At 45.2% G+C, this 72089-nt stretch overlaps 1 protein-coding gene across 1 annotated transcript; it reads left to right on the top strand.

The window, feature by feature from the left end:
- Nucleotides 1–42978: 42978 nt before the first annotated feature.
- On the top strand, nucleotides 42979–65570 carry LOC147677903 (melatonin receptor type 1B-B-like). The gene is made up of 2 exons (XM_086946530.1): nucleotides 42979–44091; nucleotides 63010–65570. Exons 1-2 carry the CDS (start codon nucleotides 43149–43151, stop codon nucleotides 63384–63386), a joined length of 1320 nt encoding a protein of 439 aa, XP_086802656.1. The 5' UTR covers nucleotides 42979–43148; the 3' UTR covers nucleotides 63387–65570.
- The last annotated feature ends 6519 nt before the right edge of the window (nucleotides 65571–72089 follow it).

The raw sequence follows: 72089 nt of genomic DNA, 5'->3' as shown, positions 1-72089 counted from the left end.
CGGTGGGGTACACGCTAGGGAACACAACTTGACCATAAAATTTATATTTCCTCACAGGTAATGTGGTCTTGTATAGTTTCTCTTTTGCCATTTTGTAGTTGGTAATGCTTGATGTTTGTTCCATGCTCACAGGCTTTGCACTTGTGGCATTTCCAGAAGCCTGGTGTTGTTAGCCATGTCTGTTTTTTCTCCTCACGCAATACTAAATGACTCTGCGTTAGTATGTCTCTTAAAGAGGAGGTCTTTCGATATGTTATACTGGGATTTCTTGTCAGGGTTTCTCTCAAAGTGTTGTCCAGAAGGAGGACTTGCCAATGTTTTTTGTAAGCTTTCTTCATACTTACACTTTGGTTGTCAAAGTCCACTATCAATCTAGTTGTTTCATTTCCTTGACTTGTCTCTTGCTCCGGGTTTGTTTTGGATCTCTTTATTTTCGGAGTTAGTAACTCCTCTCTCTTTTTCAGATGCATCCTGTTTTGTGCAATAGATATCACTTCCATTGGGTGTCCTCTTTCAAGGAATCTAGTACTCATTTTTTCTATTTCTTCAGTTAGATCTTCTTCTTCGGAGCAGTTTCTTTTCGCCCTCAACATTTGACCATAAGGAATACTCCATTTCAATCTTATGGGGTGTCCTCTGTTTGCATGTAGAATGCTATTACATGCAGTCGGTTTCCTGTGGATTTTTGAACAAAGTCTGTTGTTTTTAACAAAAACTTCCACATCTAGGAAAATCAGAGAATGGGAGCTAATTGTAGACGTGAATTTTAAGTTGTATTTGTTATTGTTGAGCGAACCAATAAAATCCTTCAATGAATTTTCGTTTCCGTCCCATATGACAAACAAGTCATCAATGAAACGACACCAGAGTTTGATTTTTGGCCCCTCAGGATTCTCTCGATCTTTCTGTGTCACGTCACTTTCCCATGCCCCCATTAGAAGGTTTGCATATGTGGGTGCAAATGATGTCCCCATAGCGGTCCCCTGTTTCTGGAGATATGTCCCCCCCAAAAACAGGAAAGCGTTGTGGGTCAAGCAATATCGGAGCATGTCCAGTAACATATTTGAATGTTCCAGAAAATTTACAGATCGTGCTTTGAGTACTTCTTTCACAACCTCAATGCCGTCCTCATGGCGGATTGAGGTGTAGAGTGATGTAACATCAATTGTTGCCATTTGGTAAGATGGTTTCCATTCACATGTGGTGATTTTTTGCAAAAAGTCCATTGTATCTCTCAGAAAAGAGGGTAGGCTTGTCACATAGTTCATAAGAAAAATGTCTATGAATCTTGATGTAGACTCCAAAAGGGATCCTATTGAGCTCACAATTGGTCTCCCTGGTGGACGATCTAGTGACTTATGAATTTTCGGTAGAAAATATATAGTTGCCATGATCGGGTTGTTTGTTTTTAAATAACTGTATTCGTCGAAATCTAATAGACCTCTATCTTTCCAGGTTAACAACATAGAATGGTATTCACTTGTCCATTCTTTCATCGGATTCGTGGTCAGTTTTTCATAATGTTCCTGGATGTTTAACTGTCTATTTGCTTCCTCAATATAGTTTGAAACATTTTGTATAACGAGGTTGCCCCCTTTATCTGAGGATTTTATGATTACGGACATGTCATTTTTCAAATCCATCATGGCTTTTTGTTCTTCCAGAGAGATATTTTGTTTCCTCGTTCGTCCATTTTTTATAGATTTGTCTGAAATTTTTGTTATTTCCTCGACCATAAGTTCTTGGAATAGGTCCACTTTATTGCCTGGTGGGAGTTGTGGGCAGAACTTTGAATTTCTTTTCAGTCCACTATTTCCTCCTAGGTTCGTAGATAGACCAATGTTTTTACAAAAGTTCATTTCCATATCTGGAGTAATTGTGTTGTCCTCCTGGCTGGTAGAAGGGGTCTCTTTGATTGATGCTAGAGTTATCATCGCAGTTAGGTCTTTTTGTGCGACAGTTGATGTAGTTACATTCGTTCTAGAGACATGTGTCTTTTTGTTGCTCTGATTTTTCTCAGCGAAATGTTTTTTTAAGTTTCACCTTTCTGCAAAATTTATAAAGGTCAATGCGTGCGTTAGGTACATTTATAGTCTTTGTCGGGCAAAAAGAAAGACCTTTATTTAAAAGTTTCAAGTGAGTGTCCGAGAGTTGTTTGTTTGATAAGTTTATCACTATATTGTTAGACACGGACATTCTCTTTTTTAACGTTATTTTGGCTTTCCTTTGCCTCGCTTTGCTTTTACTTCTTTTTCCACCCCTTCTGGTTTTTGGTTTGTCGGGGGTTTCTTTGGTGGACGTTGTTCCCTTCCCCAAGCATTGGATCTGCCTCTTCCTCTTTGTCGCGTGACCATGTGTGCTAGCTTGATCTCCCCCTGAAAATCCAATGGTGTTGTACCGGATTCTCTTGCAACAGAGCTCACTTCTGAGCTGTCTACATCCTCTGTGGGCTCATTGGTTCTATCCATGTTCTTGTCCATGGCGACATGACTTCTTAGGGTGTCATATTTTCGTGCGAATGTATAAATTCGACCGTTCATATAGTCCAACCTATCCCTGGTGAACTTATTGGCCTTTCTCTTCTCTACTTCCATCTCATGTTTTGTCACCTTCTTTTCCATGTTTTCCATTGCCTCTTTGCTTTCTTCAGATGTTGGGATGTCTGCGAGTTCTGATTCCAGAGCTGTTATTGTGCTTGTGATTTTTTCTAGTTTCCTCTCTGCATGGATGATTAGGGTCCTCATTAACTTGAAGGAGCATTCGTTTGTATCAGTCTGCCATAATTTTATCAAATCAGTATCCAGGTCATTCAAGGTTGGCATAATTAAAATCCTCAGACCACGCGGGACTCTCTTAAATTCAATATATTTTTCCAAAGATGTTTTTTCCCACCATTTATTGATTTCTTGGATTCGCTGATTTTGTAGTTCTCGTATTATATTGGCGAGTGTTCTCTCCTTTGTTTTTTCTCCCCCATCTCCTTTAGCATCAGAGGTTACTGTAGGTGGGTTATCATCATTCAGAAGCTCGCTCGCCCTTAATTGGCGATTCCTTGTTTTATCCGCCATGTATATACTATGCAGGGTTGGTTATTAAATTCTTCTTGATACACAATTTCAAATTGCCAGGTGTGTATAGTGTTCGTAATTCTATTGAGGACAACCAGCTCCCTTAATCCTAAAGTATGCTGGACCTCAATAAGCGCGTTTGTTGCTACCTGTGGAACACACTGTGTTCACTCGGTTTTCCAGAAATGCTGCACGGCCCCTTTAAGGATTATTCAATCTCGCCGATGACGTACTCTCTCGGCTTCCTTTCTGGGTGACTTGCTGATTTCTCCCGGTTAACTCGGGTTTAGCCAGGCTGTACGTTTTCAAAGGTGAGCGTTATTCAGTGTATTTCAGGATTTATTCTCCTATTGTCTGTTTCACACGCTACACGCTACGCTGCACCTCGGCTTCCCTTGCAGGGGTTTGTTATGCCGATAGGCGACTGCCCCTCACCCCACCCGAACGCAGCCTCCGCCGCGCTGCAGAGTTAGGTGAAACTGGCATACACCTCGCTGGTTCACTCACCCCTGCTCCGGTCGCCTTTGTACTCTCCTGCTGATGCTCTCCTGCTGCGAATCTCCCCGCAGCGTTTCTTCACGGGGGCACCTGGCTTTGCAGCAGAGGCGTCGGTCGTTTTCTTTCCAAACCACAGTTTGCTGGATTCCGATCTCCCGATCAATCACGACCGCTTCACCTCGTCCTGGAGTGCCTGTGTTGCGCGTTCCAGCTTACACGCCAAATATTACCACAGCTTCTTCTTCCCACGATTTTGTAGACAAAGACACGGCACAGCAACAGATGGTTTCTTCGCGTTTTTATTTACACACCAAGTGCAAAAACAAAGTGCATCAAATGGACGGTCTACGCGTTTCGGCTCCTGCCTTCAACTGGACCATAGAGTCCCTTGGTCTAGACCTTACTTAAATACAGTGATAAGTGTGAGTACCCCCTACAATTTCCATGGTCATCTAGACCACCGCCCCTGCATAGTAGACACATGGCCAGTACATGTTTGTAGTCATTACACATGAATATATACAATTTACGTGAAGTACAAAGATAACCCTGAACCAATAAATTTAAATAAAGTATTTACAATCAGATCAAATTCCTTCTATATACAGTAATTCAATGTTGAATTTCGATTATTTCATGTATATATATATTCTTGAAATTTCACAAATAAGCTGCACTCTTCTTGTACTTTGCAAACTTGATTTATTAGACCTTTCACTCCTCCACCAACGCTTTTTAAACAAAGCAGTTCTTGATCACGGTAGATCAAGGGTTCCTTTCTTTTTTCTTAAAAACAATAATGTTCGTAGCATACCAAGATGTCAGGGCCTGTGATCTACCCTGAACTCCCTTAAAGAGATTAAGAAGGCCCTCCCTTAATTCCTGAAAAAACTCCTTGTAAATTGTATGGGTCGGCCACCTCACCGGAGGCCATTGAACCTATAGCTAACTCAACTTCCTCTACGGTCATTGTGGCTTCAAATGTGTCCGTTTTGTCATTGTCCAGCTGTCCCCCAGAGCCATAATCCAAATATTGGCTTATTGCATTTTCAACATAGCTGGCCAACTGCTGATACAATATCTCATAAAATCCTCTAAATACCATAGTATTGCCACAGTGCCCCTTACTAGTTGTTCATGTGAATCGCTTATTTTTTTATGTTAATAAAGGCCATCTTTTGTTTTGTTCTAAGAGCAAATAATTTACTCACCTGTTCACTAAATTGATAAAAACCTCTGGGCGGCATGCCTGGAACTTTCCTGATGCCATATCCAAATAAAATTGAGTTACTATAGCCTTCACCGCTGAAATTCTGGCTAGTGTCTCGTGTGACAATATTTCATCTTTGGCCACTAGCATTACCTGGGATTTCAGGGAGATCAACTCTTCTCTGTCAGCTCTCATTTTCTGGGACAGTGTTCTCTCTGTATGTAAATTGAAGCGGAGTGTCTCTCCTCTTATTCCTGTCTTTCAGGATTCCCAAACCACATTATTAGGGGCATTCTCCCTACTGATTTCCAAAAAAGCTAGAATCCATTTCTTCATATGTTGGACCTATTCCTGATCTGACAATAACCCCCTATCAAATGACCAAGGGATAGGATGTAATTTTTTACTCAGAGATCTGATCTCAATCACTAACAGATTATGATCTGACATAATCCTTGGTCTCCCTTCAATTTATAACCCTTTACAAAGATCAGATAAGACAATAAAAAATATAGTCTAACATGTTTTTTTTTTGGGGTGGGGGAGAAGAAAAAGTGTACCCCGGATCAGGAGCCTTCAATTACTGCCAAACATCCATCAATCCATGGTTCAATGTGAGGGTCCATACTGCAAGTTAGACACTGGGCTTCCGCCCATCATACCACCCCTGATGCTAAATGGGTGAGTTACAATTAATATGTATATTAAAGCCATCACATATAAAGAATGGCTTCACCCAAGATGCAAGCTCAATATTAAGTAAATCAATGAATGCCGGATCATCCAAATTTGACCCATATATCGACCAAAATGTAACCTTACACCTACCATCCAAGCACCGTGCCAGAGCCCAAAGGGCAAGTATATCTGTGGATTTCTAATAAGTTCCACTATTTTGCTGCAGGCCAATATAGCAACCCTTTTTGTGATGGTCCCCTGCATTGTATATATAAGAAGTTGATAACCCAGAACCTCCAACAAATATTTCTTGGAGCGTACAATATGTGTCTTCTGCGTGCATATAACATCTGCCCTGAAGGATTTTAGACCTTCCACCACATACTTCCTTTTATTGCTGTCCTTCAGTTCACAGATGTTTACGTAGCAATTCATAAGCTACTTGTTTGTGCCATTTACAAGATTGTAGACACCACCAGCCAACAGACAGAAAATATCTGTTTTTCATTTCCATCCAGTATATGTGGCCCTGTTCAATCTTTACCTCCGTTGTGCCCCCCATGAGCCACCCCACACCCGTCATTCCCTACAGGTCCCCCTTCTCAACCCCACCTCTGATACCCTTAGAAAAGCGCTCCCCTGAACCTCCCAAATCCCCCAACACAATAGGCAAATGAGACAGCCAATCCCCTATGATTGCTTGCACCCTCCCCCTCCCAGCACAACATACCTTCTATATCCTCTTCTACCTATTAAAGAAAGACTGAAAAGACACCTATAACAAAAAACATTACCAATATTAGGGACTATTTAGCAAGCTAAGTCATACCTATCGGTAAGAAGGAGAGCAAATTTTCAACCAACCTCATGAGACAACAGGAACAATATTATTATTTTCTCAAAAAGGGGAAAAGCTCTCCATGTTCTTTTTTTTCTTTTTATCCATGCGTCACAATAACATCATACAAAAAGACTTGACATGGAGAGCTTTACCCCCTTTTTTTGAGAAAATAATGTTCATGTTGTCTCAGGGGCTACATTGACTTTGAATATAAATGCATAATATATGCCCTGGAAGTGGGGACTCTTTGCCAATAGTTACTGTTGTAGCTAAAAACTCATTACTTTAGGTCAATGTGCTCCTCTAACTTTGCATTTGTATTATACTCCCCATCACTCTCCTCTAATACGGGTAACAGATCATCTCATCCTTGAGGCATTTCATCCAAATACTCTTTGGCCTTTATTTCTGATGTAAACACGTGCACAACTTTTTTATACACCATTTATAGGTGAACAGGGTTCTACAAATACACCTTGGCACCTTTCCCCTGAAAGGGACTGATGAGCAGCCTCAGACGCCATCCTCTCTCCACTGTGGTGTGGCAAAAATCTGGGCATGTAAAGAAAAAAAATCCCATCAAAGTTTCTCTTTGTGTAAGGGCGAGCCTTTACAAACACTGCCTGTCTTAACAAAAAGTTGCCAAAATATATACGAAAATGGCTCTAGGTTGCATCTGGCTCATATCATTGCCCTCCACACCTTCCTCAATTCCCAATATTGGCAAATTGTTCCACCAATGGCTAGTTTAAAATCCTGTGTATTATCAAAGAAGACTAGCTCAATATGACCATTAGTGTCAAGACTCTGATTAGTTTTGTCATGGGCACCTTGTTGGTGAGTTCATGAAGCCCTCACCCACCAACCTAGTTGGTGGCATGTTTCATCATCGGGCCCACCCAGTAATACCTAATGTGTCCCAGGTGTGCTACGACGCCTGATTACAGCGGAGCTGGTATGTTACTGAGAGTGCAGTGTGGGATGTTAAGTGAAATGTCAGTTAAAACGGCTTGGCGAGGGTCCCAGTACCCGAGGGTAAATTAAATTTTAATAACTGGGCCGCTGTCAGCGGTTAAAATAAGGCTTGGGGATGTTTAGTTACTACCCCCTACATCCATCAGTTGGTCGACATGTTTCAGCCAGTGCCTTAGAATTAATCTGGCTTTCCTCAGGACCTATTAAAAAATAGTGTTAGTGAAAGTTAAAAAGGATTGGGGAGTGTAATCCAGACTATGTGTTACACTCACTAAGGTGTTTCTCTAAGTGCGAGAAGGGGATTCCCTTCTCATGTATATCTGTACGTACAACATTTAAGACATAGACAAAACATGTAAGGAGAGGAGAGTCAATTGGCGTCTTGCCACATAGTCATATACACAAAAATGCCGAATCTAAAGTGCATGGTGGGTAGACTATAGTCGGCTTAAGTGAATGGTACTGGTGGTACCATTATGGTGAAAATCGCATCTAGTTAGGCATGGTGTAGCTAAAACACGGATATCACACATATGAATAAGGTACAAAGTGTGATGAGGCATAAGTAATGGTTTTTACCCTGAGATTTAGCAGCCAATGCTTCCTGGAGTGAAGCAGTAAGGAAGTGACCCTGTTGGGAAATAATATTGACCACTGGGGTTAGAGACCTGTAAGGAGGAAAAAGCGCTTACCCAAACTGGTTGCTTGGAGATTGTCATACTCACAGCTTTTCTGGTCAGAGCCTGCCTTGTACCTGTTGCGCCGTCCTTGTACTCTGGTAGAATGAGCTGGGATCTCTTGCTCGTTTATATATGCCTGCTTACTGAGTTAACGATCGGCACCTGTAGCGGGGAGTAAGGGTAGAAAGACTTCCCCGTGTATGCCGGTGGCTGTATGCTCATGTGAGGTAGTCAGGCACTGACTGTTGGCGCATGCGCGGGTCTGTCTATTCCTACTGCACGTGTGCGGAGCTGAGAAGGCTATGAACTGTGTGTTCAGGACATGCGCGGTACTCAATGGGTAGCTCAGCGTCAATCGGGTGACTTTGTGAGCCACCGTATGTGTTACCAATACATGCGGTTTAACAATAGCATGAGTGCGAAGCTAAAAAAAACTATGAAAGGTACTCAATGTGTTGCACAGCATCAAACGGGTGACTACGTGGGTCACCGAACGTTTTTACCAACACATGCGCAAAGGTTGACATGCGTTTTGACAGTTGCATCCGTATGAAAGGCCAGATGTTTCACGCATGGGCGAGGTAGTCCGTGGTCTAAAGTAGTAATAACTAATGCACATACATGGGCTTCAGTATGTTGGTACAGATGCTCATCGAGATGTAACAAGGGAGCGAGCTAATGCGGGGTTCAGAGTTGAATAAACCTGGCAGGTATGGCTGGGTATGACAGTGTATCACAACCCGGTTTGAGTTGGGGCATAAGTGGGGGCTGGTGGCCTCAGTTAAGTAAGGGCCTCATGTCATGTAAATAAAATGACTTAAATGAATGAACACTTAGGCACTGGTGATAGCCAGTGTATGGTGGTTATGCGAAAAAGTCAGCATGCGACCGAGTTCCAAGGGATCGCATCGTTTAGGCCATTGATTTGTGTGGAGAGGCGGTAGATTCAACGCTGTTCTTTGCTCAGCAGTCTGTTCTCATTGTCTGCTGCCAGCTTAGGGAGTTGTTCGATGACGGTCCATGTGAGGTCATTAGGAGTATGGCCAATGGATGATGACGTGGTTGGTTAGTTTAAAATCCTCCATTTTCCACTGGATATCCATAATTTGCCATTTTTGCATGGAGGACTGTTTCTGCACAATGTTTACGTCTGTTACAAGTTCTGCGGCTCGGGTTTCAACTACTGTTATATGATCAACAATATCTGTACAGGCCTTTGCAATTCTCCTCACAAAGGCCTGCAACTTCTTATTGACAACCCTAGCTTTTCTGCTATAACATTGAGTCTCTTCATGATGCTGAATCATGGTGCAGTAGAGCAAATCGAGAGAATGAGACTCTGATGAGCTGCCGGGGGGAATAACAGAACCCTCTGATGAATCTTCACAGTTTGCATAGGTTTGCTGGGTCAAGTACTAGTCACACTACATCCCATGGACAGCTGTCCTAATAGTTCTTTATCCTTTAATTGTTCTTCCTCAGAGCTCTCCTGGACCTCACTTTATCTGTCTTCTCAGCACAAACTGTGTCACTCAAACCACCATCAAAATCCTCCTTCAACAAAAAACTTGAATCACTGGTATCTCGGTTATGATCTGACAGGGAAAAAAGGTTCTCTCCAGACTGCATGGCCATCATCTGCCAATTTAATCCCAGTACAGCTGAGTAGTTCAGAATCTGGTCAACCTGCAAATCATCCTTGTCAGAACAAGCCATCCCCTCGGCATTCAGAGTTAATAAGTCAACTTCCCCTCAGACATTCAATCCTTGGCATGAGTTGCAAATAATTTTAGAGCAGGAGCCAAGGTCAAATTTAGGAAAAAACAAATTTGAGACTGGGCGGTACCACTAGCCACACTAACCTGAGGGTTGTCACCAATGGCCATTCCATGTGATTGTGAGTGCAACATTACCGGACCCCAGCCGGCTCCACTAGCAAGGTTAGTCTCTCGTACAGACTCTCCTTCCAGGCACAGACCCTCCCTAGATTTGCCAAATGAGGTAAACAAGGTCCTGATAATAGAGCTGGCGTCTTCTCTTGGCTGTCTCTGCTCTCTTATGCCTGTTTCACAAAACTATGAGCCTTGAAAATATCCATTATTAACTAACTCGAAGGGATATGATGATAAGTGATCCCTTCAGCAACCAATGCAGACAATTGCATACATATGTAGCAATCCCTCGCACCCTAAGTGGCAACATATTCATGAAGCAGATTAGAAGTAACAATTAGCGAATATTCTCCTCGATAAGCAATCTACATGTAATTCTTTCTCATCTTTTGCACATAAAATATTGTCAGTAGGAAAGGGAACTTGCAGGGCATGTGTAGTCTTGGGCACTTCTACTTGTAAATGATGGGGCAAATTAAAAATAATAAGCAAAACAACTACCACTATTGTTGCACCAGCAAACATTCCTGCAGATATGCATTTATACATAAGAGATGAGTTCTTTAGTGACAGACCGTTCGCTAGAAGATTTGCAGCACAGTGTGCGACACTGTGAGACTGTCATTTCTCCTAGCCAGGTAACCTTCAACCCACCATAGAAAGATGGAAACAATCACTATTGCATATCTTAACTTAACCAATTGCACACCAGCATCTCAATGAAGTCCAGTTGCATCCTGTTAAAAGGACCTCCTGATCTCACTATATGGCTCAGGGTTACTGCTGTTCTTCTGCATACTTTCTGCTGCTGGCACACAACACACCTGTGACACAAACATTCAGCCATCGTTCTGGAGCACCATGGCATCCTTCCTTACATATGCAGGTCAATAATAGGGTTTCACCATCCGAGGCAACAAACTATCTGGTGGTACAGTTCTTTCATCTCCTTAAACCCAAATATCATCCTTAGCTCTTCTGACACAACCTGTTCTGGCCCAACCTTGTTCTTCTGCTTCAGGCACTTCTTCATGTAGCCTCTTAACTTTCTCCCAAGTATCAACTGTAGACAACAACAGATTGAACAGATTGCAATTAGTCACATCTGAATTTTCATTGATGTATTCTCTATTAAAGGTACACTAATTTAGTGTGCAGTATCTTACCAACTCATCAGCATATCTGTTACCCACAGTCACATAGTCATTGCCTTGCCTATGAGTGGCATACTTCACCACTGAAATTTGTTCATGCTTTCCCCATTACAGATTGGTGACCCTGAAGAGGTAATGAATCCGTATTGGGATCACAACTACCCAAAGTCATGTACCACTCCACATCCGTATTGATTATCAGTGAAAATCCACACTCTCAGCTGTTTTGAAACACACAGCATGCCCCAGGAAGAGCAATCAATACTGCCACTTGTTCTGAAAATACTCCTTTAAGCCCAGAAGCTTCAACCACACCTGAGACAGTACAGATTGCATAGGCAGCTTTCAGGTTTCCTTCATGATCTTGTAGGCAAGAGCCATCAACAAACAGCACATAATCGGATTCAGGTTGTGCAACATTTTGTATGTCAAGTCTTGACTTGGTGCATAGTTCACTAACATCAAGACAATCATGTTCAAATTCTCTCTCGACAACTTCAATTCCCTTCCACAGTTTAACCTTATGACTCCTTTAAGACACGTTTTTGTACATACCGAGATAAAAATCAATTCGGAAATCGTAGGTAATTGGCACCGTGCAGGGTTCCATAAATTAGCAGATTTCTGTAGAGATGGCAGGTGGCTAACTCCGGTACAGATGTCACAATTGATTGAAGGAAACTTCCTGCTAAGTGGATTTTATATTAGATTTTACAAAATGCTGAATCTACTAGACTTTGAACATATTAGCACCCCTAATCAGATATGGAATGACCTCTTTGTAACATCATCGGTTAGAAAGCCGGTGGAATGGAAACGCTGTCTTGCTCAGTGTATTGAGAAAGATCTTAGTATGAAAGCAATCAAAAAATGGCAGGAACGTGAGAATCATAATATGTCTCCTAATACTTGGAAAGTCCTAAATAAATTAAACTTTAGTGTATTGAGAGGGTCCAATTGGCGCAGAATGCTCTTCTTTAATAAATGGTTACTATATCGTACTCCTGCTTTAATCGCGTAAATGTATGCTAATACGTCGGCTACCTGCTTTAGATGTAGACATTTTGCTCCTGCCAATTGGTCCCACATTATTGCACTATGTCCGAAAATCCTGACATTTTGGAACAACATTTTTGATTTCCTTGACTCAAATTACAATATCAGGATCACTCACACTCTTCAAATAACACTATATGGCTACGACCCAGGTCTTGGTTTGGCAGATCATTTGGTTAAACTGTTGTATATAGTCTCAGCTGTGGCAAGATCTCTGGTACTTCAGAACTGGCAGTCAATACATGTTCCCCTGTTCCAGGAATGGTTAGATAAAATGAAAAGAGTAAGAAAGACTGAACTGCTATATGTACAACGAATCGGAGGGATTAGAAAGTTCGATAAAATCTGGAATTCAGTTTTTGACTAGTTGTACTTTTATGTTTGGTATATTAAAAGTATATTATGATTTTCTCCCTGTATTTGCTATGTTGTATTCCTGATAGTATTTTTGTTATTACCCTGTTTCTTTTTTGCTGACTGACCCTAAACATGCTATTGTTTACTTTGACTCCAAAATACCTCAATAATTTTTTTTTTTTAAACTTCAATTCCAGGAAGGGGCAGTAATGTGGTGGAGTTCAGGACAGTACCCCTTCTCAATGTAAGATTTTTGCCTCCCGGAATGACTTGCTCATACTTGGTAAGGTACTGTGTTCAAATACGAGTTACCTTCACTTCAACTGAGTAGGGGACAAAAACAGTCAAGGGGTGACCCCTAACAATGCTTTTGCACTGCTCGATGCTAACACTAGTTAAGGCAACAGCTTTAAGACAGCTACGCAAAGCCGCGGCCCTCTCTCTCACTGAAAATAAAGCAAAACATTTATTTTAATCAGGCATTCCCAGTGCCTGGGCATGGCAAGAGACATTCCTCAGCTCTGAGAAGGCATGCATGTATCGGTCATCACATAGTACCAGATCTGACACGTTCTTGTGTGTCAGCCTCTGTAAAGGCTTGACCATCAGGAAAAAGTTGGGCACTCGCTGTCGACAGGAGCCTACCATTCCCACGAACATTCTAATCTTTCTCTGTGTTGTTGGCAGATTCATTAGCAGAATGGGCTAGATTTGCTCTTGTGAAACCTTGCTTGCCCATTTCTCATTGTAATGTACTAGATATGGACTTCTTTCTTGCAGAGCTGCAATTTGGGTGGGACACTTTATGTCCTTTCAGAAACTATTCCACCATACAGTCGGTCGGAATGCTTTCCGACCAACATCATAATAAGGCCCTTAGTTCACAAGTTGTGCTGCAGAGCATTCTGGGAGATAATGTCCATTCATAGACAGGAAAAAGACTGTCATCAAACCAAACCAATCCAGAGGACCAGGAAAAGTAACCAAATTGTAATCCAAAGGTATAACCAAAGAGTGACAAAGTAGGTCTTCTTCAGCCAGAGATAGAGAGCACACACTTGTAGCTTGAAGGCAGAGGTGGCAGCAATGGTGGCTCAGGTTCAATTGAATCTGATGAGAAATCGCAGAAGTCCTCGAAGTAGCCAGACACCCTCCAGTCTATTTTTGGCAGCTCAGCAAATTTTGTAGATCCAGGAGATGGCTCAGTCTTTGGTATATTGACATAAGTTGTGTTCTCTTTGAGTTGTTGAATTGAAATTTGTGTTTCTGTACTGGTTGATTGCACATTTGCTGTTGTTGCAGCAGGAAAAAGTAGCATTTCATTATGGTTTACTGTTTCTTGCTGGAGAGAGAAATCTTCTTTAGTTATTAAAACTTCCATCTGAACTCCCTGCACAGTAGGGAGGGGAGAGTGGTGGCTAAACCAGGATGCCACGTGGCCTACTGTTGAGAATCGGCCCCATAATGTTGTTTGATCAGTTCAATGGAGACAAACCTTTTGTCTCGTCGACCGGCAAGGGGTGGAAGAAGTACCTTTGACAGCCAGGACAGGTACATGGACTAAATTCTTACTTGTCCTTAATTTGTTCTCTGACCAGATCTCTGATCCTCGGGACCCAGCTGGGTCTTGCCGGTACAACCTTCACTTCACCAGTGGTGGTTTGCTTTACTTAGATGTTGCTTTGTTCATCCCAGAATTCATTTAGTTCCTGTAAAACAGGCAAATGCTCATCAATGTCAAATAGTGTGCCTGCTGCCACTGTGCCGACATTATCGAGGACTAGAAATCACATTCTCACCCCAAACAGGATTTTTTTTCATATGGACCGCCCAGGCATTTTCTTGGCATGTTATTGAGTGCCTTCTTGACCCCATATAGGTGATGGACCCAACTGCGACCTAAACCTAGTACCCTAACTGTTAAGGACGGCTTAAAGTACAAGGCTTTTTTTCTCAACTACCATATTTCCCTGAGGATGATAAGGTAAGGAGTACCGCAAGGTCACATCCAATCTTCGGATGGCATCTTCGTAAGCCCGAGAGCTAAACACCAGACCCTGGTCAGAATGTAGTGTGCCAATTGCGTATGTTCCAAAAAAGACTTGCAAATCCTTGATAACAGTTCAAGACCACTGTGGCCAAACCCACAGGAATCTAAAGCATGAATCCACTGCCACCAAGATGTACTTGTAAGCCCCGTCTGAGTGCAAGGGGGCCACAGTGACCCAAATAGACACAGGCTGAAGGCTTGTTAGAAATCAAAGGAGGTGTCTGTAGTGGACGTGCTTCTGTAGAGCCTTTTATCTACTGGTGGATGTCACATTTGAAGACAAAGTCCTTGGTCTGTTTAGTAAAACCAGGCCACCAATAGCACTGCTTCTGTAACAAAACTGTAGCAGTAATCCTTGTATGTGCTGACCCCAGACCCTCATGTGCAGCCAATATTAATCCCAATCTGCGATCAGTGTTTGGTATTACTCTATCCCCCACTCCTGATATCTTAGCATACAGAATATTTTGTGCATCCAGTTTTTAGGAGTACTTGAGTGGAAAGCCTTTCAGCAGGTGTGGGTTGTTGTGTGCAGCATTGACAGCCACCATGATGTCTGTCTGTTCTCATACTCGAATGAGTTATTGCAGCAACAGCAGAAGAACAAACTGTTGCCTTAGCAGCTTCATCAGTCATGGAATTTCCTGCAACGTGAACATGTGGATGACTTAATGTGTGTATTACATGAGCTCAAGGCAAGCACTCTTTCAGCTTCACCACCTGCTTCCAAAGCATTTTGTGCTTTGTTGTGCAACCCTTGAAATCCATTCTGACCCCAGTAATGAACGTATTCATTATATGACTGGACACATCAATATGGAGCACACACTGCAAGTGTGGGGACTCCATGATCCATATTTTGTAGTGTTAGTATCAGGTGTACTGTGCGCTGAACAGTCCCCTAGGGACTGCATGTGAGTTTTTTAAGGACAGATCTTGCGGTTATGCATGCCCCCCTTTAGGATTGCACATGCTGTGGAATATTGGTGTTGTGTTGCTTCGGCAGGCTGGGCAGACCCATCAGTAAAGATGATGTAACCGTATCGATCTAGAGGCATTATTTCATTGGGCAGAGGATATTCGTGTTCATACTGCAAAAATGCTTGTGTATCTGTAATCTATATCTGTTGCATACCATTGTATCCATCGTGGATGTAAATGTTTGTCATTTGGAACGCTTGCTTTGGTAACGTCTTCTAAGGTCAGTAAGGGGGTTACGACAATTATGCGTTTACTCTGAGCTAGTGCTCGCTCTCTCACAGCAGTCTGTGAGAATTTTCTCTGTGGGTTCAAAACACACTTCAGCGTTTGTGTACAAATGCGATTTGTAAGCAATAGGCCCAGGATACCTCAACAGCCGCCTCAACTTCTACGCTCCCACATGCCAGCTTCGATCGACCGACCACGCCCTCGCCGCCGTCCCCTGCATCCGAAGAGCCACCACAGGGGGATGGTCCTTCTCCTACCTCGCCGCCAAGACATGGAACTCCCTCCCGACCCACCTCCGCCTGACCCAGGACCACCTCACCTTCAGGAAGCAACTCAAGACCTGGCTGTTCGAGCAGTAGCGGACCCCCCTCCCCTAGCGCCTTGAGACCCTCTGGTTGAGTAGCGCGCTATTTAAATGCTTTGATTGATTGATTGATTGAATAGATACTGTATCACTTTTGTTGAAAGTGATGTATCTATGCCCGGTTGGTCCAGCAATTATGCGGATCACCAGGTTGGTTGGGTTTTACATATGTGTGTAAATGTTAGGAAGCTATCATGTCAAGCTAAGATGTTTGCATGTTCCTGTGTCCAATGTGATATTGAAAAATCAGGTCTGATCAAATCGTAGAATGGTTTTACATGTTCTGCATAATCTGAAATATATGTTCTGCAAAACTTTAAGAATCCTAAAATGAATTGTAGTAATTTCAGAGTAGCTGGAGGTTGGAGTCACGCACATTTTTCTACAAAATGTGTCACCAGGCTTTTGCCTTCACTTGAAAACTCGTATCTTAAAAATAGAACATTGAGATGGGCAATCTTTGACTTTTTTAAGTTACATTTATAGCCCAGGTGATCAAGTCCCAGAATTATGCAATCTACTCTGTCCAAGTTTTCCATTAATTTATCATCCATCAGATATCATCTAGATAGGACAATGTGTCCTCATCAAAATTTTGAAGCAACTCTGTCACTCCGGCTAAAAACAGCCCAGGGCTGTTCTTATACCCCTGGGACAAACGTCAAAAGTATCTCAGGTGCAATGTTTTGGCAGATATGTAGTGTTGTTTTGCATTTTTTCTGCATAATGTTATTCATTAGTGTGGCACTGTGTGCAAATTGTACTGCAAATGTGAGAGTAGACTTGTTTAAATGTCTGTAGTCTAATAGTAGACAATATGACCTAGCTCTAGGACACCCCCGCGCCGCACGGCCACCAGCTGCTGCGAGCGCCTCCCCTGCCTGACTGCCTCGCTGCTGCCTGCCGCCGCGTGACCACGCCCCCTGCCCCCGAGCGGCGTGGTCCGTGATCGGCTGACCTGCCCCTGCTGTTTTTTGCCGCATTCTGTCTGTTTTTGTCATTCATTATTGCTTGTTTCTCTGTAATCGTATTTCCCTGCCCCTGCTGTTTTTTGCCGTATTCTGTCTGTTTTTGTCATTCATTATTGCTTGTTTCTCTGTAATCGTATTTCCCTGCCCCTGCTGTTTTTTGCCGTCTTTAGATAGTTTTGTCGTTTATTTATTTTATTTTATTTATTTATTTTTGAGATTTTTATTGCGCAAACAAATACCCTGGGGTGTCTCGGCGCATGTGTGAGCTAGCAGGACCATAATAGTAGAGTTCACTGGTCAAACAGCCATGTCTTTACGAGCCTCCGGAAGCTCATCAGGTTGGGGGCATTTTTGATATTTAATGGAAGAAGGTTCCAGAGTTTTGGTGTGGCCACTAAAAAGCGACGGTCTCCCCAAGTTGCCGTTCTAGTGCGAGGTACAGGAAGAAGGCAAGTGTTGGCAGATCTCAACAGTCTTTTGGGGGTGTACAGCTGGAGTGCCTCAGTCAGGAATTTGGGTCCTGTGCCATGCACTGCCTTGTAGGCAATGCAGAGGGCCTTGAACTTAATACGGCTCTCTACTCTGAGCCAGTGAAGCTGGCGGATGGCAAGGGTAGTAGGCTGGCGGCGAGGGATGTTTAAAAGAGTTCTGGCAGCCGCATTCTGTACCGACTGTAACTTTGACAGCACAGATTTCTGGGTATTGAGGAAGAGGGCATTTCCATAATCCATTTTGGAGAATACCAGAGTGGTAACTAAAGTCTTCCCGGCAGAGGAGGGGAGATAAAGCAGCAATTTCTTTATTTTCTTTAGCGTGAAGAAGGCAGAGGAGACAACCTTGTTAACATGAAGGTTGAAAGTTAGTTTGCTATCGAAGATGACTCCCAAGTTCCTCGCTTTTACCACTGGGACAGGTGGAGAGCCCAGTTGTTTGGGCCACCAGATGGAAGACTATTCTGGGGCGGGGTTGCCAAAGGTCATAACCTCGGTTTTATCCGAGTTGAGTCTTAGGCAGTTGGAGGACATCCACGTACTGACAGCAAGCATTGCTTCCTGAAAATTGGCTGCCCTGCTGTGCCGTTCTTGTGGATCGCCAGCACCAGTTGGGTATCGTCTGCGTAGGAAGTTAATCACACCCCATAGGCCTTTATTACCCTCGCTAAGTCCGCTACGTAGATGTTAAATAACGTGGGACTTAGCGAGGAGCCCTGTGGTACTCCACATGGTAGTGCAGAGACGGGAGAGTAGAAATTACCAAACTTGACTGTCTGGGTGCGGTCGGCCAGTAAAGATGAAATAAGGTCTCTAGCCGAACCGTCAATCCCCAGAGCTGTGACACGGTCGACCAAAATAGCATGGTCGACCGTGTCAAATGCAGCGGATAGATCCAGAAGAATTAAGATGGCCGTTCCTCCCTGATCCATGATGGTTCTGATTTCATCAGAAGCTTTTATTAAAGCGGTCTCCGTCCCGTGTCCCTTCCTAAAGCCAAACTGCGTTTCGTCTAAGAGTTGGTACGTGTCGACGAACTTTAGTATAGCTTGTTTATTTGTAAATTGTTTTCCCCCCTGTTTTCTGCTGCCGTTCGCCCTCCCTCCCCGCTTCCCGCCACCGCCGCTAACCCCGCCCCTTTTGCCTTCTGTACCCTCCCCGCTCCCGCCTCCCAGCTGCTCCGCCCCCCCCGCGCACTTCGCCATATATGGCGACCGTGCGAACGCGCAGCGGTCACGCGCAGCGGGCGCGCCGTTTGTGCGCCGAAGGCGAGCCAAAGGTAAGCCCGTCTGCGCCCGTCCGCGACCGGACCGCGCCCAGCGCCAGGACCCCTGGCCCACGAGGACCCCGACCGACCCGCCTGACGTACACCGCCGCCACCCTCATCGCTCTCAACCCCGGCCGACTCCCAGGATGCTACCGAGCCACACCACGACGCACCCACGGACCCTTCAGCTGCCACGCCTGCAAGTTCACCTGCATCCGGACCTGCCTCGCACCAGCGCCAGCCAAGTCCAACACCAGCAGCACCCACCTCAAGTGCATCCTGCTCAACACCCGCTCCGTCCACAGACACGCCATCGAACTCTGGAACCTCCTCGACACCACAGCTCCTGACGTTGCCTTCCTCACGGAGACCTGGATGAACGCCTCTTCAGCTCCCGACATCGCCATCGCCATCCCAGAGGGCTACAAGATCACCCGGAGGGATCGCACCGCCAACCAGATGGGAGGAGGCATCGCCATCATCCACAGGAACACCATCCGTCTCACGACCAGCACCGACAACACCCTGACCACCGCCGAACACCTGCATTTCCAGATCCACACCGACCCGAAGACCACCCTCAGAGGCACCCTGATCTACCGACCTCCGGGACCACGCACCCAATTCAGCGAGGACATCGCCGACTTCGTCAGCCCGCATGCCCTCCCCTCCGCTGACTACATCCTACTGGGGGACCTCAATTTCCACCTGGAGAACAACAACGACCGCAACACCAGCACCCTGCTCGACAACCTCGCCAATCTTGGACTCAAGCAACTGGTGTCCACCCCCACCCACCTCGCCGGACACACACTCGACGCAGTCTTCTCATCCAGCACAGACATCAACTTCAGCCACGCCACAGAGCTTAAATGGACGGACCACAGCTGCGTCCACTTCACCTTCAAAAGAACGATGACCCACCACTACCAGCAACAGGCTGCCCGCAGAAGCTGGAACAAGATCACAGCCGACCAGCTCGCCACCTCCCTGAGCCAGCACCCGCCTGCCAGCTCAGCGAACCCCAGCCAGGCCGCCGACAACCTCACGAAGTGGATCAGCAACTGCGCAGACGAGCTCGCCCCGCTGAGGACCCCGCCCAGCAGACCCGGCAGCAAGAAAGCCCCATGGTTCACCGACGAACTCAAGAGCTCCAAGAAGAACTGCCGAGCCCTCGAGAAAGTCTGGAGAAGGGAACCAACACCGGACAACATGACCACCTTCAAGCTTGCCACCCGGAAGCACCACCAGCTGATCCGCGCCGCCAAGAAAACTGCATTCAAGCACCGGCTGGACAACAACGCACACAACTGCAAGGAACTCTTCAACATCGTGAAAGAGCTTTCGAACCCCAGCGCAGGAAACAACGACATCACCCGTTGCTACTCCCTCGCCTCATACTTCCACAACAAGATCGCGGACATACACAACAGCTTCAACAACCAACCAACGCACACCAAGACCGAACAACCACCCTCCACGCCTGGACTCCGATCAGCACCGAAGACACCATCCGCACGATGAACTCCATCCACTCCGGATCGCCGACCGACCCCTGCCCTCACCACGTCTTCAACAAGGCCGACGCTGTCATCGCACCCCACCTGCGAGACATCATCAACACATCCTTCGACACCGCCACCTTCCCTGAGAGCTGGAAGCACGCCGAACTCAGCGCTCTACTCAAGAAACCCACAGCGGACCCCACCGAACTCAAGAATTACCGCCCCATCTCGCTCCTCCCGTTTCCAGCCAAAGTCATCGAGAAGACCGTCAACAAGCAGCTGGCCGCCTTCCTTGAGACAAATGGATCCCTCGACCCCTCACAGTCTGGCTTCCGAGCCAACCACAGCACCGAGACCGCCCTCATCGCCGCCACCGATGACATCCGAGCCCTGATGGACAACGGAGAGACAGCGGCCCTCATCCTCCTAGACCTCTCCGCGGCATTCGACACCGTCTGCCACCGCACCCTAGTACAGCGCCTCAGCAACGTCGGAATCCAGGAGAAGGCTCTGGAATGGATCATCTCCTTCCTCGACGGAAGAGCACAGAGAGTCCGCCTTCCACCGTACAAGTCAGAGGCCACCGAAGTCATCTGCGGCGTCCCTCAAGGATCCTCGCTGAGCCCCACCCTCTTCAATGTCTACATGAGCCCCCTCGCGGCCATCGCACGCCAACACAACCTCAGCATAATCTCCTACGCCGACGACACCCAGCTGATCCTCTCCCTGACCAACGACCCCGCCGCCGCCAGAGCCAACCTGCACGAAGGGATGAAAGAGGTAGCCGAGTGGATGACGACCAGCCGCCTGAAACTGAACTCAGACAAGACGGAGGTCCTCATCCTGGGCTCCTCACCCTCCGCCTGGGACGACTCCTGGTGGCCTCCCGCCCTGGGCACCGCACCCAAACCGACAGACCACGCACGCCACCTGGGCTTCATCCTGGACTCCTCCCTCTCCATGACCAGACAAGTCAACAACGTCTCCTCGGCGTGCTTCAACATCCTACGCATGCTACGGAAGATCTTCTGGTGGATCCCCACAGAGACCAGGAAGACCGTCACCCAGGCCCTCGTCACTAGTCGACTGGACTACGGCAACGCCCTCTACGCCGGTACCACCGCCAAGCTCCAGAAGAGACTCCAGCGGATCCAGAACGCCTCAGCCAGACTCATCCTCGACATCCCACGAACCAGCCACATTTCCGGACATCTGAGAGACCTACATTGGCTCCCCGTCAACAAAAGAATCACCTTCCGCCTCCTCACCCACGCACACAAAGCCCTACACAACCAAGGCCCGAGCTACCTCAACAACCGAATCAACTTCTACGCTCCCAAACGCCACCTCCGATCAGCCAACCACGCCCTCGCCGCCGTCCCCCGCATCCGAAGAGCGACTACAGGAGGAAGGTCCTTCTCCTACCTGGCCGCCAAGACCTGGAACTCCCTCCCGACCGACCTGCGCCTGACCCAAGACCACCTCTCCTTCAGGAAGAAGCTGAAGACCTGGCTGTTCGAGCAGTAGCGGCACCCCCCTCCCCCCAGCGCCTTGAGACCCTACGGGTAAGTAGTGCGCTCTATAAATGTCTTTGATTGATTGATTGATTATGAATTATCTGGTTTCAATAATTAGATAATTTTAGATCATTCCCTCTCCTGAAATTCCTCACGCATTTGCTCACGCATTTGCTTATAGCTAATGCAGCTGCCTTTCCTTTTATGTTACTCAACATAATGGTGGATACTGTGGCAAAATTGCCCATCAGTTTCATCCCTTCGTCCAGGGCAGAGTCTGCCCCGTACTCATTCATAAGCTACTTTAATACATCAGGTAAAAGCGCTAGGGGAGGGGTAGCATGTGTTCTAGTATAAACGGCAGTGAAGACTGTACCCCAAAGTGGCGCAGTCCTCAACCAGGTGAGCAGTTGCCAAGCAAATAGTTAGTATTCAGTGTTTTTCTGGCAGGCCCCTATGGGGAATACTGCTTCAAGCTAGCTTGTTTTTTGTGCTATCCAGAACAGAATTTGCTCTAGACTGTTGGGAATCTTCCCCATGACAGCATTTAGTGTTTGTGAGCTGATACCCATGATAGCAAATTGCGGTTGAGCAGCCTGAGCAGTCCACGCAGGGTTAACTGTGAGTTTGCATCATGAGCTTGTAAAATTTCTGTGAATTTTTTGCACATCTCTGTATAGTGTACGCATTTCTGTTGCTGTTAAATTAGCAGTGTCTGGATGCAGTGTGTATGCAGCAAAGACAAGCCATGTTGCTCCATCTTTGCTGGGTGGACCGAGTCTCACATTTTCTGTAGTGCATGGGAGGACGCCTTTAAACCAATTAATATGCTCTTGACAAGAGAGTGGTATTTCTAGTTCTTCATATGGAATGTATTCCACCAGTGTTTCATTCTCAAAATAGGCATAAACCATTTGCGTACAATCATTTGCAGTTGGGAAGTTAACCCAGGAATAGAATACCTTTGTCTTGAATGCTTTGTATGCCTCAACCACAAAGGTAATGTCTCCACCGGGAGACCAATGTTTAATAATGTGAGTGTAACTGCATGTCTACAGTTCTCTGCTATGTTTAATTCCTCTTCTTCACGGTTTTCTCCATTTTCAGATATCATTTGAAGAAAAAAAGGAAAGTTGTAATTGAATTTATGGAGATAGGGTAAGCACAATGTGGGAATTTTGTATCCTACAAGCTTAAATAACCTACAGCCAATACATAGGCTATGCCTGCTCAGCTGAGACAGATTTTCCAACCACAATGGATGGCTCTGGTTTGGAGGGGAGTAGGAATCTCGGAGACATCATTATTGAACTAGTAAAGTTATCCGTACCATAAGAACCCAAACAACATTGGCGGTGCCATGTTGTGTAGTTCCCATTAATCCGTAGGACCTGAAATTTTTTGGACAACAAACTTTGGTTAAGGTATCTAGACTGATTCCAAGCACTCCTACAGTAAATGTTGGCCAAGAGACCAGCTAACTCACAGGGCCACCAACAGTCCCCCTAACCTGAACAGGGAGTGAATGGTTCTTGGCAACCACTGAACATGGCAACCCTGATCCCTCAGGGCTCTGGTGACAGATCAGAACCTTTTCGCTTAGTTACTTGTACACTCTTGTTTTCAGAGAAATATACAGACAACACACAATGGGACGTTCTCAATATGTTTATTGAAGCAACGTTAGTCTTCTATAGAATACATGTGCTGCCATAATCAGTAAACAGAAGCAGATGAAAGTGATTACAAGCCCTAAAAGAGTAAATAGCAGATACAGTTACACCATGGTGCTAAGACAGTCTATATATGCAGGCAAAGGAACGGGAGCAAGGTCACAGCGGAGCACTTCAACTCCACCCTCAAGCACGACCCCCCTCCCGCCTCATCAGACACCAACTCAGCAGCCAAAGAACTACAGCAATGGATCACCAACTGCACAGACAAGCTTGCACTCCGCAACCCCGATAGGCAGCGCCCCATGAAGGCCACCTGGTTCACCACTGACCTCCAAGAAACCAGACGCACCTGCAGACGTCTCTAGAAGCAGTGGAGGAACAGCAAAACCACTGAAGACATACCAACTATAAGAACGCCATGGCAGAGTACCACCAACTCATTAGATCCACCAAAAGGACCTTCATCCAGAACAAAATCCTCACCAACTCTAGCAACTCAAAAAAACTCTTCAGCATCATCCAGGAAGCCACGGACGTCACACCCTCCCAGGACCTCTGCAATAAGCTAGGCTCCTACTTCCATCTGAAAATCAAGGCCCTCCACGACAACTTCAGCGAACAGACTACAGAAACCACCCCTTTCCCCAGCAATGACACCCATCCTACCATCATCGCCTGGACCCCGGTCTCCACCGAAGATACTGCCATGACCATGAAGAACACTCACTCAGGAACCCCACAGACCCCTGCCCACCGCACATCTTCCACAGAGCCACCGTCTCCATAGCGCCTGAGCTACGACACACCATCAACGCCACTTTAGAATCCGGCACATTCCCCATTGACTGGAAACGTGCAGAAGTCAAGCCCCTCCTCAAGAAACCCTCTGCAGACCTGACTTTGTGCAACATTTTAATCTACTCATCCATAATTAATTATAATTTGCTTGTACATTGCAAGGATGCTTTTTATTATAAATAAAGAAGCATTTACGGGTGTTGGTAGAGGAGACACTTCAGCTGACACCAGGGGCCCTGCAAGCTGACATCTCCGTGTGGGGTGTCCAATTCGAGATCAGGTTGGGGGGTCCTACATTCTCACCCACCAGGTAATTGGGTTGGATCATCCTGTGGAGGGTTTCTTGGCTCTACACCTACACACACTCTAGACATACACAGCACAGGGATTGCATTGTAGGGAGTATGCCCGATTACCACCTTGTATAGTATGCCTGCAAATATAGACTGTCTTAGCACCATGGTGTAACTGTATCTGCTATTTACTCTTTTGGTGCTTGTAATCATTTTCATCTGCTTCTGTTTACTGATTATCGAGGCACATTTATTCTATAGAAGACTAACGTTGCTTCAATAAACATATTGAGAATGTCCCATTGTGTGTTGTCTGTATATTTCTCTGAGAAAAAGAGTTCACAAGTAACTGATGGACCAGAAAAACTACCGACCCATCGCTCTCCTTCTCTTCGCAGTCAAAGTCACTGAGAAGATAGTCAACGCCCAGCTGACCAACTTCATTGAGGAGAACGCCATCCTCGACCCTTCCCAATCCAGATTCCGCAGCAACCACAGCACTGAGACTGCCCTCCTCAACGCCACAGATGATATCTGAATGCTCCTCAACCATGCACACAGCCCTCATCCTACTAGACTGCTCCACAGCCTTCGACACTATCTCCCACCGCACTCTCACCCCCAGACTCCATGATGCCGCATACAGGGAACTGCCCTTGACTGGGTCCGCTCCTTCCTCACCGGCAGAACCCGAAGGATCAGACTCCCGCCCTTCTTCTGCAAACTCACAAAGATCAACTGCGGCCTACCCCAAGGATCGTCTTTCAGTCTTACGCTTTTTAACATCTACATGCCCCCCCCCTCGCTGCCATCGTCAGACAGCATGGACTCACCATAGTGTACTACGCCAATGACACCCAGCTCATCCTCTCCCTTATGAAGGAACCCAATGCCACCAACTTCCAGTAAGGAATGAAAGAAGTCGCATCCTGGATGAGCAGCAGCTGTCTGAAGCTCAACTCGTAGAAGACAGAAGTCATTGTCCTCTGACCCACCCCCTCAGCCTGGGACAAACCTGGTGCCAACCGTCCTTGGCCACCCATCCTCACCAACGGACCACGCCCAGAACCTTGGCGTCATACTCGACTCCTGCCTCACCATGACCTGCCAAATCAACGCAGTCACCTCCACCTGCTTCAACATGCTCTGCAAAACCTTCAAATGGACCCCTCCCGAATCCAGGAAGACCGTCACCCACGCACTCATAACAAACAGACTAGACAACGGAAAGGCCCTCTACGCTGGAATCAACACATCCTTGCTATGCAAACTCCAGACCATCCAGAACACCACAACCAAATTCGTCCTCCGCATCCCATGACACGAACACTTCACCCAACAGATGCAAGACCTCCACTGGCTCCACGTCGAGAAGAGAGTAACTTTCAAGCTACTCACCCATGCCTACAAATCCCTCCACAACACCGGACCCAAATACCTCAACGAAAGAGTCTCCTTTCACATACCCAGGAGAAACCTCCGCTCCACCAACCTCGCCCTCACAGAAACCACATGCATTCACAGAACCAGAGCTGGTGGAAGGGCCTTTTTCTACATTGAGGTAAAGTCCTGGAACGAGCTCCTGATCAACATCAGACACCTCCCCACTCTGTACACCTTCAGGAAGAACCTCAAGACCTGGCTCTTCGGCTGATCCGGAGCTGGAACCCCCCCCCCTGCCCCCAGCGCCTTGACACCTTAACACCCTCACGGGTAAGGGGCGAGCTTTACAATTCCCTGATTGATTGACAATGTAAGAAAATGTGCAGAGTTGTTACATAGGACTAACTTGTGCACATAACAGTATCTGATAAAAGATAGATGGACTCTGGGTATACCCTTGTGGGACTTGGCACCATGCCAAAACACGGACATCGAAATGGAAAGCAGAAAGGAACTGGTTATCCTCGTGCAATTGAATGGAGAAAAAAGCTTGCCATAAATCAGTGACAGAGAACCACTCGGCCTCTCATAGAATCTGAAACAAAACCACAGCTGGGTTTAGTACCACAGGACAACAAGGAACAACAATTGAAAAATCCTTTTGCAAGTCGTGTATTATGCACTACTTGCCGTTGGGTTTCTACAAACCCATATTGGGCGAGTTGCATGAACTCCCTATAATCTCTTTCAGAAAGCCTTGCTCAATCATTGAGTCAATCACCGTGAGAAATCCCAGCAACAGTTTTAGGGGTCAAATTATATTGTGGGATTCTTGGGTACTCAGCATTTGACTTCACGGTAATGCACTGGTTTAACATCTTTGATAAGTCTGATGTCTTTACCTGAAAAGTCCCAGACTCCAGGTAAGCCTGTATCTCTCAAATATGGGGGCAAAATGTCTTTTGTCAACATTCCAATTTCTGATCTTCAATATGAAATTCTTAAAAGTAACGTCCTCATCAGATGTCCTGATTTCATCTCACTAGTCATGTCAAAACTGGACTATTGCAATGGCCTATATTTGAAAATGCAAGAGGGCCTGTTAAGAAAACGTCAGCTCCTGCAGAACGCGGCAGCCAGACTATTGACGAAAACACTTAAATGTGCGTCAATCTCAGCAGATTTAAAGAAGCTTCACTGGCTGCCCGTCAAAAAGCGGGTCTGTTTTAAGGCTCTCTGCATAGTTCATAAATCTCTTTATGGGCTTAGCCCTCAATATCTTAGACAAAACCTTCACTGGTATGTGCCGAGGAGAGCCCTGCAGTCATCAGAAGCAAAATTGGCCCAGGTTCCCCGGGTTAGAAGAGCTAACTGGGGAGGCAGACGCTTTATGCTTGGAGCATCTAAGGCATGGAATGAGTTACCATTGCCTATTAGACACATCTCGAACCATCTGGAATTCAGGAAAACAGTAAAAACCTGGCTGTTCTAATCCTTGTAAACATGGTTCTCTCCCGCTTGGTTATACCTCGGTCTGGACACCAATCGTTAAGCGCCAGGACACCCATTAGGTAACAGTGCGCTCTATAAATGGCAATAACATTAACATTTCAGTGGCATTTGGGGTACAGTAAATGGAATAATTCAGCTTGCAGAAGAGATCTCGTCCAAGTAGATTTACAGGACTTGAATGACACACTACAAACAGGTGGTTGTCCTTAAAGGATCCTATCTTGACAGGTCCCGCATCTGATACTGGGCTAGTTATTTGCGAATCCTACAACTTGGATTCTTATTGCAGAAAGGGGTATGGTGGGAACCTCTTCTGTTCTCAAAGTAGAGCGATTAGCACCAGTGTCGATGAGGAATGAAACAGGATTTCCATTTACCTCACCATCCATGTATGAGTCACTCTGGCCTACCTCTAAGGTTGCACCAAGTACGAAATCCTCCTCCCCTCTCAGGCGCAGTCATTGTGACAGGTCTTAGCTAAGTTAGTTATCGGTCTGAATCTGGGAGTACTTTTGAGATGTACCCTGATCCACAAAGGGATTAGTGTTTCCATTGGGAATTCAATGTGCATTGTGTCTGGCATTTTGTTGTGGCATTGAGGTTTGTGGAACCACAATCACTTGAGCTTGGGGCACATTGGGATTTTGAATTCTCTGCCTCTGAACCTTCTGTGTCTGTATCATAATATTTCCAGATGTTGGCCCAAATCCACCATTCTGAACCTGATTTACATTAACAATGTTACCAGTATCGAACCAACACTTGCGCTTCCAATGCCCTAACACTGCTGTAAAGCTGGCAGGGGTTAGTTTTCTTCAAAGTCTGCACATCAAAATCTGTGCTCTGATCAATTGGTACAGAAAAACCTTACAGCGTAAGGTGGGTGAACCTGAGCACTCCTGTGTGCTAAAAAAAGCAAGTGTATGCAAAGGAGTTTGAATGTTCAAAGTTTTATTCACTTTGCAACATGATTCATGTGATTTTTCATTCCAAGAAAATATTTGTATGGATGAACAAAACTTGATTGCGAGTATTTACATCATAATTCCAAAGGTAGAAAAAAATAATTTTCATTGCGTCATAATTGTAGTAGTGAAACAATGTGTCTCAATATCCCCAATGCATTTTGAGCTGGGTGGCTCTTCATCAGGGGGGTCAATGTTTCTGTGGAGGAGTAGGAAAAAACAGGAGTTTAGCAAGTCAGGGGCCGAGTGTATATATAAGAAGAGGTGAATTCTAAAGAATCAAAAAAGTGAAGTGGTGCTGAGTAGCAAACGTTAGGTGCTTATTTAAAAAAATGCGAGTGTGAAAAGAGTGTAGTGAAGTTACACCGTATGAATATAGAGGAAAACTAAGAAAGGGCTGAATCTACAGAAAAACCAGCGTGCACCCGTGGGACTGAATAAAAATTAGACGAAATTAAATGCAATTGTGAAATACAATAAAGAAGGTGAAAGACGGAGAAAAGGTAGTGGTGTGGAACAGAAAAATGCACTATGGTGTTAAATGATGGTCCCCGAAACACCAGTGATAAATATTAGCAGAACTGGAGGACGTGTTGGAAGTTTAACGTCGTGAGTAGTAACGGTGAATGCATTCCAAATAATTTGTGCTTACCGAAAAGGTGAGACGCGGTTAAGCGCTGAAATGTGCCATCCGTAGAATGCGGAAGTGAATCGGCAGTGGTGCGCATGCGTGTATTATCTCGCGCATGCAAAGTAAAAAGAGGACTGAGTCCGTAAACGGAGAAATGTACAATGCAGGAAAGACGGTGTGTGAAACATGTAAGTGCGCAACACGGGAAAAAAGAGGAATAAAATGACGGTAGAGAAAGAAGATGAAGGTAGAGAAAGAAAGAAATAATGGAGGGATAGAATGTGTATGAATGGAATGTATCGAGGTAAAAGAATAGTCAAGGATAGTATGAAAGGAGAGAGGAGATCTAAAGTACCAGGTCGAGTAAGTGGGATAAAGGTGCAAGAAAGTTGTGCTAAAAGGGGTCAGAAGTGGGAAAGTAAAGACAAGAGCTAGTGAACAGGGTGAAAAATACAGAGCTAGTAAAGAGGGTGAAAATATAATACGGAAAAATAGAAAGAAAGAAGTGAAGAGAAGGAAAAACTGAATAAATAAATGCATTCTGTACAATGGATTTCAAGTACATATATAGATGCAGGCAAAAGAAGAAAAAACAGCAATTGCAGTCAACAAAATTCAGAGGCTTGTTAAAGGAAACTGCTACATTCCAAACGCTCATTGAGTCCTTTTGGATGGACGGTGCCAAGTTTGAATATCCAATAAAGTTCTCTCTGGAGCAGGTATTTTTTCGGGTCTATGCCCTTAGGTTTCTTGGCTACCTCTAGAATGAGGAAACAAATTTGAGTGTTATTATGATTTTGCTGTGTGAAGTGAGCAGAGACGCAGGATTTCAAATTTTTGTTTCGAATATTGCTCCTGTGTTCGTTGAGTCTGGTTTTAATTTTACGTTCAGTTTTCCCTACATAGGGCAATCCGCAAGGACACTTCAAAAGGTACACAACGTTCATGGTATCGCATGTGGCATTCACTTGTAGTGGAATTTGCGTTCCTGTACTAGGATGGTTGATGCTGTTTCCTGGTATTATATTGTGACAATTCTGGCAGTTGTGACAAGGGATTGTTCCTTTGTAAATGGTGAGTTGGGTAGTGCGAGGTTTTATGTATGTCCGTAAAGTTTTGGAACGTTGGTAAGCAAAAATTGGCAATTCGGGGAACAGTGTATTGAAATCAGGTTCTAATTGGAGTAATTGGCAGTGGTTGACAATGTCTCCCTGACCTCAGTCAGCCCAGGGCTGCAGAGGTCAGGGAGGCCTGTGGTGGACCCCAAAGGCCCCCCTGTCCACAATAACCACCCCATCAGCATATTAGGGGTACCAAAGCTAGCCGCCCTAGCAAGGTGAAAATTTCAAAAACTCCTGAGGGATCTCCCTTGCAATTAGTTAGGAACCTCCCCCAGATGGATTCTGTTGGGCACAGCCAAACCTGCGACCCAAAGGCCCCAAACCTGACCTGTCCCTCCAGTAAGCCAACAAAAGGGACCCAGCCTCCAGCTTTAGGTAGCCAGAGGTTGACCCTGAGAGCACAGTGCAACTCAGTCAAGGAAAGAAAGGCATATATGGTGGAAAGTGATTCGAGGAAGCTGAGCCCTACAATAGAGGAGCCTCACTTCAGTACTCTACTCCATCTCAACACCAGCCTTTTACTTTGCCAAAACACACCACAGGTAGAGATTCCCTATTGTGGAGACCCTATGATAGCCTTAGGGTAAGGGATTGCTTAGTGGACCATGAGACAGGGGGTAACCATGGTAGTGCAGGTACTTCCTTATATGGCAACTTAGGCAATATAGGCTTACCTGGTCAAGGATAGCCTTATCTCCTTTTGTTTGGGGGGGTTGTGTAGGAAGGTGGATACCTGACTATGGTTACCCCAAATTTTTTGCCTAGTGTTTAGCTGGTTTTCAACTTAGTTGGCCTGGGATCCTGCTAATCAGGGCCCCAGGCTATCTGCTCTCTCTTTAAAATGGACTCCATGTGCCGTAGGTACATCTCCAATTGGATACTGGGTCACCTTATTAGCCCCTGTACAGTGCACTATAGGTACCCAGGGCATAGGTGCATCCAAGGCCTACCAGGGGCTGCAGCATGTATTATGCCACCCCTGGCTGGCCACCCAAATTGACACAACTGGCTGATCACTCAGCTGGGGCATGGTGGTGTAATCACCCTTTGCTTTAGATATAGTATACCTATATCTAACCTTATATCTAGACACATATACACCTACAAGTCACTCCTATGGCAGGCCTTAACAATCCTGAAGGCAGAATGCTTGGTTTTATGTGAGATGGTGCTCTAGCATGAGCTGAGCCTGTCTGCAGCTTTCGGAACCATGTCTTTATAGCTGTTCTAGGATATTGCCATACCATATACTCTTAAGTGCATTATAATCCTCGCGGTTATATGCTAACTATGGTTTGGCTTTATCAAAACATGTCGAGTAATGGGTCATACGATTTGGAATACTACCCCCTTGCCAGTCCTGGCGACGCGGGTAGCATTCCACCCTTCTAGAGGGAGAAGACATGTTGTTCCTACTATTCGCGGTTAAAGTTAACCAGAGCCTCAGCATCACAAAATGGATGCTGCTGCCACAGGCACAAGTCTGACCTCCTGCTGCTGCGAGTCCTTCCAGCGAGGGAGGCTTGGACAATAGGTTTCCTGCCTTGGGAGGTGCTAGCACCACCCCAGACAGGATTTTGTGTATTGGGACAGGGAGGACTCAAAATATTGAGACATGCCTGGGGCACACAAGGTGTCCCATGCATAAACCGGTGCTGGGGCTTCCCTGCCCCAGGTCTGGCGCGAAACTGGACAAAGGGAAAGGGGTGTAAGCGCCACCTTCCCTGGTCCCACCCATAGGAGGGACCTAGCAGGTAATCCAGCCCCTAAGATAAGTATATAGGTAGGAGCTGAGTCACTAGGATTTGAGATTATCCTGACTGAAACTTTGAAACGAAACTCTGGACCTTGATCACTCTACTTTGGAAGAAGACGACTGAAGAATCTCCCTTGTGGTCAAGGAGTGACCCCCCTGCACAAGCAGGCACCATCCAGCGAACAACGACTTGCTTTGCTGCCGCCTTCCGCCTCCCGCCGGAGCCCAGAGCCTGACAATAACTAGATTCCCAGACATCCAACAGCTCGATCCACAGTCCCTGCAAAGCTGAGACCCGTGGAGGCGACGTGAGATGTGGGACTGGCCATCTTGAAAAGTCTGCGACCTGCTTACTGTGCAGCCCCCGAGGCCTCCTCGAAGCCGTGCATTGAGAATTGAGAAGCCCCAGCCCCGAGCAACATCTACACCGAAGATCAGCCCTGCACACTCCACGAGTTCTGCGTGGGGCCCTTTTGCATTTTCCTGCTCGACGCGTCTGCCCGGTCACTTGCCCGTTGGCTAGTTAGTGGCCATCTTGGCGATGATCCTGTGAAACTACATCACTGGTCTGGTTGCTCCAGACTGGCCCTTGCTTCCCTAAAAAGAAGCAGCCCCTCAGACCTTGCTGGTCTGAGTAAAAAGCCTACATCGATTCCTGCGTGGGTTGCCTTTGCCAAGGCTTGTTGCCTCCAATCTTGAAGCCGACACCGCCGACAGCGAGAGCCTTTGTGGGACAGCTCGTGACTCCATCTTGGTTGTCGTCGATGACTTCCGGACCACGTGGCTGCAGAGACAAGCTTCCCATCAGCACCTGATCGCATCCCGACATCGCCTGGTTCCGTCCTGGTTCCACGCTGGTCACTGGCTAGTGACCCAGACTCTGTCCCCTCTGCTTTCAGGTCCTCTACATCTTCGATCCACCCTTGGATCCACCCGGACTCTTCTGGCTGCCTGCATCATCTTTACTTCAAGGCTCCATAGATCTCCACGACGAAACCAGACACACTTTTGGACCGATGCACCCGCTGCCTGTGGGTTAGGTAACGCGAGTACTACGGTGCTCCTGTAGAGGTTTACATCCCTAGTGTCCTAGTTTCCAGTGGTTAAGTTCTATTCCAGTCGGAAGGCTCCTAATTCTTTAACTTTATAACTTTTACGCACCCATTGACTTCAATGTGTACACTTGTGTACTTTTAGACTCTGCACACACATCCCGTGGGCCTCCTGCTCCCTAACTGTTGTTAGCTCAGTGTAGCCCCAGCGATTCCCAAGGCCCTAGGCCTTACCATTGTTCGTGTCGTGGTACTTATACCACTTTTTTGATATATGGTTTGACGGGCCACCCAGCCCTATCCATAATTGTGCAACTTTTGTCTATTCTATTAAGATTCTTGTTTTGTGCTTGTGCTTCTGTGCTCATAAAGAGTTCAGGGGGTTATTTAGAAATAAATACATATATATTTTCAATATATATCTTGTGTGGTGTCCTTTCATTTGGTATTAAAGGGATTTCATATGGTATAATAGCTGGCTTCACACGCCCTCTTGAGTTTAGCCTAAGACTGCTTTGTCCATGCTATCCCTAGCGTAGCTGGTCTATAAGGTTGACTTTACAACCATCACCATAAGGGTTGTTTAGACTGGTGCAAGGTGCTCACTAGAATAGCGAACATCATATACCAGGCAACTTCTCACAAACAATTCATATTTATTAACAAAGTAACATAATTAACAATATCAATTATTAAATACCAAAATAATAATTATTACAAATATTAATTAAAATTAATTTACTTCCCACCCGATTCCCCTATTAACCTAAAACCTGCTACGGAAAAAAAATGCAATATTTATGGGGTTTTTTATGATTAACTTCTAAAAATGTATTATTAAATATATTATATTTAAATAACTTCCCACCCTATTCCCCTATAAAACCACAACCCGCCACAGAATTAAAATACGCAAAAATGTATTAACATAAAATTCATTACTTGTAAAGAATTCAACCATGCATTACAAAAATAAGCTATATTTTTAATACATATACTAACATACAAAACACTAAAAAAAACAATAATAATAATAATCGATATTATTAACAACGGTATTTTGACTAACGATATTACTAACATTCATATTAATACATTTGATATTTCTTACCTGCATTTTGATATTCTGGTTGACGATATTCTTGATGGTCGATATTCAGTCATATTGATATTTAAACATCGATATAATGGTATATCGACTTTAAAACTTCAATAATATATCTCATACGGCCAGTTCCATTGGGTTAGGTGCAGTGTTTAGTCAGATAGCGGATGGCAGGGAAAGTGTAATCTCTCTTACATCTAGTGCAGTGAGATGAGCACAATAGCACTGTTGAGAAAGAGGCCTTGCAGTGAATAGCTATCAAATAATTCTTATATGACTTGAACCATTTTTTTCAAATCAGTACGGGTTTCCCCAGATACTGGTAAAAATATGGACAGTTGGTTAAACATTTGTGAATTAGCCATTTCTGTAAATGATGAGAAGTAAATCTCCACAAAAACACACTAAATAGATAGTAAAAGGCAATACTATATGCTATTAATGTGATATTCAACAATCTGAAATAGCTAGTAATACATAAATCTCCACCGAGATGCAAGAGAACTGTTGGCATCTTTCCTGAATAACAGGACATTCACAGTGGAGGTGGGAGATGTAAAATCTAAACATTTTAGCTCCCCGTGTGGGGTCCCACAGGGGTCATCATTAAGCCCAACTCTTTTTAATCTATATGTAGCGCCGTTAGCTGGAATTATCAGGGCATGTGGTTTCCTCCCTGTGTCATAAGCAGGTGACACTCAAATTGTAGTCTCAATCACAGATGACACTCTAGATACTGCAGTCAACTTTAAAAATTGCATGAAGCAGGTCAGCCTGTGGATGGAGAGAAACTGTTTAAAACTTAATATGGAAAAAAGCGAAGTTATGTTACTGGGAACTAACAACTAAATCTGGTCCCCAGATTGATGGCCTGCCAATCTCAGTAACTGTCCATCACCGGTTAATAAAGTTAAAAATATAGGCATGATAATAGACAACAGACTTACATTTGATGCCCAAGCCAACAAACTAGTAGCCACCATGTGGCTTATCCTGAAAATCATCAGGAAACTACTACCCTACATCCCTATGGATTCCCATAAAACTGTGGTTACCACATTAGCTCTGTCGAGACTTGATTACGGGAATGCGTTGTATGCCGGGATGCAGGCCCAACATCTGGCCAAACTACAACGTCTGCAAATCTCTGCAGCAAGGTTGATACTAAATATCCCTAGATCAGAACATATATCTCATCACCTGGATACTCTACACTGGCTCCCCTTGGTAAAACGAATGAAATTAAAATCTCTATGTCTAACATACACGGCACTCCAGGGCACGGGATCATTGTTCCTTAGAACGCATCTCAAGCCATATGTCCCCACAAGAGAATTACATTCCAGCCAGGCAAAACTGTTACAGGTCCCCCGGTTCAAACAAGCTAGGTGGGGGGGGGGGGGAGGGGGGGTAGAAGCTTCCTACTGCATGCAGCTAAGGATTGGAACCGACTCCATCTTGTTATCAAAAACCTCCCTGTTGTCTTTTAGGAAATCCGTAAAAACCTGGCTGTTCAACTCTCGATAAACTATGTCTCCACTCGTTGCAATCAGTCACACGCTTTTTCTCCAGCGCCAAGACGCCCAAGGGCATATGCGCCCTTTACAAAACCACAAATCAAATCAAATCAAATAAACAAGATTTCTGGACACATAGGGGGCCATTATGATGTCGGGTGGATTGCCACCGCTTGACTGGAGGTGGCGATCCGCCCATATTTGCCTGCCCACCCTTCAATTACTCCTGCCATATTACACTGGCGTGGGTACAGTGGTGGACGGAAAGACTGTCCACCGCTTTACCACAGGCAGGCAATCGTTACTATTGCCTGCCATGTGGTCCTGGCCCATAATATGGTGACGGTGCCTAGCAGGCACCGCCCGCCATATTATGATGTGGGCAGATTTTGGACTGTAAAAAGAGAGTTATCCCTACTTAACCCAGAAAGGACCGGGAAATATCACAACCAAAAAAGAATTCCTTTCTGTGTATTGTAATTTTAAGTAAGCAATAACATTTGTTTTGGTCAATTATATCCACAGCCCACCATACATTGCATTTAAATCAAAACATAACATTTAATGTATCTAGGTGTTTTTTTATTTAAAAAAGTTTTTCATATACTCAGTATGGACAATTTATTAAAAACACAATCGTATAGTTTTCTTCACAACAACATTTTACATATATTTACCAAATTTATCAAAACTCAAAACAATACATAATAAAAACAATAAATTCATACAATTAAAAAAGTTTTGTTGACGCGTTTCGGTGCTTCGTTGTTTGGAACACCTTCCTCAGGACTATTTTAAAAACATCTTCTTTCTAGAAATGGATACATAATTGATTTAGAATTCAGTAAACAGTTGTTGACTTAAATGTTTAATGAAACGGGACATTTAACGTTGTCGCTTACTTTTAATCTGTTCTAAATCAATGTCACTTTATGTACAGATCCTCTGACGATATAACCGAAAGGAGGGGGAGTCTCTATTCTTATGATAACTCCTGGATCCAATCTGGCATCACAAAATAAAATTGCCTTAAATGTAAGACACAGTTAAGACCTTTTCTCCAACAGCTCTAAAGTTAAAACATAAAACTTCCCAATACATTGTAAACTAACAAATATTATGTATCCATTTCTAGAAAGAAGATGACAGACTCTGCATGCTTTTCCGTGGTGGCATTGCCGCCATGGAAAAGCATCTAAAATGTCCGGAGTTAATATGTCTGTCGGTGTCCGATCGACACTGCCACCATAGAAACCCTTTCCAGCGACCGGGGCGTAAAAGCGGCGGACGGTCATTCCGTCTGCCGCGAACCTCCCAGCCATACTAATATGGCGGGGGTCATTTCGGGGAGAATGCCGCCCGCCATCCTAATGGGCCCCTAAGTATTGAATTGGAGGCCTTTGAGAACTTGCTCCTGCAGAATGCCATGTGTTCGGACCAGGAGCTGTTTGCAGCAAAGACCAACCCAAGGTAAGGAAAAGTGCTTGTGCTTTTTAGTTTCCGATCTCCCACAGATATAAAATGTAATTGGTGTTTCCTCGGCCCACAGGACATTATAAAAGATTTTTTTTTTTAATTAGTACTTCGATCCAAGCTGGCCAAAAAATCAACAAACCCCTGCCCTAAAATGCTTAAGGCGTTGGGTGTGCGGCCCATAAGGACCGCGTCATCGGTGTACCGTAGCACCGGGAGTGTTTTGCCATTTACTTTGGGGACATCATTGGTCAGTGTGGTCAATGATTTATACAGGACATTAATGTAAATGATGAAAAGGAGAGGGGCTAGGACACCTCGCTGTCTGATCCCTCTGCTTACTTTAATGTCATCAGAGATTTCACCCCCGCTGCTGATCCTAACCCGGGCCTTTAAATCTTAATGTAAGTTCACTAGGAAGTTCACCATTGCCTCATCCAAGCCACAGGCCAAGAGGATGGACCATATTCTTGACAAAGTTGAAGGCAGAGGTCAGATCCATAAAGGCCAAGTACATTAGCGAGCGCCGGGCTAAGGTGTATTTGCTGATGATTAAGTTACGGTTTAGGCATTGTTCGTTAGTGCCTACTTTTCTCCTAAAACCCAATTGGTAGGGCTCTAAAACGCCATTGTCATTAGCCCAATCTAAGATCTTATTATATAGGACTCTGCCCAGGATTGTTAAAGTTGTATCTATTAGGGAAATAGGCCTGTAGCAGTTGGGTTGGGAACGATCACCCTTTTTAAAAATCTGGACAATAATACTGGTTGTCCATGTGCTGGGTAACAAGGCATGCATTAAATTATTTAGAGCATTTAAAAGAAGGGGCATCCAAAAGTCTGGTTTATATTTAATGAGGTCGATAGGTAGCCCATCTGGGCCCAGGGCTTTATTGCCCACACTCTGGTGGATGGCTTCCTCAAATTCAGTCAGCGTTATCTGGATCCTAGTTAGAGTCCTATGCTTAAAATGATCTACTTTTTGTACAGGGGCACTATAGATCTTTGAAAATTGATTTTCCCATGCCTTGCTTTTTATAGTGCAGCTTATGGGAGTTAATAACTGCCCTGTTGTTCACAAATCTTTAACAGCTGCCTAAAAGGTGTTCCCGTTTTTATACTTGCGGCTTTGGCAAGTGCTTCCCAGTGCTCTTTTAATATTTCCCCTTTCCCATTGACAGTCGCTAGCTTGTACCTCTGCCTCGGCAGCTCTTTCAGTTTCCTAGCGGCCAAGCTATGGAATAGTCTCCCTGAAGCTATCCGCGGGATTCAGGATCTCTTAGTCTTCAGAAAGGCTATCAAAACACACCTTTTTCAACAATAGTTCCCTCCTTAGCGTCTCCACCTCACTGTACTCTGTCCTTCCGCAGCGCCGGGACGCCCCTTTGCTGAGGCAGCCGTGCGCTATATAAATCACTATAGCATAGCATAGCATAGCATAGCCTTGCCAATTTCACTTCAGAGATACACCTTGGACTGGTTGACAGTGCCTTGCATAACAGTCTATTGGCTTCAGAACACTCATGATCAAACTATCTATGTCCACATTGAACAGAGGAGATAGGCTTCGATAATAAGCATTGAAAAGCCGAACAAAGTTTGGTAAAATCGTAAACTGCCTCAGGGTGCGGATCAAGGGCTGATAGACAGGAGTTAAGAAGATGCAGATAAGCCTTAACAACTATCTGGAACAGTTTGATGTTGTTAATGCCCCACCAGATCATCTTAGGTTATCAGTGGAGGGTAAAAAATTCTTGCCACCACATTCTGAGGTGAACGTGGGCCGGGGGGATAGTCTCAACACTATTTTATTTGGATTGTGGTCCCCATGAGCTGTGGCAATGACTTCAGCTTTCATTATGTAGTCTTCAAGGACAGGGGAAATAAAAAAATAATCTATAGTGGATGCACAACCACTCCCTCTAAATGTTGGCACAGGATGGTTATTGTCTAGTATTACACCCGCAATTTTCATGGCATTGATAAGATTGTGTGTATTCAAATGACATGCCATTTCCATGCCCCTGCTGCAAATTTGCCCACTGCTGCACTGTGTGTTGTGTCTAATTATTTTACATTACAATCGCCTCCCAGGCAAATGCCTGCAGGTTTAATGGATTCTTTATGACAGTCTAAATTGGCGATAAAATCAAATAATTTAAGAAAATTTCCATTGGGTGTCGAATGGAAATCATTATTATAAAAATTAATTAAATAGAAAGCGATGCCCCTTATATATAAGACTTCCAAAAGGGAGGTTAGTTTGCAATCTAGCATATCATTAATTCGCTTATGCACAGTGTCAATAACAATATTAGTGATAGTATCTCCAGCCCCCCCATTACCCAGCAATAACTCAGTCTGTGTGCTGATGGAGCGGTGAGAAATCCCATGTAATCCTTCCTCAGTGATGCCAGTGCTTAGGGATGACTGCATCCCTGCTGACAAACAGTTACGAGATGCGCCCATTATGGGTGGTTGTTTCTTTTTGACACAAACAGGTTTCCCGCACTTCCTCTTGCATTTGGCAATCGGGTTTTCCATAATTGTAGGAGTGTCAGTAGTGGATTGAGCCTCGGGTATGTTATGGCCAGATGAACTTGAACTAACATGCAAGGTATTAATAGTGCCGTAGTTATGAAGGTGCAGGGAGTCCTGTATAATTGCAAGGCCCAAATCAAATGAAAAGCCAAGATCAGGTGCCGCCCCTGTAGGTAGTGAGTTAATCAGTGGGCCCTTGTTACCCAAACACAAGCGGTGTTCAGTAAGTTTGTTTTCCCCTGATACGATTTTAACCACCCTTTTAACCATGCTATTAATGCTGCTGGTAATGGGGTGTGCACTTGCTGACCCAATGCGCTTCCCCATAATCTGTTTAAAACGATTCGTAACAGCCAGGGTGAGCCGAAAGAATAAACCTGGAAAGCACTCACCTTGTAGCAACTGACAACTTGAAAGGGATGTGACCCTGCCCTGCCTCTTCCTGTCACTGACGGGCGCAGACGGGCCCGCCTTTGACCCTGGCTTTGCCCGAGCACGTCTCTCACTGCAGGAGTGCTGGCGGCCTTTTAAAGTGCCTCCAGGCGCAGCTGTATCTCCCTGGCAGCAGCGGCTGCAAGGAAAGCTGTCCCCAGCAAACAGCCCCAGCAAGCAGTAAGGAAAAGTATTCCCAACAGTAAATTATTAAAGCTATATTCATTAAAATTGACTATTACCTGCCGCCATTCTTATAGCTTTGGGGGCCTGAAACAGTCCGAAATGTCACACTTGCAAGAGTGTGATGGTTACTAGATGTGTTGTTACTTTCAGTGGCAGCACTGGCAGGGGTAATGTGTGGAAGCTGCAGTGGCCTCCTGACGACAGCCCTGGCACTTATTTTTTTACAAATTAACACTGCAGCACTCAGCAGACTTGCATGCGCTTCACCAACGGCAAATAACGGTAAGGAGACAGACAAAAGTAAATACGATTACAGTACTTTGAAATTATCTGCGGGCCATATAAAGAAGGCCACTATCGAAAGACTGGCTGTTGAAAACCTATGTTTCCAGCGAAAATATTGCAAAAACAACAATTGATGGACAGAATGCAGAACAATGTCATATACATTCACCCCAGTACAGAGATCTGGGCCTAAATCCATAGTTTTTGCATTTGTCACCCCGAGTGGGATGGGTATGCTCAGACGTGAGTGCCATGCTCTCCACACCACTGGAGTCAGGCTATCCTGACTGAAGACGGCTGATAGCCAGAAACCGGTCCTAGGATGCTTGATTCCGGTCCAAGAAAGACATGGCTTGGCAGTACGGGCTGGACTGTTCCAATGAAGCATAGGGTCAAGGCTGATTTGCATATGGCCATGTCTGAACTGGGGTGGTGTGGAGTGCAGAAAAACGATGGATTTGGGCCCAGATCTCTATACTGGGGTGAATGTAAGACATTGTTCTGCATTCTGTCCATCAATTGTTTTTTTTGCATCCACGCAAATATTGGGACAGCTGCTCTTCTTCCTCAATGGTAGGCAACTCCGTTCACCGCTAGTCTGCATTAAAAAAAAGTTTCCCATCAAAGTGGGCAGACACTAGCACCAACTCATCGCCATTGTAAAGATGAGATGAGACAGGGAATGATGAAGAACTCAAGGGGCAGATTTACAAGCCTCTTGCGCCACATTTGTGTCATTTTTAACATTGGAAAAATTACGTAAAAGTGGCACAAGGGGCTTGTATATCTGCCCCCAATGATTTATTTCTAGTGTCAAAATGCAGCCCACTGGTGAGAAACAACAGAGCACGTCCTTTCACCACAAGCTCTGCACCATAATGTAAATGTAGTAGTACTTGTATAGGGCACAAATCGACCCATGAGGGTATCTCGGCGCTTGTACGCATACCGCTGTGGAACCCTTCCTGGCTTTTCGCTGTGAAATGCCCACTCCTGGGCACCCCCAAGGTGAAGCCAGGCATCCTAGCGCTGTTGGGACCATTGTGGAGATTAAACAAGCTAATGCTCAGAGTTGCAGAGTGGGGGGACCCATGCTTAGAATAGGCCAGAGGCGAGAATTATCAGGTCCGAGGAAATTGAGGCCAAGACCCACCAAGGCGGGAATTGAACCCTGGTCCCGGGCTAGACCTCTGCATCAGGGTCTGCCGCTCTAACCATTGAGCCACACTTCACCTCAACATTGTACATTCCAATAACACATAATGATATGAGATAGATCAACATGACATACCTACCGTTCCACACAACACCCATTTAGATGCGCCATTTTCTTTCCAGTTCTGTGCTTTGTTTACTTTAACCTGCGTTGGTCCAATTGCCTCTAATGAAGCAACCTAGACCACAGCCCACAGTATTCAATGATTCCGTTAAATTAAAACCTAGTACTGGTTAAATGGTATTCAACGTCCCATTTTTTATCAATCACATTATCTCCTGTGACGTTGGTGCAAATGCTGTGTTTAAATAAAAGTCAAGGCAAAAAATACGATATTATCCTTTCTACCTCCAAAGTTTGATTAAAACTAGATAAACAGCATGGTCACTTAAGTCAATCAGTTAAACAGATTCTACATGTATGTAAAAGGGCTGTTATATGGTTGATTATAATGACGCCACGTGCCCCTCCTCCCTTTACAAAAACGGATATATTGCAAATCTGTACATCTTACTCTGAAATATTCTCGAGCCTGCCTCGACACCCTTGGCCTCAAACTTCCCTCCAACAAAAACACCGGAAATAAAAATGCATGCACTGGTAGCGAGCTGTGCTTGATTCACTTGCTCTATCTTGAATCAACTCGAATACATTTTCAGAGTTGAACTGGATGCACATATGGTTAGTAGATCACTCAATTTCGCTTAAATGCTGATGTTGTTACTAGCACGAGGCGCTTGTAAGAAATCGACGATACCTGCCTTGGTTCATTTCACTTTAACTGAGATTTCCACGCGGGAGCAGCTCATCCAGTCCACACTACACGTTCCAGAATGCAACGGGGCCAGCTACTCGTGTGCGACCGAGAACTAATGTCGAGCTCTGTGACAAGGAGTAATACAGTAACCTTTTAGACATACCCCGGTTTTGGTCCTGCCACATAAATCTGTGTGCATAAGTATATTGATATTTGAGATTTACTGGGAGAAATTCACAACACTCCTACCTACCTACAAGATGTCCTTCATGAAACTTCGACCTTTAACGTGGAACACCCACTTGCTCCGGCAAAGGGCGCTGTCGCTTTCAGAACATTCCCCTCCTGCGGCAGCAGGTGGCTCATTCGCCTCAAACCCAAAAGTCCCGCCTTCTTTACAACTCCCGCTTAAGCAGGCGCCCTCCAGGTGAAATCAGCCTGATTTTGTTTATTCAAAGTTGTTGATCAGTTAGGTCGAAAGTACTGAATGCTCCTTCACCCCATACCCGCAAATAGCTAAGGAAAACCGTAGAACTCCGTTTATGCGTAAATTATTAAACTCTTCATGCGCGGTGTAGTTTGCTCCCTAATAAAGTAGGAATTATTTTGAAACAAAGCTAACAACATCCCGCTATCTGCAAAGACCAAGCCGATCCGAATGACTTTATGGACACTGCAAGAGTGGGACGTCAGATCAACAGCATGGAAGAAACCCTCGTGCTTGAGGCATCGGGGGCAAGCAAGAACATCCCGAGCCACCCCCAAGTCATGATTTCCCTACTGCCATTTCTGCTGAACGCCTCGGCTGCAATACAGAACCTAAGCTCGGGGCCCTCCTCGCAGCAGGAGGAGTTGCTGGCGGAGTCCGGGTCCCAGGGCTGGTGGCACGGCAGCCGCATGGCTAAGATCGGCATCATTACTGCCCTGGGCGGCCTCATCATCGTGGGCAACACCTTCGTGCTGATGGTCATCGCCTCGTCCGTGTCGGGCTGGTCGCGCAATTGCCGCTACATCCTCATCTCGCTGACTGGCACCGACGCGGCGCTGGCACTGCTCGTGGTGCCCCTCAACCTGTACGGCAGCCTGGCACTGGAGCCCGACGCCGGGGGGCCGGACGAAGGCCCGCTCGGACCCTACTGTCACATTGTGGCCTTTCTGAACTCCAGCATCTTCGCCTCGTCCATCTATTCGCTGGCCACCATCAGCCTGGAGCGCTACGTGGCCGTCTTCTTCCCGCTACACTACGGGCGCGTCATGAGCCGGAGGCGGGTGCAGCTGCTCATCGCCGCCGCCTGGCTGCTGCCGCCGGCCTTCCTCTTTCCCATCGCTATCCCCGGCGGCTCGGTGGTACGGGTCTACTTTTCGCGGGCCTCGCTCATCTGCAACCCGGACTACGCCAGTAATGTGACCTACTCGCTGCTGCTGACGGCCGTCATCTTCTTCCCCTGCTCGGCCATCGTCACCTTCGCCAACCTGCGCCTCTGGCTGGCCGCGCGCCGCCAGCGCCAGAAGCTGGGTGCTCACGACGCCGCCTCGCGCGTCCTCGTGCCAGTCGTCATCGTGTTCTACACGTGCTGGGCGCCCTGCATGGTTACCATCCTCTACAACGGTGAGTGGCTCGTGCTGGGCCTTAAACACAAAGACAGTGTTGCATTCTGGCAGCCCACTTGGCCTAAAGGAAAGAGTAACAAGAGGCTGGTTCGCTGTTCTCAGGCATTGAAACTAAGCTGGCAACTTGCCCCTTAATATGTTTGTGACTTTAGAGCAGGACTGACTTATCAGCCGACAGGATCAGTTCAAATGAGACTTGTAGTTTTAAGCTAACCACCATGTGTGCACTCCTCAGTGACCGCATGCATGCCTGAACATGTTGGCTGGTAAAGCAGGAGTGGGTGAAAATGCATGCCTTGATTTGGGGCCATATCCAGGAAGTAAGCGAAGCACACTATATTGCTTTTGGAGTATTACAGAAGCATATTATTTTGCCAGAAAGCATGTCGTTACCCAAAATTTGTTTCTGGAATAACATCTTGGTAAATATTGTCTCAGTTGTATGGTAACAGCCCTTTACAGCAACTGATTTTCTATGAAAGAAGCATTTATACTTTTCTTCCAAAACATCATAAATGTAGCCAATGTGTTTCATTCCTCACGTCGAAACTTTTTCAGGGCTCATTGTGTGTGTTTTGTTACTGAGATTTTTGCTGTTTGTATGGTACAAAGAGTAAGCATTGTGGTTTTTTTTGTTTTGTTTCTAAGTAATACCTCAAAATTAACACGGGAGATGACCATAGTTGAACTTCTATTTCTTCTTTTCGGACAAATATTGTGTACAATTGTGTGTAGGCCTTCCAACCAATATCTGAACTAGCTGTGCGGTGATGTGAATACTAGTGAGAAAAAAACCAACGCACTATGAGCCCTGAAGAAGTTCTAATTTAAAGTACAAAACTTGCTAGATGTGTTAAGGAGGCTTTGGAAGAATTGACTGAACATTTACTACAAAGAAAAACAGTTGGTGTAAAGGGCGCTTATCGTACAAACTGAGAGAATAATCAGTAAGATGTTACTCCACAACCCATTTGTGACTTTCTAGAATAACAGAGTGCCTCTCTCGCTTCTTGTACAATATTTTGTCTGAGTCTTTGTGACAGGTGGCACACGAATGCGGGCACCAACGATACATAGAGATTTGGTACAAATGATTGATGCCGTACAGTCGTCGCAACCGTCCAATGTAAATTGAGATGAGGCTGTTTGACTGCTTTACGGAAGAATATCAAGTTCTCCAATGTCACTTTAATTCACACCAGCCTTCTCTTAACCTACACCATTTTTTCATACTGAGCATCTTGCAAACAAACTAAGATATAAGTCCAAACTTAGATCCTATAACCTCGCCATAAAAACCACAAAAAAACCTACTATTCCCTGCGCATTAACAAGAGCTGCAACTCAGTTAAAGAACTTTTTAGAATAGTTAAAGAACTCAGCAAGCCGTCTAGCATGGCCCAAAGCTTAACCCCCTCAGTAGAGGCCTGCGACAGAATCAGTGTATTCTTTACTGAAAAAATAGGAAAGATCTACACCACTTTCAGCTCTCATAGTAAAATTAATACAATAAACCAGTTTTTTTTAGCTCCCCATTTGGAAGCTACATCAGTTATGGGTAATTTTACTCCCCTCACAGACAATGAGGTCCTGAAGGCAATGAGCACAGTGAAATCTGGATCCCCGTTAGACCCTTGTCCTCACTTCATTTTCGCTCAGATTGCCCCCACACTTTGCCCACTGATTACCCTGCTTTTCAACAAATCCCTAAGAACTGCCATCTTTACCGATTTATGGAAACATGCCTCAGTAATCCCCCTTCTATAGAAATATATATTTCATTACTGGCTAAAATTGGTAAGAAGTGGGGCATTGGCATCTGCTTCTAGGCGGATGACACGCAACTGATGGTGGCCCTGGACGAAAAGCCAGATATTATTAAATCAAAGCTGCACAACTGTCTCTCTGAGATGGCCCAATGGATGCATACACACTGCTTAAAGCTGAATGCAGGAAAATCTGAAATCCTACTGTTTGGTGGCGCCAAACGAGTGTGGGACGCGACCTGGTGGCCATCAACTCCTAAACAACACGCAAAAAACCTGGGCATCATTATGGAAGACGCCCTCACCATGAAGGAACATGTGCGGTCCCTCTGTGGCAAAGGTTTTCCTATCTTGAAACTTCTGGCCAGACTTTTTACCTGGATACCACTGGACTGCAGACGATCTGTAACGCAAGCCTTGCTGGTCAGTCGGTTGGACTATGGGAATGCATTATTTGTAGGCATGAATGAGCACCTATTTACATGACTACAGGTGCTGCAGAACGCAGCTGCTAAACTTGTCTGCAATAAGGGGAAGTTTGACTCTGCCTCAATCTGTTTGAAGAAACTGCATTGGTTGCCGATGCGCCAAAGAGCAGTATTCAAATTACTTAGCCATACTCACAAAGCTCTTTACAAAACAGGCCCTAGAGTACTTCAGGAGAAGATTGAATTCTATGTCCCCACAAGGAGTTTGTGGTCGCTTCAATCAGCCCTTGCCAGAACAAGGCGTATCAATAAAGTAAGGACAGGAGGACGATCATTCTCCTATTTAGCAGCCAAGAGGTGGAATGAGCTCCCCCAAGACCTATGACTTACCTCTAACTACTTCCAGTTCCGAAAAAAACTAAAAACACACCTATTCCCTAAATTCTAAGCAACAGCCCTGCAGAATTACCGGCAAATTTGGTTATCAGCGCCTTGATATCCCTTGGGATGAGTAGTGTTGCGCTCTATAAGTATCAAAAAATAGAAATAAATCTAAGCCCATTCTTATATATAAACTGCAAATCTCAACACACAAATTGTGGTGGCTTGAAAGTCAGGAATTGAGTAGTTATTGTTAACAATATTGGGCCATTATACTTCTCAACCTGTTACCTCTCAGAGTGTGAAGTCAAATGTTTGATGGTGCTCCCTTTAAAGTCGGAGGTGGTACAGAGTTTTAAGATTTAAAGGATATGATGAATGTTTGTGAAAAGTGTGCCACTTTTGCAGTTTATGGGGATATTTTGCTAATTAGGATGATTGTGATTTACAAGAGGGTGTTGCCCTCAATATGAGGTTGTTGACTGATACAGAGCAGTTGGCAACAGGAAAACCCTTTAACATATATTATTAAATAGTGTCCAGCTACTACGCAACCTTTTGATATTGATATTAACAAAAGATTGGTGTGGACATTTTTAGCAGTGAAGACGTAGTGAAAAAAAACATTGATAATTAAAGGCTGTAAACTACAGGTTCCCCAGCAGCCCTTATTCCAGTAAAAAAGTAATGCAAAGCTACATGGTAACTTTTAGACATAGTAGAGAAAAATACAATGTCTTATTTTGATACTTAGGACCTGCTCCTACCCCAGTATCTGAATTCCACAGTGTCAGTTTTTATTTTTACAACAGGCTTTCTCTATTATCCCAAATAAATAAACTACATTTTGCCCGCTTCAACCTACTGTCTCCTTCGGTTCGCCTCTTTCCAACTACTCTGCCACCTTTAAATCAATCAATCACAGAAATTGTAAAGCGCACTACTTACCCGTGAGGGTCTCAAGGCGCGGAGGGGAGGGGAGGGGGGGGGGGGGGCTGCTGCTGCTGCTCTAAAAGCCAGGTCTTGAGGAGCTTCCTGAAGGTGAGCAGGTCCTGGGTCTGCCATAGGTGGGTGGGGAGGGTATTCCAGGTCTTGGCCACGAGGAAGGAGAAGGACCTGCCTCCGAAGGTGGTACGCTGGATTCGTGGGACATTGGCGAGGGCTAGGCTGGCGGAGCAGAGCTGGCGGGCAGGGGTGTAGAAGTTGAGTCTGTTGTTCAGGTAGGCTGGTCCGGAGTTGTGGAGTGCTTTGTGAGCATGGGTGAGGAGCTTGAAGGTGATCCTCTTGTTGATGGGGAGCCGGTGAAGGTCTCTGGGGTGGGGGGGGGGGGGTGATGTGGCTGCATCGGGGGAGGTTGAGGATCAGGCGGGCCGAGTCATTCTAGAAACGTAGTCGCTGTAGGTGTTTGGTCGGGATTCCTGCGTAGAGTGCGTTGCCGTAGTCCAGCCGGCTGCTGACGAGGGCTTGGGTCACTGTTCTTCTGGTTTCGATCGGGATACACTTGTAGATCCTGCAAAGCATGCGGAGGGTGTTGTAGCATGAGGAGGAGACGGCGCTGACCTGCTTGGACATGGATAGGGAGGAGTCGAGGATGACTCCCAGGTTGCGTGCGTGGTCCGTGGGCGTCGGTGCTGCTCCTAGCGGTGTCAGCCACCAGGAGTCGTCCCAGGCAGACTGGGTTGGGCCGAGGATGAGGACCTCCGTCTTGTCCGAGTTCAGCTTCAGATGGCTGCTCCTCATCCACTCGGCAACTACTTTCATTCCCTCGTGGAGGTTGGTTTTGGCTGTGTGTGGGTCCTTGGTGATGGAGAGGATGAGCTGGGTGTCGTCGGTGTAGGAGATGATGTTCAGGTCATGTTGGTGCGCCACTTGAGCGAGGGGGGCCATGTAGATGTTGAACAGCATCGGGCTGAGGGATGAGCCCTAAGGTACGCCGCAGATGAGGTTAGTAGCTTTGGAATGGTGGGGTGGGAGACGGACCCTCTGGGTTCTGTCGGAGAGGAAGGAGGTGGTCCAGTCCAGGACTTTTTCCCGAATTCCGGCTTCTTGGAGGCGTGTTTTTAGGTTGTTGTGGCAGACTGCGTCGAAGGCTGCTGACCGGTTTGGGAGGATGAGGGCTGAGGTTTCGCCATTGTCTAGTTGGCGTCGGATGTCGTCTGTGGCGGCAATGAGGGCTGTCTCGGTGCTGTGGCTCCGTCTAAATCCGGATTGCGATGGGTCTAGGATGTTGTTGTCCTCGAGGTCAGCTGTATGGTGGCGATTTTCTCGATGACCTTCGCCGCGAAGGGGAGCAGGGAGATGGGGCGGAAGTTCTTGAGGTCCTTGGGGTCTGCCTTGGGCTTCTTGAGGAGGGCGTTGATTTCTGCGTGCTTCCAGCTATCCGGGAATGTCACCGAGTCAAAAGAAATGTTGATGACCTTTCGTAGTTGGGGTGCGATGGTGGCGTCTGCTTGGTTGAACACGTGGTGTGGACCGGGTTCTGTTGGTGATCCCTAGTGGAAAGAGTTCATGATTTTTCGTGTCTCGTTGTCGTTGACGTGGGCTCAGATTTCAGCTGGTTGGTGCAGGTGGTGTTTGCGGTGGGGTCAGTCATGGTCAGGGCTGGCGGTGCGTTAAAGCTGTTGTGGATGTCTGTGATCTTGCAGTGGAAGAAAGTGGCCAGTGAGTCGCACAGTTCTTGCGAGGGCGGGATGTCATTGGTGTTGGCGCTGGGGTTTGAGAGTTCCTTGACTATGTTGAAGATCTCTTTGCAATCGTGTGCGTTGTTGTCCAGGCGGACTTTGAAGGAGTATCTCTTGGTTGTTTTGATGAGTTGGTGGTGTCTGCGAATGGCGTCCTTGTGGGTAGCGTGGTTGTCTGACGTGTGGTCTTGGAGCCATTTCTTCTCTAGCATCCGGCATGTGTGTTTGGAGGTTTGGAGTTCTTCGGTGAACCAGGCGGCTTTCTTGCTGGAGTGGTTGATGGAGGGCTTCTTTAGCGGGGTTAGGGTGTTGGCGCAGTCTTCGATCCACTGTCTGAGGTTTCGGGCAGCGGTGTCATGGTCGGTGGGGTCGGTTGGAGGGTCCAGGGCGAGAGCGGAGGTCAGTTGGTTCTCGGTGATTTTGCCCCAGCAGCGGCGAGGTAGCTGTTGAGTGTGGTGGTGCGTGGTTGCCTTCTTGAATGTGATTTGGATGCAGTGGTGGTCGGTCCAGTGGAGTTCGGTGGTGTGGTTGAAGGCGACGTTGGTGCTTGTAGAGAAGATGGGGTCGAGCTTGTAGCCAGCGGCGTGGGTGGGTGCTGTGACGAGTTGTCTCAGGCCAAGGTTGGCGAGGTTGTCGATCAGGGTGGCGGTGTTGGTATTGTTGTTGTTTTCGTGGTGGTAGTTCAGGTCCCCGAGGAGAATGTAGTCCATGGAGGCGAGTGCGATGGTGCTGGCGAAGTCCGCGATGGAGTCCCTGAACAGGGCCCGGGGTCCGGGAGGTCTGTAAACGAGTGTTCCTCTGAGAGTGGTGTTGGGGTCAGTGTGGATCCGGAAGTGAAAAATATTATTTATAATCCTTCTCTTCCTTTGCTTCTCAGCATGCCAAATTGTAATGCAGGCCCGTTTTCTCTCCAGTCTGGACTACTGCTGTTCTATCTTTTAGTTTTCAAGCTGCTGCAAGATTCATTTTATGCTTCCTCTCAGTTCTCCTATCTCTTTCTGTCCTTTGACTACTGTTTATCAGCGTGTTAACTTCAAAGTTCTTCGTTTAGTTTACCAGGCTTTCACAATCCAGGCCCTCCTTTTCTTCAGGGCAATATTCATTGCTAAAATTCCTCTGTACTGCCGAGATCCTCTTGCTGGAGTCTTTTCTTTCCCAAAATCCATTTAAGTTGTGTTAGTGACAACTTATTTTCATTTTTTTAGGCGCTTAAATTGAAATAACCTGCTATTTGATATTGAATCACTTGATGACCATTCCACAAATCACTCAAAACTTTCCTATTTAGAACTGGCATAACGATAAAACTGCAGCCGGAACTTACGTGATTAAAAAAAAAAGAGCTTTAGTCGCACTGTAAGAGTAGGACTTTGGCTCCACCCAGATGTTGGTTCATCTGAGCACAGCCTTTCAGTTGTCAAACTTCCACAGAAAGAGTGTGTACCCTCAACAGCTGTGATCATTTGTTTATCCTGTTCTTCAGCTAGGCCCATTGTCAAGCAAATATACTGTATTTGTCCTTTTGGGCTTGTCCTTTATGGTCAAACAAATGCCAGTACAATACAATACAATTTATTTTTTTAGATATTTGTGGTGTTTGGTCTTCCCTGGTTGCCATGTATGAAAGCTTATACACAATATCACAAGCTTTGTTGGTTTTGGTGGCACGCTAATGACCATGGCCATAAGCTAGATTATTAGGAAAAGTGTAATAAAGTCAGTAGACATGGCTTATTTATTGTGAGAAAGATATGCTAAAATCATTGGGCACTTGTGGGTGTCTTGTTATTACTCTATTAAAATCTGCAGAGAGGAATTTTGTTATATAAAATCTAAGTTAACTGTAGGAAGCAAGGTTTTGTGTGGGTTACCTCCCTGACAGACCATTGGGATAGAAGATTTGTACTGTGATAATCCTTGTTAGGCCCTCGTAGGATACCTAGTATTTTGCCTTGCTAACTGTACTGTGGTTTCCATTTATAATTTTGAGACCGTATACCTGATAATTGCCTTGTTCGAAAGCTTACAGTCCATCGCGTAGGCCAGAGTTGGTTAGTGTGACAAGCTAATTATAAAGGATACAGATCTGATTGGTTCACTGGTAAATTTTCTGTCCAAAGTACTAGTGTGATTAGGGTGAAAAACATTTGCTAAAACCATTAGGCCTTTAATGGTGAACTATTATCGCACTGTTACAAACTGTAGGCAGGTATTTTTGTTAAAAATAAAATTATACAGATTACCATAGTAGGCAAATGTTTTGGAGTTAATCGTCCCCTGTGACTAACCCAAGAATTTACAAGATTTTAATTGTGAAGTCCTTGTTAAGCCCTTTTGAGAGGGGTTATAGATTTTGGCAACTGTAATTTTGTACATATTTGTAAGTTTATAACTGTATGCATGATGGTTGCTTGTGAATGCACACTTCAGTAAGCTTGTGTTCGTTATGGTGTCAGACCAATGCTAAAGGGTCGAGACCTGATTAGTACATTGGAAAAGGTATGTCGGAATTTGTAAGAAATTGGGGTCTCTAGTTGGCAGTGGCTTGCACCTTGTCCAAGTAGGGACCCTCACTCTAGTCAATGTAAGGGGATTACACAGCTAAAAAAAACCCTGCTCACCACCTCGGTAGCTTGGCCCGTGTAAAACATTTGTACATACATACACAGTAATACAGTGAAAACACTACAAAATGAGTCCAGACCAGTTTCTCCCATATTTATATTTATCTAAACAAAACAATGACCAAAACGACAAATCTAAAATACATAAGCCAAGGCATTGCGTTTAAAAGGTTAAGCAAGTTCAGTCAATAGGAATCTATGGGTGCTGTTGTTGTTTTAGAACAAAATACCTTCAATGCATCAGAATCTGAGATGGGGAAATAGCCACAGAGGAGGTGAGGCACCATAAACCAAAAGTGATGCATCGATTTCTTAGTCCCAGGGGAATGGAGGAGTCAGTTCCTACTGCACGGTAGGGGAAGTGTTGCATTGATTCCTTACTGCAAGGAAAGGTGAAGCGTCGATTTCCAGACAAGCAGGCTTTCTGTCTAGTGGATGGCTTATAACTGTTGCTAGCATTCAGCTGTCTATATCCCTCATTGAGGTAACGATCTAATTGGCTGGCAATTATCTTTTTTAAATTCATTTACCATACCATCCTCAAATACAGCGAGGTATGATAAATTAAAAAAATCCGAAGGAAAAGATTACATTACAGGTGATCTTGAAAAGAAACACTTGGATGTCTTCAAGGAATTGCAAAATAATAAAGATATAGTGATAAAAATATCTGATAAAGGGGTCAATGTTTTGTTTTGGCCATTAGATTTGCACCTCAATGAGGGATATAGACAGCTTAATGATAGTAACAGCTATTACCGCCTCGTAAGTCTTCCTTGCCACATGAACACCGAAGTGAGCTTCATCTCCACACCAGAACCCTCCAAAGCAAAATGTATCCTCCCATGCCTCCCATCCCTTCCCAACATGGCCAACCCATATCACCCGTGACCTCTATAAGAGGCGGGTTTGCCCAACCCTTCAGCCTGTTTATTTGGTTCTGCGCACAATGACTCTTCAGATGCGCTGTCAGGTAAGTGGTTCCCGCTATAGCGGGAGCGTGGGTCCATGGTTGGTGGTCCTGCTCTAGCGGACTCTGGGGATCTTGGACCTCATCCCCTTCCCCCCCCCACCCCCCGTCTTCTGTCGGGTGCGGTTAGGCTCTGCATTAGCGAGCCTGGGGTATACAGGCGGAGGCAGATGGGGTGATCTGGGGCTCTATTTTCTTCCTTCTGACCCCTCGTTTCACACTGGTTGGCCACGGGTTGTTCCCATGGTCTGTGCTCATCCTTTTGCTGTTTTTTCTTCTTGGCTTTTCATTCTTCCCTGTGAAGTCCTCGCTGGGCTGCTCTCCCAAGTCCCAGGGGGGCTCCTGAGACTGTCAATGTGATGGTGGTTGGACACTGGGGCAGGGCGGTCCATTTCCTTTCCCACTGCCGTGCCCCCATGTTTGCGGGGTGAATGCATGCCCGCATGGTTTGTGGTTGCTGGGTCGCAAGCAATATTGATTTTTAAGCACCTTATACCCCAGAGCTACCTCACTGCACCATGCACTGCACTGCAGTTTTCTACCGGTGCACAACATACTTGTGGTCCTAGCGGCCGGCCGGTGCTGTCAGTCCCGTGGGGCTGGTGTTCGGCGCTGGCGGGTAGGGGACTTCGCTGCTTGTGCACTTGCCTCCCACTGTGCTCGCTGGTTTACCTATTTGCCTCCGGGGCGTTTGCAGTCTTCGGCGCTTGTGTCTATCACGCTTGGCCTACGTGGGTTGGCAGGGGGGATTGAGCCTCTACGCGGCGAGGTGCCACTCACTTCCGCATTTCTTGTCGGGCCTCCGTGGGGCGGGGCGGGGCCGGGCTCAGCTTGCTTCCCATAGCGCAGATTTCACACAGGTGATGCCGGTCCTGCTGACTATTATTGGCGTTTGTTTTCATGGTGGCTAATTATTTCAGGGCAGGGTTGGTTGTGCATTCTGTCTTGGCTGTCCTAGGGGAATGTGGTGTTTAATTCTTTTTCCTGTGTGGTTGATCCTTTGATATGTTGGGGCAGGGGGCGGATCCCCCAGCAGGGCCTAGCTTGTGCTCCCAGGGCCTGACTGGGCCACCACCTTTCAGTCCATCCTGGATTTGATTCCTGCTGCAGTGTCTGCTGCTATTGATTTGAGCCGTGCATACCCGTTTACGCACACTGCATGTCACAGCATTAGGCCCTTCCAGTTGTTTTCGCACTCCTTTTTTAATTTGTTTGCCAAGTGGGATCCCATGGGTTCTGGGGGCTGTGGGCTGCGCAGTGTCTGCTGAGTGTGTACTGCTGTTAGCACCTGTCCGTCCTTCTCTGGGCTGTTTTTGTGGTCACCAGGTGGGCGTTTGTTTCTGCTCCTGGAGGGCTTGCCCTTTTCTTGTCCGGAGCCACGGCTGTGGGGCCCCTCCTCCTCCTGCTCCCTGGCTCGGCAGGCAGCTCTTGCACCCCCATCCTGGTCGTGTTTTTCCTCCCTTCCTGTGTGTTACAGCTCTGTTGGGGTTTTTCAGTTGCCTCTCCTCACATCCTGGGTGGCCTATATCTCGCCTGCCTGCAGCTGGGCTGCCCGCTGCTGGGCCGCTCCGGTTGTTGGTCAATCGGATCCCCTGCTCAGGTCCGTGATGCTGTGGCTCTTTGGTTGATCTGCTACCTTTGGGTGGTGTCTGTTTGGTCAGGCCTGGGGTTCGGCGCTCCCCTCTGCAGGGGTATGCGTTTTGGCCTGTTCTTGCGGGGTCTCTTTTTGGCGGTCTCGCTAGTCCTTCTCCAGCCGGTCCTGTTAGTCCGGTTACAGTTTTCTGGCGGGGTGTTGGTGTTTTCCCCATCCTCTTTCTGGTTTTCCAGTTTATTGGTTGCCTTCCTCCTGGTGCCTGTCCCCCTTCGGCTGGTTTCGGGTGGCCCCCCAGCTGTTCATGTTGGGGTTGTCTGCCTTGGTAGGGGCCTTCCACGGGGAGTGTTTTGGTCAGTTGAGGGTCCTCCCCGCCCAGTTGGTCTCAGTGCCTTTGGGCCTTCCTTGGGTCTGGTTCATTCCCGGCTTAGCCGATTCCCTTGGGTGCCCTTTTTTCTCTGGCCCCGGCGGCTCCCTACCCACCCGGTCTGTTGGTGCAGCCGGTAGTCTTTCTGTTCTGTTATCCCCTTCCCGGGTGTTACCAACCTTTGCCGTCCTGTGGGGCGTGCTTGGGTTCCCGGTCTGTACTGGGTCTGTTGGTAATCCTGATAGCGGATTTCCAGTTTGGCTTCTGTTGGCCGTTCCTTGGCTTGTCTGGGGTTTGCCCCTGACCTGCAGGGGCTTCTTGTTGTTCTGGGCTGTTTTTTAACCTGCCTCATTCTCCGGGGGTTGTCTGGGCCTCCAGCCATACCACCATGTCTGTTCTCGGAAGTTCAGCATGGTCAGGCCTGGTTTGTTGCGGTATGGGAGCCCGCCTGGGTGTGCCTGGTGCAGTGTACATCTGTTTGCCCCTTTGCTTTTTTTGGACACCGTTGTCACTTTGGTTCTGCTTTCGGTTTGAGTTCCCGGTGGTGGCTATGCCTACCTTCTCGTTGCGGGCTCCCGGTTCTACACTTTCCTCTGGTCCCTTTTGCTTACGAGGGTCTGGGCTTGTCTGGACGGGGCATTATGCCTGTTGGTGGTGCTCGCTTGGGTGCTTCTTCCTTAGTTTCTGCTGCTGCGAGTGTTGGGCCATGGAGCTCTGGCTCGTTGGTGTCTATTGTGCCTCTGGGGATCAGGTCTAGAGTTTTTATAGTGCCGCTACTTTCAAATTTTCCCTGGGTGGTTATTGTTCGAACTGTGCTTTTGTTTGTCCGGGGATGCTTGGTTTCCCGGTTCTCCTTCCCCGGGCGAGGCCTTGCGCTTCCTGTGCAGACTTTGTTCTCTTCTTCTCTGTCCCTGGTTTTGGGCCAGGGTGCTGTAGCTCAGTGGTGAGTCTTGTCCCTCTGGTGGCACAGGCTCACACTGGTCAAGGGTTCACATCCTGCTTGTGCTTTCATGGTATCCCATGGTGGAATATGTTCATGCAGTGCTAGGTACTGGGGCCTCTGACTTGCTCCCTGGTGGTGTTGACGTTGTCGGGCTAGTTTCACTCTGCTGTTCTGCTCTTCTTGCCTTTGGTGTGTTTCTGCCTGTGGCCTTACCTTCCTGTGCACTCCTGTTGGCTATCCATTGTTTAGCTGGGTCGGGCCTGGTTGTGGGCTGGCTGTGTGGCCACCTGGATGCTCGCTTCCTTCATGTGGAACGTTACTGGGCTGGTTTGCTTGGCACCGGAGCGGGTGGGCTCACTCCTCCGTGCTACGTTCCCCTTTCTGCCGGCTTCTGTGTGCTTTTCTTGTGCGTGGTAGCCCCTGGTGGTCATTTGCTTCCTTTCTGGTGGCTTGGCCTTGGGCCTGGTCCCTTCCGCTCTTCGAGCTCTCTGGGTGGCCTTGGGGGTTTCTGCTTTTCGATGTTGGCCGGTTGGGTTCCCCTGGTGGCCCAGTCCCTTCTGAGTCATTTCCTGTGGCTTCCTGGGTCTGTTTCGCCATGTGCCAGCCTGGGTTCTCTCCTTGGTGTTGTGCTCCCTTCCGGGGGGTCCTTTGTGCCACTGGGTCCGTGTCCCGCCTGTTTATCTCCTTGCTGGTGGAATTTGGTCGCCTTTGTTTTTTTTCTCTCGTTGGTGGTGGTCCACCTTGCGGTGTTGCTGTGCTTTGGTAGGACTGAATTTTTTTGCTGCTGTGCCTTCTTGTCCGGTCGCTGTGGTGGAGTTGTCCTCTGTTTCTTCAGTTCCGCAGTCTGGGCTTTTGCTCCCCTCTCGCTTTTGGCTGTCCGTTGGGCGGTCTTGGTGTGTTTGGAGCGGCTTGCTGCTTTCTGTTCTGGGGCCTGTTTGTTGTTGACTTTGGCTCTGTGCAATCTGGTTCCGTGCCTTCTCTGTCCTTCCTCGGTCGTTGGTACGGGTGTCTTTTCTGGCGACCCCTATATGTGCTGGTCAGGAATACATGTATTCTCATAACTCATGGATTTGTCCTTCGCTTCGAATAGGCTACTACTTTGTAAGGATCATCTGTCACAGAAACAGGGCAGGGTCCTCCACCCAAGTCAGCAAACCTACACCTCAATGCGTGGAGATTGAGTTGCAGCAACTGATTTAATTTGATCAGCTGTGTGAAGTGGTGAAGATTATCCTTGCTGCTAGACACCCTTCTTTGAAACCCATTTATGCTGGGTACTGGGACAGATTTGTGGCACTGGTAAGACTGATCCCTAACAACAAAAGCTGTAAGCTGTACTTTTGTTTTATCTTTTTGGCGGGTAATGCCTTGCGATTGGCATCATTAAAGGCTAGTTGCTGAGCCTCTCCAAGTTTACCGGACCAAGTGTCCTCCTTTAACTCAACTGTTGTGATGAGATTAATTAAGGGTTTGATGCACCTGCTCCTCCCCAATCCCTTACTGATGCCACAGTGGGGCCTTATTGTTCTGGATATTGACCTTCCTATATTCCTACTTGTGATTACGTCAGCTCTTTGGAGGAGTAAACTCCATGCGATTTCAGTGCAACTATTATACATCTATTTTTACTGGTCACATTTTTGGTGAGAACTCTGGCTACATCCTTGTCAAAAGCCCTGACTACCTTCTGCATTGGCCAATCCATCCCTCAAAGAGCATTCTTTGCTCTCCTGATCCCTCAAAAGAGGAGGATAGGCTCCATCCACTGGACCTCAATAGGGAATTCCTCTGCATCACAATCTATTCACTGGCTAAGAAGCAGCCCTCAGAAGGTCGGAGACCCCTTTTTATCATGCCTAAGGCTGCTACCACTGCATTGGTTCATGGAGTACCTGCCCTAGAGGTCTGCCAGGCTGCAACATGGATGTCATTGCATACGTTAGCAAAGCACAACTTTCTTGACAGCCAGGTCTAGCTGGCAGCATTCTTTTACTGCAGAGTCCTGCAGGACTTTGTGATCTGAGTACACTCTACAGACACTACACCTGGACAGTTACTGCTTTGATATATATTCAAGGTGAGGAATATGTGGTTAGAAGTAATCGTCCAAAGAAAAAGTTACTTAACTTTTGGAAAAGCATTCTCTGGTGATATTCTATCTAACTGCAGATTCCTCACTACCCTAGAATTTAGCACACTGATACCAACTGTTGTTCATGCTCCTCCTCTGACGTCGCAAAAAGGAAAAAATAAGAAATTTGAGTCAGAGCACAGGGTTGGCACTTATGAGGCTCCACTACATCACTTCCTGAGAAGTACAGAGCAAATGCAGAGCCATACAGTGCTATCTAGCAGCGGGAGGGGCACTGCTGAAGAAAATGTTTCAGGGAAATATATTCTGAGGTGAGAAACCTGTGGACAGTGCATTACCGAATGTAATTAACTTGTTAATTTTACCTTTTGTCCCTAATAGTCTCCATTTAAGAAAAAGAAAAAAATATATGGTTACAGACTTTGTGGTCTGCTAATTCCAGCAGATCCACAATGCCAGTGATGGCATCAATTTGTGACCTACCTCATTAGTATTCATGAGGTGAGTCGGATTGAAACTCTGTCCCAATGGGAATTTTGTGAAATGACCTATTAGTATATAGGTCAATTTGCAAAATTCTACACTGCACATAAAAATACTCTGCACAGGTTACAAGAGGCCCTAGTCTTCTGACTCCTTTTCAAAACATGTTGGACCTGCCCCGCTCTGCAGAGTCACCCCAAACATTTTGCCTTTTCCCTCTACTTTTTGGTGAATTTGTTTTTGCTGGCCTTATGATTCTGCACACTTTAATACTGATGTCTAGTGCTAAAGATCATGAGCTCACTGCTTAAAACTTGGTAAAATTGGCTTATCCCCAATTGGCATATTTAATTTACTTATAAGACCCTAGTAAATGCACACTACTTGTATGCAGCGCATATACAGTAAATGCTACTAGTAGGCCTAAAGCACTGATTAAGCCACCCACTTAAGTAGGCCATTAAACATTCCTCAAGCCTGTCATAGTAGCCTATGTATGCTGTCTTATACTACCATTCAACCTGGCAAAATAAGCCTGTTCCCAGGCTAAACCCTTCTTTTTAGTACATATAAGCTACCCTATGTTAAGCCCTGGATAGCCCTGAGGCCAAGGTACAGTGCATTTCAAAAGTAGGACATGTAGGTTTATGTTTTACATGTTCTGTCAGTGAAAAACTCTTAAATTAGTTTTTCACTACTAGAAGGCCGACCGCTCCCATAGAATAACATTGGAGTTACCTTATTAAATTTAATAAACTATAATTTCCAAATGCGTACAGGTAACCATTTCACGTTTGGGGTCTTTGGAATTGTAATAAAAAAACTCTTTTATGCTAAAGCTGGATTTTAAATTCCAATTTTGAAAATGCAACTTTTAGAAAGTTGGCATTTTCCTGCCTTAGCCATTTAGTTCCTGTAGCCTGTCTCTGGGTCACATGACTGGGTGCAGCTGGGCTTTGTGTCTTCCTCCTAGACAACTATACAAAATAGAGAGTTTAGGTGTGCCTGAATGGGCCATCACTGGCAGGATGGGAGGCCGAAGCAGGGCACTGCCTTATTTACACTTGAATAGGCTGCGTCCTGCCTACACACAAAGGGCTGCATACCCTCTGTAGTTAGTCTGGAGCTAGGACAGGGAAGACAGGATGCCAGGGGACTTCAAAGGGAAACCTCTAGAAGCTTCTCCCACCTTCCAAAGGGAGGGCACCAGGTATAAATGTTTGACCTCAGACATCACCCCTTCAGTGTATTCTGGACTTGTCGCACTTTGCTGGGCTGCTGCTCTGAAGGACTGCAGCCTTCTTGCCTGGATGAAAAGGACTGAACCTGCATCTGTTGAACCCAGGAACCCAAAGTGACTCCAAGGGCTAGTTGGCTGGCCTCCTGACTAGAGCCTCGGGGACCAAAGGCTCCAACAACTTTGAATCCAGCACCTGGACTCTGTCATCTGAGAGTCCTATGCTGCCAAGTAGTGCTACCCTAATTCTGGACCCTTGAAAGTGGGTTTGAAGGTGCTTGGCCAGCCTATCTGTGGATCCAGCAGAACCAACACATCTTCTCCACTGCGCATCTACAGCAGAACCGGCATGTCGCCTTTTCTGTTCAATGCATAGCCTTCAGAACTGATGCATCACCTGTGCTGCAAGGGTTATTCTGATGCAAAGGACTCCACATCGACCCCACAGCCATGTCAGAACTGCCACCGGTTAGAAGCTATTCAAATGCAGGCCCTTGCATCTTTCATTGATGGCAGCCTTGACGACCATGCAGGTTCTCACACTGCAGCCTCCAGCTCTTTGGAAGCGCAGAATCACCTCTACTGTGTGACCCATCCTCGACACTGGAGTTTGCATCACAAGCCCTCTTCAATAGGACCCTAGACAACGCCAGACCCCGTGTTGCAGCTCTCCTCTGACCCGACGCATTGCCTTGGCTGTACGACGCATCCTCTGGATGGAACCTCACAATGATCTTCAAATCAGGCTTTAAGGTACTCTTATTCAGTGGGCCTGAGTCTTTGTAGCGCGCCTGCACTCTATTGCAGTCATCCTGTTCTTATGACTTTGGCCCGGCCTGGTATGATTAGATATCCAGTTGAGGCTTTGTGCTTTTTGGCACTATTTACACTGCAATCTTTAAAATTGCATATCTCTGGTTTGACGGATTGCATTATTGTTGTTTTGGGTTTAGTTTACTTTTTGTAAAATGTTTGTAACTTGCGGGGGGATTCTTTTTGTGGTGTTTCTCACTTTATTACTGTTTGAAGAGTTGCACAAATACTTTGAAAATTGCCTCTAAGTTAAACTTGACTGCTCTGTGCTAAGCTACCAGCGGGTTGAGCACAGGTTAATTTAGGGTTGGCTTGTGTCTTACCCTGATGAGAATTGCTGTTATTGCTGCTTGTTCAGGGTTCACACCCTAATCAACCAACAACTCCGTTTCTTACAACACTGTTCTGCCATCTTCCCTCCTCTTATGCAGTCTGATCACCAAATAGCCCTCCTTTTAGCGTACTTATTTTTGTAGCCCAAGATGTTGCAGACTACCTGGTGCATTCCGGACTCCCTAATAAGAGCGATCCCTCCAAATGTTACACTGGAATATGTGGATCTATATTAAAATTGAGTTGTAATTGTGGATATCAACAAAAAATCCTACTGTGAAATAAAGTAAAGGGTTGTTTTAGACCCCCTTCTTCTGTTCAGCCTATACAGTCCCAACTAAGGAGTTAGTTACAAATCCAAAGTATCTTTGCACCAAAGTTGGGCTCATTACACATACCAACACTAGAGTATATGGACAATACTGTAGTTCTGGGTGAAACACAGTTTGACTGCAGAAGTCACTGCATGTGTTAAATGGATACCACAAAAAGAACAACTTAATAGTGTTTCAAAACTAAAATCCCCATGTTTGGGGGGGGGGGGAGGGGAAGAGAAATTGCACTTGGAAATAGCTTCACAAAATAGAAGTATGGCATGGTCTAAAACACACTTTGATTCACTTAATCTAAAAGCTACCTTCTTAGAATACAATTTAAGGGGACTTTATCACAAACTAGAGTTCTTCGGCCTTACCATTCCTCTGTCTTTTTGGCTAATTCATTTAATCAGTAATGTATGACACTTTAGCCTCTAAAAATAATTTGAACAAAGGTCTGGAATAAAGCTCTCTGATATATTTCCTCACTCACCCAACTCTATCCCATAGGACAACTCCTTTTTAGAATTTGGTTTATCCAACGTGGAGAAACCAAAAAGTACTCATGATAGTATTGATGCTCAATGTATCAACTGCTGCAGAGATTAATACCACCCGTATGGATAAAAAACAACCCTAAGGGTAGCGAAAACATGGAAACTCTTAATGCAGTTTCATATCAAAGAAGAATAGCAAAACAATAGAAACAGTGCAGATTTCAAAGCACGTGTGGAAGAAATTCTCTCTAACATAATTTGGTATTAATTCTAAACGAATGCTACATTACAAACAAAAACTATTGCTGACCCTCATGAATTACTGGAGAGTCCATTTTCTCTGTGCTAATTTGTAAACAGGCATGAGATAAAAATATTTACAATTTCGACTTCTGTTGCTTCCAAAATTAGATTTAAGGGCACCTTGGTATTGCACCACCAGCATCATTAACGAGCACATAAAGGCTTTGCGGCTAGAAATAAGAATCCTTAAGGCTCTTGATCTGCAGTTACCCCACACCATGAAGTCAAAAGAAGAAGCCATATTCTGTCTTATACTTCATTGCATGAGCCACGCTATCAAGGCACAGATGATGTTTTGATTCGTTGCTTTGAAAAAGTCCTAGATGGTACGATCTAGTAGCCAGGTGGTATAGGAACTTATGTTGGAGTTGATTGGTTTTAATCACATCATTCTTTGATTCTGTCAACTTCTTAGATAAACTGTTCTTTGGCATTCATGCTGTCATAGTTTTATGCTAATTGTAGTAATCTTAATTTATATACAGTAGAGTATTATCATTATTGTTTAGTCCGTGAGGTTGTTTCTTTGAGATTTCCTTTCTAGGAGAGTTGTGAACACCACAATAGTCTCCCAACTATTAATAAAAACTTCCCTTAACAAAAAGCCATACATTTTGGCTTTGACAGTGCTTATTTGGAGTTATGCTGCACCATTGAACGTTTCAATTTTTACCATTATCTGATTTTATGCTTCATGTGGGAGTAATGCTCCGTTTTGCATTTCATTGTTATGTGCCAATACAAAACGGCTGAACCTAAACTATTGCTAAGAAACCTGTTAAAGTACAAAGGTAAACATAAAATCGAAAAGATGTGTAGTTACAAATAAAACTATTCTTTTTGCTGTTCCTGTGTGCAGGAATTCCAGTGTATAAATAGACATGTTTATTTTCACGTCAAAACTGGAGCTTGGCCTTCATGTGGTTGTGCAGGCCCATGATCCTGTGTTGCACAAAAATGCCTAAAGTAAGTTTTGGTTACTGGTATGGGATTTGTGAACTTTACAGCAGAAAAGATGAAACCGAATGTCAGAGTTTCCTTCTGTACATTAGTATAACTGATCAATTTCACTTTTTTGTTTCTATTCTAGCAATTGCTCAAGAAAGAGTTACAGAATGGCTAGAATTTGTTGCTCTGTGGTTACCAAGTGGCAATGGTTTCCTCAACTGCTTTGTATATTTCTGGATCAACCGAAGCTTCCGCCTCAAATTCCAACAACTGGGACATAAACTCTGCCCATGGAAGTGTCTCTCTTCCCATCAGCAGGACAGCAAAGGTCGAGTGAGAACCCCCACAATCAGTTTGATGGTGGACTGCATGGCCAACAAAGACCTTACTGAGCGGTCATGCAGTGTATCCTCTGCATGCATATTGTTGTCTCTGGGCCCTGAACAATTTTACGATGCTGTGTCCGAAATGCCAAACGGTTTGGGCAATCAGAAGAGGTCCTCCATTTTGTCCCTGTGACTTTCTCAAAGCACTAAGGTACTTTTACCACATTGGCTACTACTACATGCACATTGCATACTTCATTGCACAGGAACTCGGTCTACCTCTGGATTTTCCTAAATGCATTGCTACAGCACTGTTCACCTCACAGCTTCTGGCTCTGCTGCTAAATATGAAATTGCTGCTGTTCCTCCAAAATTACCGATGTTGTGAGACCAGCTAATCCTACTGTAGTATTGACTCTTGAACTTTAAAGACCAGCCAATGTAAAAAAATAGAATTTGTCAATGTAACAATGACTGTCTCAAATGATGCACTTTCCAGTCTTGAGCTGAATGTCATGGATGCATTACAATGGCGTAACATAGCAATGGCACAGACCCTTCATTTACGTAAACAGTCTGTCCATTGTGGGATTCCTTTAGAACTGAACAGTTGAATCCTTTTGACCCGTTATTAAGACTAGTCTGGTATTCTCCAGCATGACCACCAAATCCCTGCCCAATCCCTCCAACACGCATTTATCATAGTTCGACTCAGAACCTGAATGTGCAGATTGAGGCAGGAAGTAGTTGAAATTCAACATAATAGTGATATGTGACAGCTGAATTCCTTAGAGGTGTACTTCTATTCATATAATGGACAATAAATTGACCACCTGTTGGGTTAGCCAGGTAAAACTGATATTGGTTAAGAGGTGCATCTGTCGAACTAAAGCAAATTCTCAATTTTCTGGACTAAAATGCTTTAATGTTTTCTGTACTGTAACTGGAGTTTTTCACATTCCAAGCCTGGCCTAACTAATTTTCCCCAATGTTTTCCACACTTTACCCTCTCACTTCTGGCCCTTTTACTCTCTCCTTAACCTTCTTAAGATGCTGTCGGAATTATCGACGCATAAACCTATATGAGCAATTTTCTTGCAGTGAGCAAGTGTTCACTGTATAGAAATATATATATATTTTTTTAAATGAGAAAAGAGGTATATACTTAAAGATGCAAAAATGATAACGGGGTCTGCTAATTATTACGGTTTTAAACCAATTCATTTTACTCAGCGGCATCTAGTTTCTGAATCTTAAGTATTTTTATATAGGGTTTTACTTCTGTTCTACACATATGTTTACAGCCTATGTATGGTGTCCTTTGTCACACTGTAGTAACCATCATTTGAGAATGCAAGACCTTAGCTCGGAAGACATTAATTTTGTCTAATTTAATCTTAGCCTACCTGCAAGGAGCCACTTTGTGTCTTTTGACTATTTCAGAGAGCAGTCCCATGGTCAGAGAAAATTCATTCCTAATATTCTAATTCTGTGGCGAATCATCAGAAAGCAAAGTAACAAATTCCTACTCGACAATGCAGTCAGACACCGACCAGCATTTGAACTCTCTAACTAGCAACAATTGGAGTGTGAAATGGAGAGATTGTATTTCCGTTTCTTTTGTGTGTATGGGAGTTTGAACCAATTTATAGGCGGGGAGGGAAGCGATTTAGCGTTAAAGATGATACATTCTTACTCCAAAATGCTTTCTGAAATCGGGAAACTTTGGCACACCTCCCATGAAATAAACTGGTACTGATTTCTCTTGACAATCTGTCATAACTACCGTTTATAAAAGTAACAAGGGGTGGGAATTTATAAGGGCACAGAAGGCAACATTGTGTTTAGAATGTGATGGAAGTAATGCCTAGTTGCTGAATCTTTTCCACTCGCCTAAATATTATAAATATAGGTTTTTCATTTATTTTGTTATTCAAAACTATTCACCGTTTTCTCCCCTCCCCTTTACTCCCGATGTTTGAAAATTAAACATTTCCGTTAGATAAACGGATTTAAAAAAAAGACAAGGCATTTGATAAAATATAGTTTTTTGGCTAGAGACATCAGTAAAACTGGACTATTTACTTGTGTATATATATATATATAAGGAAGAAGCTTGTCTGAATTTAAAGTAAATGCAATGTGCTTGTCAACACAACTTACTGTTTCAATGCACTTTTTTATGTTTTTTTAGATTGATGTAATTCCTGAGTTTGTATTTATTTTGTCCCCGCCCAGCACAAATACTAAATGCTAGCCATAAGTATTTAAAAAATAGAAAAATTGTAAAATTTAAAAAAAGTTAAAATATATATTTTTACATATGTGCGTAGTAAATAAATTGAAATGAAAAATAAAGTTTCAAGCCTTTTTCAGAGAGAGTGTGTTGTAAATGTTTCCAAAAATCTTTACCTGTCATCTAAAATGAACAAGAAGTATGTTGGTGTCCATAATTGTTTTTTTAATGGCATTTTGGCCTGTGCACTTGTTTTTCGAGGGCTCAGTTTGTTTCTTTTTCAGTTACCTTCTTCTGGTCCCTTCTGAACTGCGAGGTCAGAGCGGACCGGACTTGGCAGTTCGTCCTGGACTGTTCTACTGGAGCAAGCATGAAGTCCACTTGCAAGACCGTACTGGCCGTGTCGGGCATCAGGCGTTTCCCCTGAAGTCTAGAAAGATAGGGACCACTTTTGTTACTAGGGGCCGCTTTTGTAGCAGTGCAGCCGTTTGAAAAGCGCTGCAGAGTTCTTTGTATATCCAACAGTTTTCAGGCAACAATAAACATGCCAAGATAACTCTGGTGAACAATTTACCTGCTGGAGGGAGATCGGAGTTTTGTCTAGTAGCAGTTTAGACTGATCTAAGTTAACACAGTGGTTTAATATGCCTGCTGCCAAGAGATTCTACTATGCAGATCGCAGAACTGTATTTTATGTGCATAGCTCAGTGGGTTACTGCTTTTATCAAATATCCTTTTGTTACTGTGTAGCAGTGGTGGCTCCTCAGCTATGGCGGAGGAGCGTCACCCCATTGCTTTTAAGCAGTACAAAACATAAAATTATAACTGGGTTATTATTAGTGTATGCTTCTTGCTGCTTTGAGGGTTGGCGGGGCTGCTCTGCTCTCAGAGCTGGGCAGAGGAGGAGTGGTTTGCCCACTCCAAAGTGTGCAATGACTGTTTGGTTGGCCCTAAGGTGCCGCCCAAACCAGTCATGGGCACTTTCCCTGTTCTCCATTCAGGCTGCATTACAGCCTGCATGGAAAAGATGCCCACCCCTCAAGCCCCTGTCTGAGCACCGGGTCGCGGCTCTCCGACCAATCAAAACGCTGCATTGCAGAATAGTGATTGGTCAGTGGGACCTGGCTGTGCTTCCTGTTCCAAAACGAGGGGAGCAGGAGCAGAGATGCGGGACTGGCGGCAAGGTACGTTTATTTATTTTATATTTTCCCCATGCGTGACCCCCCCCCCCCTCATCCCCCGATCCTCCTGTATCCGCCCACCACCCGCAAGCCATGCAGGCTGCCACTGTGCACAGATGATTGCAGAACACATCCATGCAACTATCTAAAAGAAAATGTCAATTTTGGCAATACAATACTTGTTTTGAGTTGAAAGTTACTTAAAACTTGAAGTCCTTCAGATGTGTGGATTGGTGGGTTCAATAGGGCATACAGGTCCTGCTAAAACAATTACAGTGTAATTTACAAAGCAAGACAAAGTAAATACAGGATATTCCCTGGCATTGTGAAAAGTAAATAAGGCACTATCACTTTACATAATTCAAAAGAATAGAGGATTACTATAAACCATCCCACTAAAGATGCAAGGCACCGTAAGAGAAACATGGCTGCAGATGAACTTCCAAAGATCATCACATGTATGTAGGTCTTGCGAGGCACCATTACCATAATTAGGACACATGTCTGGGAGTGGGGAAGAAAGCCTTCATATGGACTCTGGTGTTGGGGGCTGAGATTCACAATAATGTACCCTATACACACAAAACCAATGCATTACTCCATGGAATCTCACTTTGTCATTAAACTTTAAACACCCTGTAATTCCTTAAAAGATTGTATTCAAACTGGTAGTACTGTCTGAGCCAAAATACTGTCAGCAGCCAAGCAACAAACCCCCTCCACCCCCCTTGAATTCAGCTGGTGGTTTAGGACATAGTTGATAAAGTTGTAAAGTGGTTGTTAAATTTTACTTCAGATTCTTTTGTAATAAATGTATTTTATACATTTCTGACCCTCCCTTCATCTAATTGAGACCTTTGAAGGAGGGGCAGGAAGCTCACTGCTCTTCTCTGCATCGTTGTTGAGGGACCTTTGGGGTAGAGGTGTCCTCTGGTGAGGAGCATGCCACTTTCTCAATAGCCATTATAGTGAGAAGTCGTAGGAATCTGCGGAGAAGGAAGCAGCCTGCATATGTTGGAAATTATCAGGCTGTGTGAACCGGAGCTGGCATCTGTGTTGATAAGGGCATTTGTGGGTTAAGATTGGGGACTGCCAACAGTGTTCAACATCCTGGCCATGCTTTTCTTTGCTAGAGTCTAAGTGAGTGGGGAGGGGCTGTCCAGACATTCACCTCCTACTATACCTCACAGGAAGAAATTAGAATGAAGGTGTGAGGATAGGTAAGGGGGTAGCTGGAAATAGTGATAGCTGCTTTCAGCCCCTCCCAATGCTCTTTGATACAATCTTCACTAGAAGACTTCATAGGGAATAGTGAGCTTGCATTTCTGTCTAAAATGCAGAAGTAAGCATAGCCTGCCTCAGGATGCGGCATGACTCCTAGTTAGTCATTTCCATTCCGGCTTAGTTGAGACAGGGGATTTTCTGTGAACTGCTAAATGTGTGGTTATCGTAGGGATTTTCTGCCATCTGTGGACTGCTAAATGTGTGGTTATCGTAGGGGAGAATAATCCGATGTACAAAGGAGGGTGTGGCTCATTGCAAAGGTGCAGCAGGGGGAAGATTAGGGGAATGTTATGGTTAGTCTAGACGTCTGTGTCATCCTTAGTGTGCTATGGATCCCTTAACTCACGAAACCCAGGAAAAGAAATGTTTTGAACCTTCATCTCCATGGATCTGCTCTAGAGCAGCGAGTCCCAAACTGTGGTCCGCGGACCCCAGGGGTCCATGACACATACCCAGGGGGTCCCCAGGCAGCAGTTTTAAAAGCACTGCAAAGTCCCTTATATAATCAGCAGTTGTCTGGCAAGAATAAAAGTTTCAAGATCACTCCAGTGATTAATTTAGCAGCTCAGTAGGTCACTGCTTTTGTCACAGAGATTCTCTTGTTACTGTGCAGTTCATAAGTTACTCTCATAATCTAGCAAAGTGTTCTATGAACTGTCATCAAAGAGCTGCATGCACACTGCATGGTACAAGCTAATAAGTTATGTGTTTTCCAGCATTTTCCTGATGGTGCTGAAAAAGGTTTGATTGGATAGAATTACATTCTTATTAAAGTCAATGCTAACAACTGTGTTATGAATCCTGAGTTTGTGCTTCTCCAGAGCAAGCACTCTTATAAAGTGTAGATGACATGTGAATCCTACACCTTTTATTCCCCTTTGCCTTATGTAACATTTTCTATACACTGATGTATGATTCATTGTCTCTGTATATGTATGATATAAAGTGCTCAGACACCCTACACTGGTATGAGAGGTGCTATAAAACAATTGAAATACACGTAACAGAGGGGTTATGGAGACTGATGAGAGGCTCTGTTAGAGGGTGATAGTGAGGGAATCATTGATAGCCCCAACAATGATTGGTGTATCCTGGTGCAAAGTAAGATAATTGTTTGTAATCAGTCGTGGCTCACATAACTCGCGGGTGGGGGTGTTTCGTAGGGGGGGGTTAAAAATAAAAAAGCTCACCTTACCTTTACGTGCGCCGCCTCCACTGCTGGCCTGGTCCCATTTTTTTTTTGCTGCTGTCCCGCCTCTGGCAGGAACAGGAAGCAGGCATCATCCCTCCCCTCCCCAAAGCTAATCACAATGCTGCAATGGCAGCTTTGTGATTGGTGGGGACAGCGCCCAGCCAGGCGCCTATGGGGAGGCCATTTTCTCTATGTAGGTTATAGAGAAAATACAGAGTGCACATGACTGGTTTGGTCGGCCCCAGAGGGCCGACCAAACAGTCAGGGCCCACAGCATTGGGCAAGCCACTCCACCGCCCACCTCCAACCAGGCATACCTTTCTGCTTTCCTGCAGCACGAAATATAAAATGGTATTTAAACTATCAATGTATGTTTCTCGCACTGTGAGAAAGCAGTGGGGCAATGCTCCTACGCCCTAATGGAGGAGCCAAACCTGTTTACTATGCTTTAAATGCTAATGCAATACAATATATAATGATAAATGTGTTGTAGAATGCACCATCTTTTACAAGATTTACTAGAGAAGAGAGCTCTGCAAACCCCCCTTTTATAGTGGTCGGGCTCACTCGTTGAACTTGGTGTGCTTTATACGGGGACTGATCTGAAAACTTTTGCCAGGGCTGCTTTGGGTTTTCAGTCTGCTCCTGGCAGGAGCAGGAGCCTCGTACTGCGAAATAAAACCGAGCATTAAAGTTAGTTGCCATGATGCAGCACCAACTGTCCCATTAAAATTATTTGATTTCTGCTAATTGTTTTCAATATAAAATCATTAGTATTATAAGATTTGTGTATTGTTTGTAAATTACTCTTTTAATGTTTGAAATTTAAATCATAAAAATTGCTTGGGGGTCCCAGACTTCTAGAAGTGACTCAATGGACTCCTCAGGAGTCACAAGTTTGGGAACCACTGCTACAGAGGGCTTTGCCATTATTGAAAATGTTACAAATTGAGAGTGTACACAAACTGATAGCACGTTAAGCTTCTTTAGCAAGGGCTTGATTTACTTTTTATTGATTTTAAAGTTTTTGATAATAGTACTGCTACATCCCAAAGAATAGCAGAGCACAGTACAATAAAGATTTAATACAAGAACAAGTGTTCAAGCATTGGTGTAAGCCGCAAGCCATCAGCAAGGGAAGGTTTCTGAACTACTTTTCCGCATTCTACAGCTCCTGCGCATAGTTGGCCTGTCTAAATCAGAGTTTTTTTTCTGGTTTCCAACTCTTTAGCCCCCCACTCCCCATCCCCCTGTACACAAGTTTACTGGGTTTACCGGTCTGTTTCTCTTTTCAGTCTGTGCAAGGAAAGAAGCCAAGACACGTGTGCAGTCAAGAAGATCAACCGTGACATATTGCACCACACTGGGTTCGACCAACCACCGGTTTTTGTAATGTTAAGGGAGAATCACTTAGAAGGGTGAAACGGAAAATGAAGTATTAAATGACTGCCAGCTGTGTTGGTCTAACCCACTATGTAATTGGACTTTATGTATTTGTTAGCTGGAGGAACTGGGTCAGGACTAGGATTATTTTGAGCCTGAGTTGAGTCAAATCTGAGAAACATGTGTGACAGGAACTAGGCCCCAGTTCCTAACCAAGCCTTTCATTTCAGCTTCATCATAAATCCTCCACGCAATGCTACAGCATGCCAAGATGCACCACAAAATAAGGCCTGAAAATATAGTGTATCATTGTTATGTTAAAATCACTTCTACCGCGCACGGTCACCAGTCGGTTTCATTGCGACCCAAGACACTTTAGGAAAGAACCAACAGCACCAAACAGAAGAGAGGGTGATCTAGAATGCATGGAAATCCAGTCTCCTAAATATGAAAGCCTCATTTCTTGACCACCAACACCCCAAGTTCCTTGATTTCCTCACATCCCGAACAAGGGAGATTGCAGTTGCAGCAGCTGTGACAGTTGACATAATGAAGATAAAAAGATCTACAACATCAACCGGTGCTGGAGCTAATTTGTACTGTAGTGTGACCAGTATACATCTTGGTATGCATCACCAGCTGGAGATTTAAAAGATATAAACATTTGAATTAGACAGAGATTTAACATTTATTGAGAGTAACCGTATCGGAATAAGGCGGGTAAAATATATACATTTGTAGTAAGTAACAACTGTGAGAATGACAATTATGTAGTTTGTACATTAAGGGGACACAGGTTCAGTCAAACTGAGTGGTGCTAAGAAATTAGCATATAGCGTCTAAAGGGTACTGAGAACAGTAAGAAGTTTGTCATTGGATTGATAGATTCATCAGCCAGATGGGTGTCCCGGCATGAACAGAGTTAGTGACGCTAATGTAGGAAATTCTTGTTCTGTTAAAAACTCCTGGTAGGACAGACCTCATGCACCACATTATTTGTAGTATCAGGAATGTTCATAAGTGTCTCCTGGAAATGCTTCACTATTCCAGGTTTGCAGAACTGAGGGATAGATGTACATATAACTGGCCACAAAATACAGCTCTCAACTTGCTGCCAGTATTTTTTAGGCCAGTGTGGTAATTTGTAAAGCAACTTATGTTCTAATTGGTCGGTTTACAAATTACTTATTTGTAGTAGGTTTCAATTTGACCTGCCTTATAAATATCAATAAGGTGGGTCGCTATTTATAACCCACTAGGATTTGCTGCCATGTCGGGTCCTTGTGTCCTTAAGATACGTTGAGGGGCCTTGTACTAAAGGTTTTAAGTAGAAATCAGAAAAGCGTCATAATGGTTCCAAAAGTGAGCCTATGCCTGATGTGATTAGGCATCCCAGTGGAGACCACTTCTTCTTTTGTTTCTTGGTAGGGTATAGAAATAAGGATTTTTTTGTGGTTGTCACCAACAACTCTGCTACCTTCTTGGAGATCCAATCGTTAATTTCAGCTCCTTCGACCAGATCTTTGATTTCCATCTTCACTCCCTGGGTCGGATCTGTGCGGAGAATTTGTTTGTTTTTCTTGTTGTCTAGGACAACATAATCCTGTGGAAACGCTACTT

This window comes from Lissotriton vulgaris, chromosome 12 (genome assembly GCF_964263255.1).
Source record: "Lissotriton vulgaris chromosome 12, aLisVul1.2, whole genome shotgun sequence".
NCBI lineage: Eukaryota > Metazoa > Chordata > Amphibia > Caudata > Salamandridae > Lissotriton > Lissotriton vulgaris.
The sequence above is the reverse complement of the archived record's forward strand: the minus strand, read 5'-3'. Positions and strand labels throughout refer to the sequence as shown.

Coding starts and splice junctions, on each gene's coding strand:
- LOC147677903 (XM_086946530.1), top strand. CDS start 43,149: ATGGACACTGCAAGAGTGGGACGTCAGATCAACAGCATGGAAGAAACC. Junction 44,092..63,009: donor GGTTACCATCCTCTACAACG/GTGAGTGGCTCG, acceptor TTTCTATTCTAG/CAATTGCTCAAGAAAGAGTT.